This window comes from Tachypleus tridentatus, chromosome 2, assembly GCF_004210375.1.
Source record: "Tachypleus tridentatus isolate NWPU-2018 chromosome 2, ASM421037v1, whole genome shotgun sequence".
In the NCBI taxonomy this organism is placed as follows: domain Eukaryota; kingdom Metazoa; phylum Arthropoda; class Merostomata; order Xiphosura; family Limulidae; genus Tachypleus; species Tachypleus tridentatus.
The window spans coordinates 30,940,840-31,012,928 of record NC_134826.1 but is presented as its reverse complement, the minus strand read 5'-3'; the positions used below and the strand labels follow the sequence as shown (position 1 = coordinate 31,012,928).

The window sequence follows — 72,089 nt, the reverse complement described above, 5'->3', positions numbered from 1 at the left end:
AGAAAGGGGGTAGGCATTTGATAGGAATATGGGTTTCTGTACATTGAAGAAATAATAAAACAACGAAAGTCAGAACTGAAGAGCATAAATGACATACTTATATGAACTAACGCTACGTCATTGTGCAATAACTTGACAATGATTTGACAAACGTCATTAAGTGGATTAAAGATAAACATTAAAATTGCACGCAAGAAGAGAAGAATAAAAACTTTGTATATCAACTACAACACAGACATTCTAATACAGAAGTCAACAGAACACGGGTACTCCTCCTGAAAACATCCATATAATAAAATAGCATGAGAAGAGGAATGCATACTTGCTGTATAGTCCATATATAAACTACAGCAGATTAGAAGCCGAAAGTGTCAAACTAATTAGCATATTTAAAAGATACAACCATTAGAAACAAAGCCTTTAGTCAGCTTATGTTTGTTTGTTTGTTTTTTAATTTCGCACAAAGCTACTCGAGGGCTATCTGTGCTAGCCGTCCCTAATTTAGCAGTGTAAGACTAGAGGAAAGGCAGCTAGTTATCACCACCCACCGCCAACTCTTGGGCTACTCTTTTACCAACGAATAGTGGGATTGACCGTCACATTATAACACCCCCACGGCTGGGAGGGCGAGCATGTTTAGCGCGACGCGTGCGCGAACCCGCGACCCTCGGATTATGAGTCGCACGCCTTAACACGCTTGGCCATGCTGGGCCGAAATTTCTTAGAACTAGAAGGTTACACAGAATTGCTACTGAACGGCTGATAGCTGGCGATCAATGACAAAAAATTGCTGTATTATTTTTGTTCTGTTTATATTTGGAAATGTAGCACTATTTTATATTCTTCCAGATTTCTTAAAATAATATATAAAATGTCATAAAACGTATCTATGAAGGAGTTAGCAATGTTATATGCGGTTTATTTGTTTCATTTATAAAACCTTTTAGTTAACAAAAACTGATATGTTTTAGAAAATTACTTTGTACTATTTTCTCTCTTTCAACATAACTTTGGTTTAAGAGAGTTGTGTATAAAAGCGTCAAAATGTCAACACTATAATTATGTCATTATTCACAAAGTAGATAAAAACAAAGAAATACCTGAAATGGTATTTTTTACGCACACGTAACATAAAATTCATCAGTTCCTGATTAAGATCATAATGAGAAAAGTTTCTGCAATATAAAATAACGATTAATTTCTTTTATTAGGTTTAATGCCGTTCTTTTTACATGTCATCACTGTACTTCTTTTGTAGGCCCGGCATGGCCAGGTGTGTTAAGACGTTCAACTCGTACTCTGAGGACCGTGGGTTCGAATCCCTGTCACACAAAACATGCTAGCTCTTTCAGCCTTGGGGCGATATATTTTGTGACGGGCAATCCCACTATTCTTTGGTAAAAGAGTAACCCAAGAGTTGGTTGTGGGTGATGATGACTACCTGCCTTCCCTCTGGTCTTACACTACTTAATTAGAGACGGCTAGCGCAGATAGCCCTTGTGTAGCTTTGCGCGAAATTCAAAAACAAACAAACTTCTTTCGTAATATACGAATACCTCAAACTTTTGTTAACAATTAAAGGGTTGTATCGAACTTCTGATTGTGAAAAATATTAAAAAGCATTGACTATAAACTCTATTTCCCAAAACTCAAAAAATAAATAAATACAGGCACAAATATATATATATAAAACTCTTTTATTTCTCATTATGAATTAACGAGAGTAAACTGTCGAACAAACATAATCTTAAGTGAAAAAGCTGATAATTGAAATGAAACTCAAGAAGCAGACCTTAAACACAGGACATTTGGCGTATAAGACCAGTGCTCTATCAAACTGAGGTGTCCAAAAGTACAAGCCGTCCCTCTCTCTTCCGTTACTTATAATTCTTGTAAAGAAAAGCATGCATGAAATTTGTTGTGAAACCTAAATAAACAACAAATGATACACATCATAGACAGTATACAGCGATGAAAAATGTTGTGCATAATTCTGGTTTAAATGTAAACTGCAGCTGTTACTATTTATATGGAGTAAACACAAATATAGCTGGCATGTGAGATGATATATTGACTTGTTTCTGGTGCAATTAATTTGTCTTTACAAACTGTTGTGTCTTCCATTTAGGTTCCTGTATTCTGTCTCACAGGGTTCGACGCCAATTGTAAATAAGATTCTTAATTCTTTGATAGATTGGAAATGATCGAGATTCTCAATCTTTCTACAGTTCAGTCCTTCTTCAAATAATTCGTATTCACTAATTGTTCCCTAAAACGTAGTATATTAACATCAGACCTAGATGTTGTGGTAATTGATCTTCACATGATCTTTTTAACGTCTTCGTTTGCTTATCCAGATGCAGGTCTTGACTGAAGTTATCCAGAAAATCATCACTTTCTACAAATGATATGGCTTCTACAATTTACGAAGCTAGTGCCAATGCAAGAGTGTCTGCAACCATTACAACTGTGAATACAGGTTTTTGCATTAGTTCTGAACTATTTTTATATTGATGTGGCTATGTAATACTCTGACAGGCTTCTAGCTATTTCTTATGGGCCACTGGTATTGTTAGTAATAATGTATTGTGTAGGACAGTGTAACCAGGTATGATTAACGTCTTGACAGTGTTGCTGTGTGAAACTTTGACAGACACCTACTGGACCACTGCTAAAGATGAATGTCATAAAAACAACATTCATGAATAAGCATCTTCAACCTTGAAATTAAGGATCACTGCTCTGAAGAAACCACTGAATTCCAAGCTATTACAATTAGTTGATCCTGATCTCTGAAAGAAGAAACTTCTTTCAACAAACCTGAGGGCTTTATAACACTAAATATCGGATCTCGTTACCCACTGTAGGCAGGGCACAAATAGCTCATTGTGCGGTTTTGCCCTTAGCAGCAAACCCTTCCTAACACTTCACCATGAATGATATGTTTCTGAAATACACCAGGGCGAGAACTAGAAAAGGAAAACGAACAAGAAAGTTAACAGACTGGTTTATAAAGAGCTGCAGAATCGTTTACTGTGAAAGAAGCTTCTTGTGAATCAAATTGTTTGTACAAAAGGTCGCTGCACCTAAGTGAATCAGAACTTAAACTATTCTCAGTAATGAAGCAAAGCTAATTACGTTCACTGTCCATGTATTCTTACTTATAATGTCGGCACAGTGGTATGTCTGCGAACTCACACCGCTAAAATCCGGGTTTCGATACCTGTGGTAAGCAAAGCACAAATAGTCCATTGTGTAGCATTGTGCTTAATTTTAAACAAACAAACAAACTTACTTGTAATTATTAGAATGTTCTGTTTTAGTATTTGGGTACCATTGGTGTTAGAACTATCCTCGACCGTATCCCAATAATATCTCATGAAGTTTAGCCAGGAGGTTTTAGCTAGTTCTAAATCCATATACTAAGCCCACGATACAAAATAGCCTGCAGAATAAAAGTAGCAAGAAGAAATACATTGAAAGATCGAAATTATATACATATGTATCAAACATTCTAACCAATGCTGTTAATATTAAAGAAACAATAATGTATACTTTACTTATAGAACACACAAACACTAGGAGCTTACTTCATAAAATACTATAGATTTCATTTTCTTTGACGTATTTAACATCATGTTACAGATATTGTTCCACAATACTCTGGTAACAACGTTCTGTGTATAATGAAAAGCCGTTAAACGGATCTCATCGTGTGACTTTTGGGTAGCTTAAAATCTGAAGTAAATTTTGCGATACATGTTTCTAACTATGTGCAGAGTCGGGAACCAAGAAAATGTAGATATAACAACGAAAACACTTTTTCCTACAAAATCCAAAGATAGACATAAAATTTTCGAAAAAATTGGAACTATTAATCCCATAGTTGTTTGTGAAAACATTTCTTAATGTCTCAAAATGTTTAATAAAGTTGCTATTCACATTGCTGTAGAAGGATATTGGGTTGTGAAAAATTAGGGATATTTGACAATCTCTGTTCATAAGGTGTTATAATGTTGAACAGCTTATACGGATCTGAAAGTAGCAAGTATCGTAATGTAACTTATTTGTAATGCTTTTATTTCTAATTTAAAATATTATAACTTCATAATTAAAAACATGTTAATGAAAACTTTGAACTCGGATATTTGTTTACAAACGCCTGTATCTAATTCGAAGCTCTTTAGTTTGTTTTTAGTGAAGAAAAATGTGTTTTTTTAATTAATTTTTATGGATAAATTTGTTTCAAAGTATGAAACATACTTAATACTTTGGTAAAATAATATCATCAAATACCTGTAAGTATGGCTAATGTGCGAAAGTTTATTATCGTTGTTCTTATTTACTCTTGTAGACATGAATATTCCAGATTGGGTATGTATAACATTAAAACTTGTGAGCTTACATTATGTTCCACAGCTATTCCTTGTATTAGCTAAAGACACATTAGCTGAATTGAGGTGTGTTGCACAAAGTACATAACGTACAAGGATTCAGTTATTATGAAACGATAATAGTTTTAATAACTAATATTGTATTAGAAACATATTTGTTTACTCTAAAGAGGATTAATTTTAACAGAATACTTAGAGCATATGGAAATTGTTAAATAAATACTTAATCAATAGGAAACCTAGTGTAACGATGACTAAAATCGAAGTTTCTCTTTGTTATACATTCAAAGCCTTTAATTTTTCTTTTCACTCAATAGAATTACTAATGATGATGAACTGATCAGTACCATTTTCAAATATCATATTACATTGTTTGTTTAACGTTCTTCTTGTCATTAGTTTAATATACAAACTCTTAATCGGATTTTTTCACCACCTACAGTAAATCTGTTTTTGTATGGCGTTTTATGAATTTTGTGAATCCAAACGCATTCTAATAAATTTACCGTTATATGTTTATTTTAATAACTATGTTTGTTTCAGATTGATGCAAGTGACACATATTGTTGGATATGTATTGCGCAATTTCCGCCTGTTATCTAAATTTCTAGAAGATTCTTGAGAGTAAGAAATCATGACCAGGTGGGTTAAGGCGTTTGAATCGTAATCTGAGGGTCGCGAGTTGGGTCGCAAATATGCTCGCCCTTTCAGCCGTGGGGGCATTATAATGTGACAGTCAATCCCACTATTCATTGGTAAAAGAGTAGCCCAAGAGTTGGCGGTGGGTGGTGATGACTAGCTGCCTTCCCTCTAGTCTTACACTACTAAATTAGGGACGACTAGCACAGATAGCCCTTGAGTAGCTTTGTGTTTAATTACAAACAAATAAACAAACGTTATTAAGTTAAAAACAACATAAGTTGACCAGGAACGTTTATAGTTATTACAAACCATTACAACTTCAGTGAAATACTTCGAACGTTATCATTTTCACCAGAACATTATATTTTATTGATATTTTATATGATTTTTACTTTATTTTTTATGATATAGTGCAGAATAAAGAATTCAAAATTTTTATATTAATCTTCAGAAACGTTTTCTTCTTGTTTTTGTTTCCTACATGTATATATATTTACAGAGAGAAATTAAGTTCTCATATTGAGCTGACTAAAGCAATTAAAACGAATAAGTTGTAAGTGTGGTAATGAATTAATTAATATACCTTCACGCTTCCGTGGCTTAGTTGTAGATTTCTAGACGTTTAACGACTTTTAGCTTTAAAGTTAGCAGAGTATTTGCTTATTATGAAGTGCGAAAGATACACAATGAAATATCTGAGTTGTTCTCGCCACCGGTATGGAAATCCGGTTTATGAGTATTAACATAAAGATTTGTTTTACCTTGACACGTCTCGGTACGAACAAAGGGAAAGTATATAGGATTACAAACTTTACCTACTTTTACTCTGTTACGAACTTACACTGAAACAGTTTTGCTAACATGTAGATGTTGGATATAACTATTGAGTAATTGTTTTATTTATTCCTTCAGTCATTTAGAATTATCATTCATTGTGCTCTCCAATTTTATCACTAGAAAGGAAGACAACATTGTATGAAAGGAAACCGAGGTCATGCTGATAATATTAATAATTGTTTGTTTATTTGTTTTTCAATTCTCCCCAAAGCTACACGATGGCTATTTGTGCTAACTATCCCTAATTTAGCAGTGTAAGACTAGAGGGAAAGCAACTAGTTATCACCACCCACCGCTAATTCTTTTACCATCGAATTGTGAGATTGACCGGTACATTATAACGTCCCCACGGCTAAAAGACGACCCTTAGATTACGAGTCAAGCGTCCCAACCACCTGACCATACTTGGCCTACTGTTAATAATATATGTGTGTAAAGCAATAAATTTTTGTAAGGCTCTTCCTATTTTAAGTGGTTAGTCGAAGGATAAAAAAATATTAGAAAAATATGAACCATTTACATTTGTTAAAGCAAATGAATACAGAACAAACCTATGTGAAAACAAAATATAATTTCATTTTAATACCAACAATATGAAATGTTAACCTGAATGTAAAAATAAAATTAATACATATCAACCTATGAAGCGTCTAAATTGATTTCAATTGTCGATAATAATTCCATTTAGTTATGTTTAATATAGATATGTATAGTATACGAACCATACATATTGTAATACTTAAATTCAATTTATTAACACGTAATTTTAGCAAAGTGTTTCCCACATGAATAACAAGCTTTAATAGTAACTTTTGTTTAAAGAATAAAGATAGCTAACAGCACTGAAATTGAATTATTTTATAAACAGGAAAACCTATAAACTAATTATATATAATACATCTTTAGACTGCTTAATTAATTCATACATGAATCAATCACATAAAAGTTTAAATTGACGCTTCACTAACATTTACCATATTTACGATTAGTAACTCTAGAAGCTTGGTTTAGTAATAGAATAAAAATAAATCTTGTAACCTTAACTACTAAGTCTTCAGACATTATTATGTTTTATTATGTTAGAACACAGCCCTTGAATTTTCAAAATATTTGACTTCACCTTAACTTCGTACTGAAAATACACAAGCAAGTGAAATATGCCACCTACACAGAACACACAGGAAAGTGAAACATGCCACTTACATAGAACGCACAGGCGAGTGAAACATAACACTTACACAGAGCACACAGGCAAGTGAAACATGCCACTTACACAGAATGCACAGGCAAGTGAAACATGCCACTTATACAGAGCACATATGGGAGTGAAACATTTCACTTACACAGAACGCACAGGCAAGTGAAACATGCCACTTATACAGAGCACATATGGGAGTGAAACATTTCACTTACACAGAACGCACAGGCAAGTGAAACATGCCACTTACACAAAGCACACATGGGAGTGAAACATTTCACTTACACAGAACACACATGGAAGTGAAACATTTCACTTACACAGAACACGGTTTCCTTGAAAACATACTTGAAAGTGTCAGCAAACACTAAGCCCATTGAGATAAATATATCTTTTTAGTCATCCCACTATTTGCGATGCTGCATAACAGGTATGTAATACTATGCCGTTCTGTGTAACCCAATCTTCCCTGAGTATTCTTTGTTCGTAACATTTAAGCTCTATGGTTACTTTCTGCAACTAAAGTAACGCATAATTAGATCAGAATGTTTATGGGTGATTTTGTGTCTAATCTGGAGGCCCGGCATGGCCAGGTGGGTTAAGGCGTTCGACTCGTAATCTGAGGGTCGCGGTTTCGAATTCCGCTCGCAGCAAACATGCTCGACCTTTCAGCCGTGGGAGTGTTATAATGTGACGGTCAATCCCACTATTCGTTGGTAAAAGAGTAGCTTAAGAGTTCCTAAATTAGGGACGGCTAGCGCAGATAGCCCTCGAGTAGTTTTGCGCGAAATTCTAAAAGGAAGTTTCTAACCTAAAGTAAAGGTTCTTTATCTTGTAGTTTCATTTATATTTTTAGTACATCGGTACTAAAATAATTTGTGTGATATAATCATCTAAAATTGATTTTAATTGTTATATATCACAAGTTACTTTATCCACTTATCACAGTTATCCATTTGTTTTTGTGTTTTTTCTTGCACTAGATATGATAAAAAAATCATAGAAATTACTTCTTTGGTTACAAACTTATATTTGTTGTCAGATCTTCAGTAGGATGTTTTAACACAGATTCTATTACCATTCATATATGTAAACTAACTTGGATGTTTTACTTTATTAATCTATAATAAAAAACCTCTTCCTCAACACTGTAGAAGCATCACCACTACTTCACATAGCAGAGTAGTGTGTAGTAAGTGTGATATATATGCTTATCAGTGAAATGGTTCGCTATAAATAATGTTGATTCACATTACTGAACCTTGCTGAAGAGCAGGCATTTCTTACTCCAACTATATTTGTAAGAAATAAAATCACAACACTCAACACCTACAGATGAATGAAACCTAACAAGTGAATAAAGGTAGTTGAGTATTTATCCTGCAATCACTTTCAGTCCTTATCACTGGATAACAGCTAACCACCGTATCCTTACATACAGATTTCCATGAGACATCTCCTTAACAGAACCAGTAATCTAATACCCAGTTTTGTATTTCAGCTGCTTACGAATTCTGATTTTTTCTATATCTTAGCACCAAAGACGATGTTCCAAGGCCAGTACCAATATACACACGTGTGTCCATAATACTTCAGCATGGTGCAAAGTAACAGTTCTCCTTGAACATATTTCAGCTTTTGATTTTGATGAATACGCCACTTAAAACAACATCTTGCAAGTTATTAATCTCGTACATACTCTTTATTATTCACTAATTATAGCTCGTCTTTGGGTGTTCTTCCATTAAATATATTATTTGTTTGATTGGCTTTGTTCTAATGAACATTTATGTAAAAAACATGCTCTCTATATAAAATTATGTCTTTCTACATACAACACAACATTTTGTAAGTGTACTGTTATAATTCACTTGACTAGGAACAGTAGCAGAACACTGAGATGAGCACAGGTGGCTCCATTATGACATTGTTGTCAAATAAACTTTCCTGCCACCATTGCGTATATAAACACTGCCACAGTGACTTACCGAGGAAAACTGGGTCATCTCTTCCGGATTTCCTTCATCACATATTTCACTGTTTCTTATGAATGAAAATAATTATTTCATTTATGTGGATCAGCTGCTTCTTTCTTCATCATTTTGTGGCTGTATCCGTAGTCAAGTATTGAAGACAAGTGTAGCTAGGGGCTCCTGTTTAATGGTAGCATTCACTGTGAATGAGTCGTGCCTCAAAAACCCTTTTATGGCATTGACAAATTTGAGGGACTGCATACTAGCTTACACATAACTGGTGCAACAAGTGACATGTCATACCACACCCTGTCAAAGTGTTTTGAGGATGACAAACATTTTCTATATTTGATCTAAACACATACACAGAGACATATAAGCATACCTTTCTTGTAGTATTTTACGACTCTTGAACGGTAGCTGACAGGCAGCTTTTCCTATTCCACTCTGTACCGTTCTTGATCTAGGAAGAATGCTATGACTATTTTTCCTATTTCTTCCTATGCCTGTCTTAATCTGTTCACATAAAACATAATGTTCGTATGGTTTCATTTAATCACCATGAATTTTAACTTATGATTGTTGTACTCTAATGTAAGGTTTCTGGTATTTTGGATACATCATTGTCAATACTGTACACCACTTTCTGTCCTACCAAATGGAAGTTGTGGTATTACCACAACCTTCATCTCAGCAAGAGTGTATAGCTGTATTATATATTTCTCTACCTTCTTCAGTTATGTTTTTCAAACATTCTTGTGTTTATTCCAATGTGTTTATAATGTAAACGTTGTCTTAGCCTAAAAGTGCTTTCTTACCTTCCCATTAGTTCTTGCACTCAAAGTACATCAGTATCTAAATAATGCCTCACTTTTAAATATTTTTATATAAATTTAATAATGGTCATGCCATCAAAATTCTCTTAGTTTTCACCCCTATAGTATCTTGATGTAACTGATTAACAAACAGGTAGTCGCAACACAAATAATAAGGTCCAAGGATTTATTTAATAGGTAAGGAATACACGATTTAAATGATAAATTTAGAAAGATAAACCATATGTATAACAGAGAATGTAAAATTCATTATATACTTAATATTATAAACACAAAAGTTGAAATACACGAGATTTTATCATAAAAAGTAAAATTATTGAAGATAAATATCTTATATAAAGCAAATAAGATAAAATGAGATGCTCCAAAGCTCCTACTATCAGCTTAAGTGTATAAACTGTTAAAATACAGATACTGCTTTAGATTGATTTTATAGAAGTGTTGAAGACTTATGATAAAGATGTGTATCCACTGGCAGTGGTACAAAGTATAAAAGTTTATGATGATGTTGCTAAAACTAGTTCATTTGTGTTTCTAATTATTGTGTATTTTATTTGGTTAAAAAACGTCATTTGTTTCTGTTTTTATGTACCCAGCATGTCGTCTTGCTGCTATTAAGATACTTGCTTGCCTTCACACTGGATACAACTGTTTGATGTTACGTTAGGGGTTTCCGTGATTGCTTAACTAAGCTTCCAACAACCTCTTGATGCCAAAGGCAGATTAAGAAGAGAATGGCAGATTTGCTCTAACCATGACTATTGAAAGTTCTTGGTCCACAATAATTCCTTTCTTATGTCATGAAATATTATCTTTATCGATTCCTATTATTCCCTCAATTATCTGCACGTGTTCCATTTAATCACCATGCGCTCCCCGCTAGTACAGCGGTAAGTCTACGGATTTACAACGCTAAAGTCATGGGTTCGATTCCCCTCGGTGGGCTTAGCAGATAGCCCGATGTGGCTTTGCTATAAGAAAAATACATACACACAAATAATCACCATGAACTTGAAGTTATGAATGTTTTATTCTAGTGTAAGGTCTCTGGTATTTTGGATATTTCATTGTTAATGAAATATTGTATTGTTTGGTATTGTACACTAGCCCCTGATACATTTTTGACTTGCAACCATGTGCAGCCAGGTTTCGGATCTATAGAAGAGAACTGGTCTAGTCGTAGTCTCATACATTTTGGTTTTCAGTGCCCTTCGTAACTTATTATCATAGATGACTATGTAAAGTTCCTTTCCTTCCTTTCAACCCACCTGGATCCAATTTCACAAAATTTTTGGACTGTATTGTTCAAGCACCCAAGGTATTCTACCTGTCCCAGTGGCTTCCTGTTTACATCTGTGATTTTAACCATCCTCTTCCTACTTCTTTTGCTCATCATGACTTCTGTTTCACTAACATTCGCTTTCAAAGTTCTTCTTTCCAAAGTATCCGCCATAATTTAACTTGCATTTGTAATTCCTGTTCATTTTTAGCTGCTAGGACAAGGTTATCAGTGAATGATGGTTCCAGTAGGGGCCCCTTAAGGAACTCATTACTCAACACGTCGATGACAATGACGAACATGAATATTTGTCCACTTCTCCATATATCATCACAAATATTCTTGTCATAATAAAATTTAAACTGGAACGCTTTTGTCGTTCAACACACATTCTTTGAAGGCCCACGAAACATTTTCCAGTTAAAGCTTTAGACACGTGTAAATACTTAGTCCTAATTATTTTCTGAAACTCATTAGTGAATAAAACACAAATTATAGGTTTGTATCTCAAGAAGGCTGGTGTGGGTATTAAAACTTTTATTAAAATAAAGTATAGAACAACGTTTCGACTTTCTTAGGTCATCTTCCAGAAGATGATATATTTTTACTTTAAGTGAGCTTTTCGTCATCTCGAAATTACATCTGTGCTCAGTTTAACAAGAAACACAATATAACGTTCAATGTCAAATGGGAAAAATTAGGCTTTTGTACAAAGTTAAGTTCTACAAAACGACATTATGTGTATAGTTATGAACTAATGGACTAGAATGAAGGAAGCTAACCGTTACTCACTGCTATTAATTAAATATTCTTGTATGATTGAATAGTGTGATCCCACAGAGTACCAACGACTCCAAAATGAAGACCACATTTTCAAGTAATAGAAAGTGAACTATGAGCCCTCGGATTCATAGTCCGGGAACAATAACTATTAATTTAATAATAAAGGAAAAGAAAAAGAGAAAAGAAGATTAGTAACATATTATCAATACTAATAATTCGTCTCACTGAAAAAAATGAAAAGAGAAACTAGAAACATTTAACTAAAAATATTCTGGTCAAGGCGATAGAAGAGAATACTTGCTTAAGCTTGGCTTTCACTATACATTCTTAGATAAAAAGTATAAGAAGGTAAAAGTATTGGTAGTATACTCTCGTAGTACGTTCTATATCTTGTAGTATACTCTCGTAGTACGTTGTGTTAAATTTACATTGTTCTGCTTTGGCAAAATGTTTCTAGTATTCTCACTTCGTTATAACAGCTAAACTAACGATTTTTTTAATGCTGAGACAGTTACCTACTTTTGACTTGATATATACATAATATATATCATATTGTGTTTAATATTAAGTGAATACCATAATTCATTACGCAACCTACAGTCTCGGGTAGACTAAAAAAACTTATTATGGACTTAGAGTACATAATTTCAGGTAGTATATGTTTTCATTCACACAGGTAAAATTTATGATGCCTCGGAAAATTATTCTTCAGTAGACGTCACTAAATGTATAATAATAACAAAAGTTTCAAGCTGTTGCATATATACATCTGTCATCTTTATATATATTTCGTATAAATACATGTAAGCATCATCTGCCACGCAAACTTTTTTCAATAACACGACTAAGTCATAAGTTAACAAATAACCGACATTAAGAAATGTCTAAAGTAGGTTAAGGTAAACATTTTGCTGACCAAAGTGACAAATATTATTTCACGAAGGAAAGTTTAAATGTGGCACTTTCAACTGTTTCGTTAAAATTGAACTTTACTGTTTTGTTAATTTAGCCAACACTTACTTTATGCAATTTTTTAGAATTCCATGTTTTTTTAAATAAACAATAATTTTTATACAATTTTTTAGAACTCCAAGTTCTCTTACCTCGTAAAAAAACACAAAACATTTTCTATTTTAGAAATACCGATAACTAACCTCTTTCATACTTCATTTAGTCAAAAATGTATTTTGCTGTTCTTGTCTAAAAGAAGAAGATGAATGCAGGTTTAGGTGTTTCATTTTGTTAATGAATAATTTAAATAGTATAACTTTAAGAACGATAGACAGTATGGCTAGTTTATCTTACATTTATAGACAGTATGGCTAGGTTATCTTACATTTATAGACAGTATGGCTAGGTTATCTTACATTTATACACAGTATGGATAGGTTATCTTACATTTATACACAGTATAGATAGGTTATCTTACATTTATACACAGTATAGATAGGTTATCTTACATTTATAGACAGTATGGCTAGGTTATCTTACATTTATAGACAGTATGGCTAGGTTATCTTACATTTATACACAGTATAGATAGGTTATCTTACATTTATACACAGTATAGATAGGTTATCTTACATTTATAGACAGTATAGATAATTTATCTTACATTTATAGACAATATGGCTAGGTTATCTTACATTTATAGACAGTATGGCTAGGTTATCTTACATTTATAGACAGTATAGATCGGTCATCTTACATTTATAGACAGTATGGCTAGGTTATCTTACATTTATAGACAGTATGGCTAGGTTATCTTACATTTATAGACAGTATAGATAGGTCATCTTACATTTATAGACAGTATGGCTAGGTTATCTTACATTTATAGACAGTATGGATGGATTATTATAGATTTACAGACAGTATAGATAGGTTATCTTAGATTTATAGACAGTATGGATAGGTTATCTTACATTTATACACAGTATAGATAGGTTATCTTACATTTATAGACAGTATGGCTAGGTTATCTTACATTTATAGACAGTATGGCTAGGTTATCTTACATTTATACACAGTATAGATAGGTTATCTTACATTTATACACAGTATAGATAGGTTATCTTACATTTATAGACAGTATAGATAATTTATCTTACATTTATAGACAATATGGCTAGGTTATCTTACATTTATAGACAGTATGGCTAGGTTATCTTACATTTATAGACAGTATAGATCGGTCATCTTACATTTATAAACAGTATGGCTAGGTTATCTTACATTTATAGACAGTATGGCTAGGTTATCTTACATTTATAGACAGTATAGATAGGTCATCTTACATTTATAGACAGTATGGCTAGGTTATCTTACATTTATAGACAGTATGGATGGATTATTATAAATTTACAGACAGTATAGATAGGTTATCTTAGATTTATAGACAGTATGGATAGGTTATCTTACATTTATAGACAGTATGGCTAGGTTATCTTACATTTATAGACAGTATGGATAGGTTATCTTACATTTATAGACAGTATGGCTAGGTTATCTTACATTTATAGACAGTATGGATAGGTTATCTTACATTTATAGACAGTATGGCTAGTTTATCTTACATTTATAGACAGTATGGATAGGTTATCTTACATTTATAGACAGTATAGATAGGTTATCTTACATTTATAGACAGTATGGATAGGTTATCTTACATTTATAGACAGTATGGCTAGGTTATCTTACATTTATAGACAGTATGGATAGGTTATCTTACATTTATAGACAGTATTACTAGGTTATCTTACATTTATAGACAGTATGGATAGGTCATCTTACATTTATAGATAGTATGGCTAGGTTATCTTACATTTATAGACAGTATGGATGGATTATTATAGATTTACAGACAGTATAGATAGGTTATCTTACATTTATAGACAGTATGGATAGGTTATCTTACATTTATACACAGTATGGATAGGTTATCTTACATTTATACACAGTATAGATAGGTTATCTTACATTTATAGACAGTATAGATCGGTCATCTTACATTTATAGACAGTATGGCTAGGTTATCTTACATTTATAGACAGTATGGCTAGGTTATCTTACATTTATAGACAGTATGGCTAGGTTATCTTACATTTATAGACAGTATGGATGGATTATTATAGATTTACAGACAGTATAGATAGGTTATCTTAGATTTATAGACAGTATGGATAGGTTATCTTACATTTATAGACAGTATGGCTAGGTTATCTTACATTTATAGACAGTATGGATAGGTTATCTTACATTTATAGACAGTATGGCTAGGTTATCTTACATTTATAGACAGTATGGATAGGTTATCTTACATTTATAGACAGTATAGATAGGTTATCTTACATTTATAGACAGTATGGATAGGTTATCTTACATTTATAGACAGTATGGCTAGGTTATCTTACATTTATAGACAGTATGGATAGGTTATCTTACATTTATAGACAGTATTACTAGGTTATCTTACATTTATAGACAGTATGGATAGGTCATCTTACATTTATAGATAGTATGGCTAGGTTATCTTACATTTATAGACAGTATGGATGGATTATTATAGATTTACAGACAGTATAGATAGGTTATCTTAGATTTATAGACAGTATGGATAGGTTATCTTACATTTATAGACAGTATGGATAGGTTATCTTACATTTATAGACAGTATTACTAGGTTATCTTACATTTATAGACAGTGTGGATAGGTCATCTTACATTTATAGACAGTATTACTAGGTTATCTTACATTTATAGACAGTATGGATAGGTCATCTTACATTTATAGACAGTATGGCTAGGTTATCTTACATTTATAGACAGTATGGATGGATTATTATAGATTTACAGACAGTATAGATAGGTTATCTTAGATTTATAGACAGTATGGATAGGTTATCTTACATTTATAGACAGTATGGCTAGGTTATCTTACATTTATAGACAGTATGGATAGGTTATCTTACATTTATAGACAGTATGGCTAGTTTATCTTACATTTATAGACAGTATGGATAGGTTATCTTACATTTATAGACAGTATAGATAGGTTATCTTACATTTATAGACAGTATGGATAGGTTATCTTACATTTATAGACAGTATGGCTAGGTTATCTTACATTTATAGACAGTATGGATAGGTTATCTTACATTTATAGACAGTATTACTAGGTTATCTTACATTTATAGACAGTATGGATAGGTCATCTTACATTTATAGATAGTATGGCTAGGTTATCTTACATTTATAGACAGTATGGATGGATTATTATAGATTTACAGACAGTATAGATAGGTTATCTTAGATTTATAGACAGTATGGATAGGTTATCTTACATTTATAGACAGTATGGATAGGTTATCTTACATTTATAGACAGTATTACTAGGTTATCTTACATTTATAGACAGTGTGGATAGGTCATCTTACATTTATAGACAGTATTACTAGGTTATCTTACATTTATAGACAGTATGGATAGGTTATCTTACATTTATAGACAGTATGGATAGGTTATCTTACATTTATAGACAGTATGGCTAGGTTATCTTACATTTATAGACAGTATGGCTAGGTTATCTTACATTTATAGACAGTATGGATGGATTATTATAGATTTACAGACAGTATAGATAGGTTATCTTAGATTTATAGACAGTATGGATAGGTTATCTTGCATTTATAGACAGTATGGCTAGGTTATCTTACATTTATAGACAGTATGGATAGGTTATCTTACATTTATAGACAGTATGGCTAGTTTATCTTACATTTATAGACAGTATGGATAGGTTATCTTACATTTATAGACAGTATAGATAGGTTATCTTACATTTATAGACAGTATGGATAGGTTATCTTACATTTATAGACAGTATGGCTAGGTTATCTTACATTTATAGACAGTATGGATAGGTTATCTTACATTTATAGACAGTATTACTAGGTTATCTTACATTTATAGACAGTATGGATAGGTCATCTTACATTTATAGATAGTATGGCTAGGTTATCTTACATTTATAGACAGTATGGATGGATTATTATAGATTTACAGACAGTATAGATAGGTTATCTTAGATTTATAGACAGTATGGATAGGTTATCTTACATTTATAGACAGTATGGATAGGTTATCTTACATTTATAGACAGTATTACTAGGTTATCTTACATTTATAGACAGTATGGATAGGTCATCTTACATTTATAGACAGTATTACTAGGTTATCTTACATTTATAGACAGTATGGATAGGTCATCTTACATTTATAGACAGTATGGCTAGGTTATCTTACATTTATAGACAGTATGGATGGATTATTTTAGATTTACAGACAGTATAGATAGGTTATCTTAGATTTATAGAAAGTATGGATAGGTTATCTTGCATTTATAGACAGTATGGCTAGGTTATCTTACATTTATAGACAGTATGGATAGGTTATCTTACATTTATAGACAGTATGGCTAGTTTATCTTACATTTATAGACAGTATGGATAGGTTATCTTACATTTATAGACAGTATAGATAGGTTATCTTACATTTATAGACAGTATGGATAGGTTATCTTACATTTATAGACAGTATGGCTAGGTTATCTTACATTTATAGACAGTATGGATAGGTTATCTTACATTTATAGACAGTATTACTAGGTTATCTTACATTTATAGACAGTATGGATAGGTCATCTTACATTTATAGATAGTATGGCTAGGTTATCTTACATTTATAGACAGTATGGATGGATTATTATAGATTTACAGACAGTATAGATAGGTTATCTTAGATTTATAGACAGTATGGATAGGTTATCTTACATTTATAGACAGTATGGATAGGTTATCTTACATTTATAGACAGTATTACTAGGTTATCTTACATTTATAGACAGTATGGATAGGTCATCTTACATTTATAGACAGTATTACTAGGTTATCTTACATTTATAGACAGTATGGATAGGTCATCTTACATTTATAGACAGTATGGCTAGGTTATCTTACATTTATAGACAGTATGGATGGATTATTTTAGATTTACAGACAGTATAGATAGGTTATCTTAGATTTATAGACAGTATGCTTAGGTTATTTTAGATTTTATGTGCACACTTTACCTTTACTATGTCATTTACAAGCTATTACAGGGAAACATAGTAGCTCTAGTTAGGTTGAAATATGCGCTTCGTTTCATATTTTTAATATAAAACATTAGACTTTTACATTTTTTATTCCATAAAATTTTACAAAATATAAAAGAAAACTTTGATAATAATCGTTTGATCAATAAATAAATCTTCAAATCCAATAAATAATTTAGTTTAAATAATGAAAACTCAACTTACCTGTGAAAAGAACTAATTAAAATGTTCAAACAATCAACACTTTTAAGAACACAACTGATAAACCTTATTCAGGAACTGACAACAGATTCAAAGCAGACAATATATATTTCGAAGCTAATCCCTTCAATCTCGAGAGTGTAAAATCAGAACGTACTTACTATTCATTTAAGAACAGTTAATCAAGTGAGGGACACTACTACGTAATGCACATAAAGCATTTAAGGGAGGTGAAGTCAACCCTTCATACTTAATTACTTTTACTTTGTTTAATTTTTATCTATAGGTTCCTCAATATTTCTAGCTGTCATATCATTCGGTGTTCTTTTTGTGTGTTTTTTTCATAGAAAGGTTTGATACTGTTGTTATACAGAGTTTAATACTTAAACCCGAAACATGGATTAGATATGTCAATAACACTTACGTGGTGTGATGGAACTGTAAAGAAAACTAGATGAATCTTCGTAATTACTTCAACAGTTTAAAGCCCACTATTGAATTCACTTATGAGATTGAAACAAAGACACAATATTTTTATATTTCTTAATGAATTAATATGAAAAATTAATGATAAACCACGTCAGGTTTTTCTTTTTTTACTGTTATCTACATCAGGAACCGTATCATATGAAATCACTTTCTATTATCGTGTTCATAGGTCCTTTAAGGTATGTTTAAACAAGAAGACTCATAAAACGATTGTTATGAATAAAATATATAGCAATAAATAGAGGTTTTCCTTTTAACTTTGTTCCTAACGCTGCTATAAAATTAGTAAAGTTACAAATAGTGGTAAAAAGTAAACTAAAATAAATGTTTGATAAAATAAATAAAATGGAAATCATATATATGTGTTATATGTTATATATTCCGGGGGTATCGTGTCAAATATTTCAAAAATGTAGAATCCAACTTCGATGTTTTTTCTGCGATTTGTAAATCTTTGAGTGAAATGATTTAAATATTTAATAAAACTAAATACGTAATAAATTTAGCGAAAAAAATTGTGTGCTTACAATATTGAACATGAATATGATTGTGTACACTTCGGTCTAACTAAAATCAGCTTAAATCTTAAAATAAAGAAACATAAGAGATATGTTAGAAAAGAATACAATTGAAAATTCTGCAGTGGCTGAATATTTAAGTCATACTGGTCATATTACACAGAGATAATAAAATGTTATTTTGGCTCAACCGAATGATACGAAGGCTAGAAATATCAGTGAAGTTGTAGAAATAATTAGTAAGATAGGTATCTTAACGAACATATTTTTTGTCAAAGTTAATCCATTTGCTAGGCTTCTCTGTTTGTTAATACTTAAGCAGAAAGCTACACAAAGGCCATCTGTGCTCTACTGACCATGGTTGCCGAAACCCAGTTTCCATCGTTATAAGTCTGCAGACATACACTGCGTCACTAAGTTTTTAAGACCGACCAATTACTTTGAAAAATAGTATGTTTGAAATCAGAAGTATAATTATACCGCCCTGCGAACTACGAAAATTACCTGTGAACAAAGACAACTATTATACTCTGAAAGAAAACTCGAGAAAATCATATTATGTTCTTTCTCTAGACAGTTTGACATATGTATGTTTCTTGCATTTCGTTTTACACAATGGTTTGAATGTGAATTTTAAGCATAAATCTCTTAAAGGATTAGAAAAAACTTATTTTATTCACGAATGAATTGTTGAAAATTTAAAATATGTCAAATAATTGAATTTTACTTGCATTACATACATTTAAACCACCCCTTCTGGCTTTAATGGTAAAAAAATCTCTACGTCCAAATATCAATTCCTTTGTATGAAATTTATTTAAATCATTTTTTTCTATACCAATTTAGTTTAAATGGAAAAAAATGGTACTTGGCTATACCATTTTGAGCATTAAAATATGTTTTATATAAAATATCATATTTTGCACTAAGTATATTACAGTTTCATATAAAGCATGGGATTTGTTGATATACATCAGTGTACATGGTGTCTTTGTGCATCTGTATAGTTAATGTAGTTCACAAACTGATTTAGTAATGTGAAAACATACTTACTTTGTGTTTTTTTCAGAAGTTTCAGAACTATGTCTGTAATGCTTGGGTGTAGGTATTTTAGAAAAATATGAATTATCAACTTAAACAGATTATAGTTATAGGTGATTCCTTAACACAGCACGTGGATAGAATAGTCTGTAGGGTAAACAGGGAGAATAAGTAGTAGATTATGCTCTCATGGGGCACACTAGAAGATATAACTGACAGAGCAAGAGATATTATGAAGGGAACTGGCAACGATGCAGATTTTGTTGTGCATGTAAGGGCTAACGATAAACGGAAAAGTAAGTCAGAGGACCTAATTAATAAATACAAGGGGTCGATCAAAGCATTTAAAGATAAAGGTTATAAATTAATTGTGTCAGGGAAAGTGCCAAGAATTAACATTGAAGATGAAATTTTGAGTATGTCACTAGGGCTAAATGCTAGACTGAAATTAATGTGTAAGGATGAGCAGGTTAGCAGGTTGGACGTATTGGTTCACTGGGAAAAGTGAATCATTTGGAATGGATGGTTTACACTAAAATAGGAAAGAGTATGGCATGTTTTCAAGAGATATTAACTCAACTGTAATGGAAGTTTTAAACTAGGACTAGATAGAAGTAAGGGCAAAGATAAACTAAATGCAACAAAACTGAGATGCAGATGAAAGTGTAGAATAGGAAATCAGTATAAAAGTAGTTATTAGAATAGGTTTAATTGTTAATATTGTAATGCTAGAAGTATAAAAAATAATATAGCACTGGTATGAATAGAAAATTTTGATATGATATAATTGAAACTGAAACATAGTTAAATTAGCTTATTTTAATGATGTAAATCTCTTTTGAAATACATGGTTGTAGGTTACTTAATAGGGACAAAGTAATAAAGAGAGTAGAAGAAGTGGCTCTGTAAATACATAGTATTAAATTGAAATTTAATATTTAAACAGGATTCTGAATTATCTGTTAAATCGAGGAAATAAAGATCTTTCTGTTCAAGATAAAAGTCTGCCTACAGTAGATAAAACGCTGTGTTTGTTATGTATGAAAATAAATGTAATTAAACATAACTTTTTTTATAGAGGGACAACAACAAAAAGTAAAAGAGTCAATGCTGGTTCAAGGTGTACAATAAAATGTCGTTACACTTAACGTTCACAATATACACGCGCCTGAATGTCACTCGTGAGAAAGATTTCTGCTTATTGTTACTCTAATCACACTGTTAACGACAAATGTTCTTCAGAGATTATTTCACGTTTCGTACAGCGTGACCACAATTTTCTTAAGATGAATTTGTAACAGACTTGCCTGGCATTAATGCAGATGACAAGAATGATAACTGGAATGGCACCTATGTAGGTGGAGTTATTGTGGTCTTATTGTTCTTGATATTCAACTTTGTGTCTTTCTATATACACACACACACACACACACACACACACACATATATATATATAGAGAGAAACTGGTAAATATTTAATATTTCAAACCTAAGCCAATTAAAAGTAATCATAAAATTTATATTTTGGTTTAGACTAATCGTTTTTTAGTGGATAAAACAAATAATATCAATTTGGATTCACAGTAGGAATTGTGTGTGAGAAACTATCAATTTTCTAGTTAATGTTAATACAAAAGATTTATAAGGTAACAAACATAGTTAAATTAGCCTAAATAACCTGTATATAGAATAAAAACTATTACAGTTTTTCACATCTGGTTCGACAAATTTCTACTTAACTCTATCAAATGTAATATTAGCAGACCCAATGAGCATAATTTATTCTGTAGCTAATTTTCAGATCATTCTTTTGAATATACAGGACACAGCATACATCAAAATCAGCTAAATTGTGTTTCAACAATCTCTTTTCTCTCTTAAAATATAAAGTACAAAGGGAGGAATGAGTGATTACGTGTGTAGGAATGTTACTCAACTACACTGCAGAGGTTAGATTTTTACCGCATTACACATGATGAAGATAGGTAAGTGTTCGAGAGAGAATGGTGTTTTCTGAACAATAAAAAACAACAGTAAGTGGTATAAATAATTCAATTGTTCGGAAAAAGGGTATTTCCTAATGATAATTTATCATGTAGTTATAAATGCTTCTTCTTGACATGTTTATATATTTAGTCCTTGGCTCTTCATTTAATATTGGTTTTTTAACAGATAAAATGTGCTCATGTAATACACAGTTTTTAATTTAAAATACTGAAAGGAAATGTTTTGTAACAGTGAATTACACACTCATGATGCTCTTTTTGATAATTATACTTTTTTCTATCACTGAGTCATTTTCATGACTTGCACATGTACATGGAATGTAGCATTAAAAGACATTCTTGAAATGTCAAAAAAAAGGTTCATTCGGTTTATTTTAAGAAAAACAGAGAACAGCCAAGAGGAAGTATTCTGAAATAAAGCACGTTATTTTTTTTATTCCTAAGAACAGACTGTTGTAGGTTATTATACTTGTACTTGCCCAGATTTCCAACTGTGTGAATGATTCAGAAGTTCTGTATAAATAAGCTATTACATCTTATAATTTTCAGGAAATGAAATCTCAATAGATAAGCGGCTATATTACTTTTATTGAATCATTATGAAAAACGACCAGTCATATTTGAGGTAGACTTGAGGTGGCCTAAGGCTGTAGTTTAATTATTATTTTTTCTACTTAATTATTGCTTGCATCAAAGAATACATACTTTATAACTATATAAACATCCTGTATTATTTACCCATTGAAACGATAGTATAATTCTATCGCAATACTGATTTTCAAACAGTATGACAATTGTATAATGATAAATCAAACAAGTCAGTAGAAAAACGTAAAAAAATTGAAAATATAGCCTTACGGCCACAAGGGGGCCTGTGAGAAAAAAAACAAAACAAACTTGAATACCATTACATCTAATTTTATTACCTGTATTGTATTAGAATAGTATATCAGCCTGAGCAGAGTTAATTACTCTGTTCTCACCGAATACATTAGTGTCAGTGTGGAAAGACCCAACTATTATCTAACTTTAAAAGGTTTTATAGTCACGAAAAACTCGACCCTCGACGGAAGGACGACCAGATATATCGGAAGTGCCACCAAACGTGGTGAGGTGGTTAATTTATGTTTATTCAAAGCGTCCGGAAATTAAATTTCCCATAAGAACAAAAATAGAAAACAAATGTTTGCTTCGTACTCTTCAGTTCAATTTAAGATTTTTCTTGGGTATCCTTGTTCATCATCTAAAAAAATAAGTATTCTTAAGGACCATTAAGCATAATTCCAAGACATTTTAAAGTAATAAAAACAGGAATCAATACATTTCAACTCTGGTGGCATTGTTTTTCATAAAAACAATGTTATATTCCTTGAAAAAAAATCAATAAAGGATATACAAATAAGGAAGAGCTCTTAAATTAACATTTACATTTTATGGTTCTTCTTAACGTATAACAAAATATACAATTCAAATTTTTATAATGGTTATAATAATGGATAAAAGACGATTCGTTTGATACCATTTAGAACTCGATATGACCTGCTGTTTAGGAAGAGTTACGTGACACACACACTATGAGTCATATTTTCTCGAAAAAAAAAAGGACTGAAGGCCGCCTGGAGAGGTCACCTGTTTAACAATTCCCATCAAGAAACAGAAGTGTGTTGTCCGTTAGTCAGTCAGTAGACACTTAAATGAAGTCACATAAGGAAGGCTTAACGTTGGAATTTGTACTGTCAGTAAAATGTGCTCATGTAATGAATCACAAGAATAGTTTTTCTACCTTAAGGCCACAACATAGCAGTACATATGGATTTTAAACGTAAGAACTAAAAATATTTCTTACTTTTAATTTTGGTTTCATTTACTCTTGAAACAGATCACTTGCGGAAGTACATATAGTTATATAAATTAACTGACTGATGAAACTAAGGCGTATTTTCATCAATATAATATACCGATCTATGGAAATTAGTAAATCATTCTTGTAAAGATTCTTCTCAAACTGTCTGATCGAACTAGCTAGGAGTCTATTGCAGAGTGGCTGTACATTTGTTTCACAGTCTTTTCTAAAGCCACGGTACAACTACCTGAATTCTATTACTCCATAATCACGTCACAAGAGAACGAAGCGATAGACAACAGCGAAAGAGAACCTCTTCGCATGCGCAGATATAATTTGACTTTGGGACCGAGCTAGTAGGAGGAAAAAAAGCTGTACTCGTTTACTGTTTAATGTTTCGTGACTCTTGTGTTGCGAGTACTCGCACGTTGTGTTAACTCAAGCGTCTTTCTTATTCTAACACATTGACTTTTACAGAACTTTTTATTGCTCTTCAAACTTTCCGGAGAGCTTTGGTTATAAACCGCTGCGAAACGGTTTAGAAAAAAAGATCCATCGAACATTCTTGTAGGTTTGAGCTGAAATTGTAAGATAATGTGAAGAAGAAAACAATTTATTTTTCTTCATTACATATAAACTATAGAGTAACATAATGGATGTTATGGAAGATCGACTGCAGTCCTTGCCTCTGAATACTTTCTCTCATCCTATAAAACGTAATGGAACACGTAAAGATGCTGAAACATTTGGTCATAATAGTATTGCAAGAAATACAATCGTCAGACGGTGTCGGGAATTGTATGAAGAGAAGGTCAAGTGGTCTGAAACGTTTCGTAAACACTGGGATTCCTGTAGTGGAGGGATTCACGTGGATTATTCAGAACTTTCTTCTCCTTACTCCTCAAAGGTGTCTTTATTTTCAGTCCCGACCAATGTTGCTGTTAAACAGAACACAATGGAAAACACGGACTCTACTTCTTCTGAGAAGGTGAATTCTAACATTGGCATAACTATGAATCACTTACGACAAGAAATTGTAAGTATATCTTTAACAATATAGAACAATGATAAGTATATCTTTAACAATATAGAACAATGATAAGTATATCTTTAACAATATAGAACAATGATAAGTATATCTTTAACAATATAGAACAATGATAAGTATATCTTTAACAATATAGAACAATGATAAGTATATCTTTAACAATATAGAACAATGATAAGTATATCTTTAACAATATAGAACAATGATAAGTATATCTTTAACAATATAGAACAATGATAAGTATATCTTTAACAATATACAATAATGAACTCGGCAGAATTAATTCAAAAGCACTTGAAATATCAGTTTTTTAAAATCTTTGGTAAAAAGAGATAATATTTTGAGCTATTCTTTGTGAAAAAGACAAAAAACAACAATAAATGTTTGATTTTGGGGTCATTTTTGGGTTTCTTTTTTTATATAAGGTTCTATATAATGTAGCATAATGTTGTTATTATCAAAGAATAAACTGTATATTTGTTCGATTAGGGAAAAGACTAAAAACACGTATTTATTTAATCAAAACATCTTCATGTAATTGATTCTATTCAAGTATAGACTTTGCTTTCAAAAACCTGAAAAAAGTATCAAAAACTGGAAAAATAAGACAAAAACACTCCTCGAGTTAAGTATTCATACAATGTGTCGAGTACTAACTGAAAAAAGCAACCAACAAATTCAAATATAACACTCCAAGCTTTTGACTTTCTATAAAGTATTTTTTATAGATCACATTTGCTCATGTTTATGCCAATATTTTGTACCTGAGTTGTGTTATATATGGGGTTGTCTTAAAAGTTAGTTAATGCATGTAAAAGTGTGACTTACAGATCAGTTCATGGAGTAGCCATGAGATGACTTATGTCAATATGTAATTCTTACAGAATCAACGTGTTAATTAATAGGATAATGGATAGGAATGACTATTGCACAGCGCCAGTAAATCAAAGATTAAAGTTTATGAAGAAAATGTACATCTGGCTGAAAATGTCAGCCAAAACCCGTGCAATGTTTTGAGATTTACTTCACTAACAACGCTTATTGAAAACAACTGTTTTTAATAGTTTATTTCTAAAAATAACTTCATATTCATTATTGAAAATAATGAAATATATTAGCATGTGGTGCAACATCCATGACTTTCAAAATCTGTAGTTTTGGGTTGATGTTAAGAAAGTGCAATATTGTAGGAATTCTAACAATCAAGATAATATTATAACTCGAAGTCAGTCAAACCTCCCAAACTAAGGATAAGTTTTCATACAGGAAGGCTTAATTAACACTTTAGGACCATTCACTGCTGCAACAGCTGCGTTATTACTAAATTCAGAGCAATGCCATTTAGCCAGATGTCAGCCTTATGTTGTTGTATTAAAATAATACGTCTGTTTCCGAGTAAGTAATCGTCAACAACTTTCTTCCAAGTACATTGTAAAATAGTAGCACTGTAAATTAAATACTCTCAAATATAAATTTATTATATTTAATAATGACTTGTTGTTTGCGTAAGTCACAGCGTTGTTCGTTTGTTTAGAATTAAACACAAAGCTACACAGTGAGCTATCTGTGCTCTGCCCACCACGGATATCGAAACCCGGTTTTTAGTGTGGAAGTCCGTGAACATACCACTGTGCCACTGGGGGAAAATTTTTGTTTGCTAAACATATGAACCAACTTGTTGTAAGAAGGTCAATCAGTGTTATGAAGCCTTGAGAACTATAACTTCCAATAACTGGAATATCAATGAACATGATGAAACTCCTGTAAACTACAGTATCCTATATCTAGACGATTAATCATTGTTATGCAAGCCGTGTGAAGTACAACATCTATTAACTTTAGGATATTAATTATTTTTATGAAAGCTTTGTGAACTTTGACCCCTAACTTGTGAACTACAGCAGCGAATAACGTCTTTTCTGCCTGGTGTGTATAAAGTTACATTATGTTTCTTTCTTTGCATTAACTAGGCAACTTATTCTAAAACTAGGTAATTGCTTCTAGGAAAGCACTTCGTGTTTAACTTTAGTTTCCTATTTGTATAATTATTCCTTTGTTTCAGGTCTAGGTACTCTTTTAAACCACCCACCAAGAAGAATGACCTACTTTTGAATCTGTCATGAAAGACCTATTTGATAAGGATACAACACTACCCTTAGTTGCATTCGTTTTTTGGTCACTTGTATTTAAATTTAGTTCAAAACTAAAGATTTTACTGAACTACTTTTAACAAAATTATAGCTAAATATATATATTTTTCTTGTTATCAAATAGCCATGCTTTGTTTGCTTTACTATTTCAATACATGATAAATTCATTCTAACACTATTAAGTATGAAAAGTTACAGGCAACTGGATAAGATTGTTTAAGATCAAATGTATTATTAATATAACTTTTTCCTTTACTTTTCTGTATTCTTGCAAGAATTAGACAGCCCATATTCTATTTAATTATTCTATTATCTTATTTTAAAACATATCCAAGTTCCATGAATTCTTTAAAGTCATACACCAAAGAGTTTTTTCTATTTGTAATATTAATATATTTCATAAAATATTCTATCTTTCTTGGGAAAGATTTTCCCAATTTATAAAAAAATTTATTAATCTACATTTTTATTATATTAACTTCACTTTTAAATGTGTATTGAAACAAATTACAAAATATTAAAAAAATCATATGTTTATTCACAGTTTCATCCTGTATGCTTCTCTTTAACATTTTCTAAATTCTATTATTTTCACACTTTTTTTTCATAATTTCTTCTAACAAGGCTTTCCTTAATTTAGTTAGTTAATGAACCACTAAATCTGTAACCTTGACAACAGGATACTTTGGATTAGCTTTTCACGTCCAATAGAGAGTCAGACGACGAAGGCAGGTTACTTCTAATTTAAAGCGCATAAGTGTTAAAAGTGCGTACATTACTGTCCATATAGTTTCAGATTTCATGTACTTTTCGAGTTCTATTTGTTTTCTTAAAGTTTCAAATAATGTTGGCATTTAGATACGTCATATGTTTTAAATCTTATTTCTGTCCGTAATTACAATTTCCAGTTTCGGGTTATGAGAGAGGTGCCCAAGGAAAAACTATTTGCAGGTAAAAAAACTGAGAGGTTAATTCTTTCTCTAGTGCGTAACATATAAGACACGACGTTGACCCAGGTCTCTCGTGTTGGCAAGCTCTTGGTCGAAGTAACATTGTATTTTAAGACGAATTATCCAAAGAATCATGTATAATCTGACGAACTAAAGAGAAGTGAACAACCATAATGATAAATTCATCCACACATTGTTTGGAGTGAGATTTTATATTTTAATAAAGTGAGTTGTATTTCAAATAGAACCAGACTGAGCATGCTGTTTATTTAAACATACTAACTGTCGCAGCGTATATGACTCTCAAACAATATTATTTATTTTCTTGAAGATTCAGAAGTACTGTACACAACAAAATAACGTAAACTACAGCTAATTATTATGTGTTACGCAAGTTTTGTGTGCTTGTATAAGAACTAAATACTTTTTCGTGTCGAATAGCTTTATCGCTTCCTGTATCACAATCATTGTGTGTTAGAAACAGTAAAATATCTAAATATTTAAAAACTTTCCACATTTAATATTAAATTACGTGTGTTTAAACTCATTATGGTACTACATTAACATGCGATATTGAATATAACACCATTAGCTACTTATAATTAATGTTTTATGTTTAGAAAGTTTATCGTTATGAAACAGTGGCTTATATTGGTGTATTTTTATTTACTGATGAAATAGTATCCTGAACAGCTATGGCACCAGTATGGTGACCTGATGCAGTTAAACCAATGCACATTTTATGAAAGCTGCTACTTAAAGCTAAGGTCATTACAATCAGGAAGTCTGGTTGTATTAAAAGAAAATCACAAACATCACCGCCTAACATACACACAGATTTAATCGTAAGCCTGAAATTCGATCTAACTTTTCGTAAAATACTGTAGTTTTCATATTTACTAATGACGTTATACCCAGAACTTGTACGTTTAATCTGTATGATTAACTTGACATACGCACACCTTGATGTTAGCTTTTATATGCATAACATTAATAGTTTGACAAATGTATAGTTCTGGAACAGGTGTTAAATTGTAAATTTTTAATTTTTGTCATGTTCATATCAAATATTAAAAGAAAACTAACTTATTTTACAATATATTCAAGCATGGGAGTTCTAATTACATATTCATGGTGAACGAGCCATAACGTTTATCCTTGTGATTCTCCACGGTTTCTTCTTAGGGGATGTGACAGATATCTTTTAACACTTAGCAACAGTTAACCCTATATGAAGGTGAAAACTATGTCAAAGTCATTATTTATTTTATCTGATATTTCACAACAATATTTTTTTTTAGAAAACCAGTTTCAACTACATACAATTATTGAGAGTAAATAAAACACATAAAAATCGTGTCAAACGCATTTCAGTTGTGCTATGGTTAGTTGAAGTCCATAACTGACATACTTTTTTTCGTAGGTAGGAAACTTTTTAGTAACAACACCATGGCTGTTATACTAATGGTGATGCATTGTAAGTATTTAAAATCAGTTTGGTCTATACGAAGTTTGTAATTGGCACACTTTTTTCATAAGTGCGGACACATTCTTAATAACATCATCAGCATTATAGTTGTTTTATGAGTGGTGGTTCATTCCAAGAGATTAAAGTCAAATACGGTATGTTCTGTAAGTCATCATTATAAACTGATTTTATTTACGTTTCCAGTACATAATATACACGGAACGTGATTAATAATTAAATTGTATTTGTCACATAATTGTTCATACGAGCTTGGTTATAACTCAAACAAGATTATTCTTAAATTTTAAATTAATCTACATTTTCAATTGATAGAAAATAAATTTCATTAAACGTATGAAACGACTAAAGTTTAGTTCACTATGTGTAGGCAGAAATAAAACAGATAGGGTTAAAAAATGTGAGGTGGTTATTTGATGTAATGATTAGAGGCTAAAAGTAATTATCGGGTAAATTATAAATAATAATTTTTAATTAGATTAATTCACAATAAAACTCAGTACAGAGTTCCATGAAAGTGGTAAGTAACAATGCTATATCTCCTGTTTCAGTGTTAAACTAACATGTTGATCAGTTTATATCACTTTAACTTCCGTTAATCTTGTTTTCTTCCGAAATTCTTATCGGAGTTTTTTGTTAATTAAAACAGAAAAACTGACTTTATTTTAAATAAAACGAAATTCTTTGTGTTTACAGAATGTATGAATAATTAATTTCGTAATTAATGTAAAAAATCGGAAATATTAAATATAGTTTGTTTCTTTTTTGTTTTATATTATACCGTAATAATATACCGTAATATACCGTAATAATATACCGTAATATACCGTAATAATATACCGTAATATACCGTAATAATATACCGTAATAGCTATTATAGTGAGCTTATAATCCACACTGACTGATATTCACCAGTTTTTAGCTTAATATTCATAGTACATAATCGGGTATAGGTGGTAATTAAAGTAAATTTATTATTAGAAACATTTTTGTTTATAAGTGATTCTCTCAAACATCATATTGCTTTATCTCAAGCAGCGTTTTAACATTATAAAATTGAATAATTTTGGTGACTCATATGACAACTTTAAACACAATTAAAGGCTTTCAGAGGGAGCAATTCGTTACATATCGCAACTATATAAAAAGAAAATATTTTTCTTACGCTCAGTGATAATAAAATTATAATCATATGATATAGAATATTGATATTTATTCACTGAAACGTACTTTGCGAAACTATATTTTAATTAAAAACAACAAGTGAAGTAAGAATAGAAAATACTTTAAGAAATTATTTAGTACACGCAGCATTCTGAACTTAAATTACACTAAAAAAATAAAAGCTATTTTTCAAAATGTTTATCTCCACAATTGTACCATTATTTATGAAATTCAGTTTGAAAAGTAAAGGGCTATTACTTTTTGATGTGGTGTTTAGTAATCAGAATTGTCAGTTCTTCTGTCCATTAAAATCTATAGAAAGGATCTTACAAAAACAAAGAAAACGGCTGAACGTGTGACAAAGAGGTGTACACGTACAGTATAGAAAGATGTTAGCCCCGGCATGGCCAGGTGGGTTAAGGCGTGCGACTCGTAATCTGAAGGTCGCGGGTTCGCATCCCCGTCGCACCAAACATGCTTGCCTTTTCAGCCGTGAGGGCATTATAAAGTGACGGTCAATCTCACTATTCGTTGGTAAAAGAGTATTCCAAGAGTAGTTGGCGGTGGGTGGTGATGACTAGCTGCCTCTAGTCTTACACTGCTAAATTAGGGACGGCTAGCACAGATAGCCCTCAAGTAGCTTTGCGCGAAATTCAAAAACCAAATAGAAAGACGTTTTGAAGTTTTTATCAGTAAAACATCTCTGGTCTGGAGGAATATGTAACAATCTGACTAACACAAGGAGGTCAACTGTTCTCGTTTATTTATTTTAATTTTAAATTCTTTCTGCTGGAAATGGCTACTTGATCTTATACTGACTGCTAAACGTCAAGAAAGTTTCACAAATTAAAATGTAATACCTTTTAGTATTAATATATACTGTTTTCAAAAGCATCGCTTTAAGAAGCACTTCAATAGTAATTTTCATAACTGGTAAAATTAAAAGTTTCATTCTTATCGATGAACATATTCTTAATGAAAAATTCATAAGGATTTTGATCTGTGGGAAAATGTTTGATGATCTTATTTTGTAAAGTAGTTTATAAAAACCTATATTACATTTTGTAATATTTATTATTCTCTTTCGATAGCTACTTAAAACATTCATATATGGTTTATAGGAACAGAAACATTCTAAAATTTTATTCAACAATTTGGAGTACAAACATACACACAACTTTCGTTTCTATGTTTTCCTTAAAACCCTGTACAGTTTATATTGTAAAATATATTACCTAAATGAAGCCATAGTGTCAAATATACAAGAGAGAAAGTAATATATTACGCATAACGTGTTTAGTATTCATTCATGAGGTTTTGAACAATAGTATAAAAAAGCATGTATATTTTAAATGGAAATGCGTATGTTATAAATAGAAACAAGACCTTACAACTGTGAGAAATACATATGTAAACAAGACCTTACAACTGTGAGAAATACATATGTAAAGAAGACCTTACAACTGTGAGAAATACATATGTAAAGAAGACCTTACAACTGTGAGAAATACATATGTAAAGAAGACCTTACAACTGTGAGAAATACATATGTAAACAAGACCTTACAACTGTGAGAAATACATATGAAGAATTAATCATACTTCATTTCTTCACAGGTGATTGTGCTCTTTTTCAAGACCATAATAACAAATTATTGTACAACATCACAACTTTTACGTTGTGACAAATTTCCTTAAAAGATAGCAAGATAATTCTTAATTCATAACTATTATCAAACTGTCCACAGATATAAACGTTGTCTTCTAAATCTATAATTAAATAAACCAAATGTCCAGAATTTCATCGATGTGCAGTCAGTTGACTTCAAAGAGATTTCATAGAAGAAGAATGCATTGTTCGGAGAAACATTACTATGGATATAAACATATTACTTGGAATAGTGAACTTCATGGCTATCTTTTCCTTTCTGTACCATCCTGCAAAATAGCAAAATAAAACTGTTATTATAAAGAATAACTTTATTTCATCCACAACTAATGTGTAAGAGGTTCATGCAAAATATTTTATATGTTATATTTTTATATACTATTGGAAATTTTAAAAAAATAAAATATATTTAAATTTAAAAGGTCTAAAATTTGTATAATATAAAATCTACTATTCAAACAAGCAAAAATTGTCCGGCTTATCTTCTAGAGTTTTTTTGCAGTGCTCGCAGGTAAAATGAGGTTCCCAGGGTTTGTCTTGATCCCCAACAGGCATGCCGAAATATGCCTTGTAGGCTTCACAGATTTTAGTAGATGCTGTCGCAGAGTGCTTTTTCGCTCTTGTCTTAATAAATTGGCCACATACATAACATAATGCGTCTGGAGAATGCATGCAGCTTTTTGACGCCATTTCTGATAAAATCAAATAGGTCTATGTGTTCACTTAGGCAGCTAGAACTAAACTGAAGTGGTGAGTGGTGAGCCCCTGTATATATATTACTATGGAAAGTTCTAGAAAATTCTAAAAGGTTCTTGAAAATTCTCGTAAGTTCTACAACATTCTAGAAAATTCTTGAAAATTCTTTTAAGTTCGAGAAAATTCTCTATCAGCTACTCAGCACTGAATCTACCTGGAATGTTCTGGAAAATAGATAAGTTGAAAATTTCATTACCCAGGTCACAGAAGCAAAGTTTGAAGAGAAAAATAGATCTTTTCCATTTACTTTAGGCATAAGCAACTGAGAAATAACACTTTCTGCCCAGGAACAAGAAAAAGTAAAACATTTTGTTAATAGTGTTATTTAATAACCAGTTTTATACAGTGTATCTGTATTCTCTTTTCCATCTTAAGATCGAGGACGCTTCAATGGTAATGGGTTTCACCGTCTATAACTGTCTACAAACAAGAAAACTGGATGATTCTTTAACATGAATAATTCAAATATTAAACTATAAATCAGTTACGTAAATAGAAGAAATGTAAAACTAGAGAAACAAATATATAAATATAGAACGGAGCACGGAAGTATGTTAAAAACGCACCCTCGTGTTTCTGAGACATTCAGAAGTAAAGATAGATTTATTAACATAAAACCTGTGATAGGTAAACACGCAGCTGCGTTTTTAATTGTAAGTTTCTATTTTATTGGTATGACGTTAACGACGTCAAGAACAAGTTATAAAGTCCAGTGCTTGAAGTGCACATGTCACTTTATTTTAATATTAGGCAGGAAAAGAATTTGCAGAAGTTCAAGTAGTTTAAAGTCTGATCTTTTCCGTAGTGCACATATGAAACTTTGTATTTTATACATAAATATTAAAACTAACGTATATTATAAGAAGACATGAGTTGGATAGAATGATACTTAATGATGCTTAACCAGTTTGGCTCATTACATGCATCTACGAATTTCTGATTTTTAGTTTAAGTCAAAATTTAAAGCAAAAACAAAATATCTCAAAACTTTGCTTCCTTGTTTCAAAATGTCACACAAAGTTACACAAGAATGACCTCCTCATAGTTATCAAGAAGGAAGACAGCTATGCAAAAGCACCTAATTTAAGCATCTGGGTTTCTCTTGTCAGATCGATTAATACAATCTGACAGTTATTTTCAAGCGCAATTTAGACCCCTAATATGTCATGAATCCTTAGGATCAACCACGGACAGACTAACTGGACCGTATCTGGCCAACAGACTTCCGAAGCTTTCTAAGGGCAAGAAAACAATCAGATAGATTGTATATTCTCTCTTCGCTACGCCTTTTCGAGATTGCATGCATTTATATAGGGTAGTGTTACATTTCACCTTTGAAAATTCCAATATTTCTTCTCAGATCCAGAACTCAGAGTGGTGGAGAGTCTCAACTTTAATATGTCCATCAAAGTTGGTGCAAATCTGATCACACTTTACAGAGTTATTAACCTTAAATCGTGAGAATGCCTTATCTCCCCATCATAAAAAAAATGTTTCAAAGTGATCTAGAATCCGGATCTGGAATTGGATTCGGACTAAATTCAGGGGTAAAGTCTCATACTGACTTTCCATCTTTGTTTAAAACTTCTGTGTAAATCAGGTTATTAGTTTTTATGATACGGGAGCAGAAACACGGAGAGACAGATGCTAATACGCATTCACCTGACTGTAATACCCCCCTCCCCGGCAAAGAAACTATAGAAAATACCATCATCAGAACACATAATTTATTTACGTATAACTTTGACAACTGGGCTACAAGTTTGTTTGGATTCAAGTTGACTTATCGTGACCAATATATATATATACAGGGTGAGCCAAAAGTAGGTGGACAGTAAAAAAACCTTTATTTAGAGATCACGTATACGTACAACTATATGTAATAAGACAATTATATTAATGAAAATAAAATGTTATTTATTAACGCAAATGCTCAAATTGTTGAGATTTCCAATACTCTTTTAACACCCATATTCTTTTATCTGTATTTAAAGTATTTGACATTATGGGTTCTATTAACAATCTAAAAAAAAGAAAACAGATTAAATTAAAACAAATGTAATTATACAATTGTAATTATATAACACAAATAATATAGTTGCAACATATTTATAATATACAATTGCATTAATATAACCGATACATAAACCCATTCCAAATGCTGTCCACCTACTTTTGGCTCACCCTGTATATATGTAGACAGAGAACTATAGATTGCTAGATCACATATTCCGAAACTTGATTTAAATACGGTTAAATACGGCATCCTATGTCACTGGTAGGCTGAACAGTTCCTATTACCCATACTACCAGGCAGTTTCTAATTGTTCATTATGTTACTGATTCTCCACATATTTTTAAGTTTAGGTTAGTTTGTAACAAATATATATCAGATTAATATTATTTCTGCAAACCTAAACTACTGGTAATCTTGTGGTTTTTGAACTTTGTAGCCTGAATGCTAATAACAAAGATTTTAAGAAAAGACATTACTGCATCAGGTTAGTTTTTCTAGGTATTGGTAAGAAAGTTTGGTTCGTTTTGAATTTTGCGCAAAGCTACATGAGGGCTATCTGCGCTAGCCGTCCCTAAGTATAAGACTAGAGGGAAGACAGCTAGTCATCACCACCCATTGCCAACCTAATTTAGCAGTGTAAGACTAGAGGGAAAGCAACTAGCTGTCACCACCCACCCCCAACTCTTGGGCTACTCTTTTTACCAATGAATAGTTGGATTGATCGTCACACTATAACACCTCTACGGCTGAAATGGCGAGCGTGTTTGGTGTGACGGGGATTCGAACCCACGACCCTCGGATTACGAGTCGAGTGCCTTAACCACCTGGAAGTGCCGGGCCCTGGTAAGAAGGAAAGTGAAAAAATATATAGGTTCCACTTCATAATTTGAAAACAAATTTCAAGATTAAGTTCTCGAACATAGCTTTTACTTTTTTGTAATATTATACATTTTTAATGAATACAGCGTTTCATCTCAATATATGCAAGTGTTGTATTTTCAAAAACAAATACCAACTATATTTCAGGTTTTGTAAATAGTATCATTTGATATAATTGATCTTACGTTTTAAACAAAATGAACTTTCATGATATATTAAAATTTACTGCACATAACTAATTGAGATCGAACTGGTAGATTCTTAGTTTTTTCTTATAAAGAAAAACTTATATCATGTGTATTGTCATACTTCAAGACCTGGGGTGGCAAAGTGTTAATGTGTTAGGATTGTGGTTCTATTGCCCTGGGGTGGCAAAGTGTTAATGTGTTAGGATTGTGGTTCTATTGCCCTGGGGTGGCAAAGTGTTAATGTGTTAGGATTGTGATTCTATTGCCCTGGGGTGGCAAAGTGTTAATGTGTTGGGATTGTGGTTCTATTGCCCTGGGGTGGCAAAGTGTTAATGTGCTACGATTGTGGTTCTATTGCCCTGGGGTGGCAAAGTGTTAATGTGTTAGGATTGTGGTTCTATTGCTCTGGGGTGGCAAAGTGTTAATGTGTTGGGATTGTGGTTCTATTGCCCTTCTCTATGGTCTATCAGATTAAAATTGAGGACGGCTACGGCAGGTATCACTTGTGTGTAGCTTCGAAGGGAATTAGAAAAGTTCATTTGTTTGTTTTTGAATTTCGCGCAAAGCTTCACGAGGGCTATCTGTGCTAGCCGTCCCTAATTTTGCAATGTAAAACTAGAGGGAAGGCAACTTGTCATTACCACCCATCGCCAACTGTTGGGCTACACTTTAGCAACGAACAGTGGGATTGACAGTACATTATAACGCCCCCACGGCTGAAAGGGCGAGCATGTGTGATGCGACAAGAATTCAAAGTCGCGACCCTCGGATTGCGAGTCGAACGCCTTAACCCACCTGGTCATGCCGGGCCTAAATTAGAAAAGAAACAAATTAGTTTTAATGAAGCATAGGAGCGATTGGTTGTAATACATATGCTGAACATATGTGATATCACTGTGATTATGTAATTGTTTGGAAATTTTTTAATACTTTTTTGAGATGATGCTGTTTTCACTTAATATAACATATCATTGAATGGTTGAGTTTCCGCTCGGTTTCATAGAAAAAAGCTTCTTATAATGCTTAATAAAAACTCGTGTAATAACAGCTTTTCAGATAGATAGTAGAAAAGCGAATTTTTGGTGGTCCTCAAATAAAGCTATTAAAAGGTTAATAAGATCGTAATTGCACGGATGTATTCTTTAATACCAACTCTACTTAATATTTCTAAAAAATAGTATTAAATTAATTTTTAGAAGTACGGGCGCATCCTGTTGATGTAATAAAGAGTTCTTTTAACGATCTTCATTCTCCAACACCTAAAGTTAACGTACACTAACACACCAGCATGCTTAACTCTACAGGTTTAATTGTTAAACATATCACAAATTGCCTCAAGTGGACAACTACTTTCTCACCCTTGTATCCATGGATTTAAAACTTTAGCTAGTCGAACCTTCTTGTTTAATCAAAACTCTTGTTTTAGTCTCTATGTATAAGTACTACGCAACCTCAGGTAATGTGATGCATTCATGTCCACGAGGGAGCAAAGTTCAAACAGAAGAGTCTGGAAGACGAGGATATGAGTTGGGAAAAAAAAGTGGAAATTAAGGTGTTTGGTCAAAGTCGTGAACCCCCGACAGCTAAACGTGAAACTGAATATTTGAGGGGAGAAAGTAGCCCGCGTTCCAGGACCGAAGATAGATTAAGGAATAATATTTTTATAATGTTACTGTGTAACATTTTACTCGAAGTCCGTGCAAATTCGGTTTTTAAAGACGTTCAAGAAAGAGTGAATCATACAGAGACTAAACATTTTTATTTCTTTAGAAATCATTTTCAATCTAAAATGAGAACAGAACGGATCAAGGAAGAGATCTGTAACTACTTTACATTGTGGAAGGAAGAATCAGAAGTGTGAACACCCTCTAATGTTACCTGTACATGTATTAACTACTCTACATTATGGAAGGAAGATGCAGAACACCCTCTAATGTTACCTGTACATGTATTAACTACTCTACATTATGGAAGGAAGATGCAGAACACCCTCTAATGTTACCTGTACATGTATTTTCTTCAGATAATGCTAATGAAAACGTTTCATATACACAATTTATGCAAAAGGAAGGAAACAATGATAATCTACGGATCTTTTTGTATTAATCATTTGAATTTATGGCTAGTAGTTACTACCACAAAGTTCTAGCATCTACTTCGATCTAAGCTCGTTTTATAGTTTAAATATCTTATCCAAATATGATTCTAATAGCAGTAAAACTATAATTTTGTTTGGCTGTTTATCCAACTTTCTTGTAACTTTTTTCAAGTCATTCATAAACTTAAGTGTTTCTATAGATTATACTATAGTGCTCACAAAGGAATCTGAAAAACATATGTTTATATATACTATTTATTGCTCATATTGTATTTTGTTATCAGAAATATTCTACAGTCCAAATTCAGATGTTTTAGGTTTTCGTTCTGTGGAATGCTTTCTAGGCTTAAGAATTTTAGCCGTCATTAAATTACACAAAACGACCAATAATAATTGCAAGTATTACAGTACCAAAGGATTGGAACAGAGAAAATGAAAAGAATGCTACAAATAAAAATTATTTATTTAGTTATTTACATATTTTTTTCATAACTAAAGCATGAAGTAGGTAATAAATGGAGTTTGATATGGATAAATATTGTATTTATTTATGATTAAAATCTGAAATACTCCTAGTAAGTAACTCTCAATACTTTTGGTTGGGCATGATCATTATTACTATAAGTACAGATAAACATAAAATGACAATATTAGGCTTAGGAGTGCAAATACCTTTCCTTCATTTGTTTTAATACAGTTCCATATATATCCATCGCGGAGAATCAAACACTGGATTTTAATGTTGTCGGTCCACAAACTTAACGTTGACCTACCGGGAACGTGCAGATAGATAATCTCGCATTTTATACCTTTACCTTTTCTGAAAAACATTTACTTTAAGAAACCGACTTACTAAACAACTAGTAAACTTTTAAATGATTATTGTATAACATAGGTTTTCTTATGATAAATATCATAATGCTATTAAAATATTTAATGCATAACGGATCGTGTATACAATTTAATGTATAGCGTATCAAGTTAGAAAACTGAGAATTTTCATTGCATACTTGGTGTTAAAAATAAATACAATAAACTGGAAGAGAAAATATGCAGTAATAAATAAAAATAATAGTATTGTAAAAGTAAAATTAGAAGTTACCAGCTGGGTGCTCTCATTGTGATCGGATGCTTGAAATTAGGGACACGTCCAAGCTATCTAAAATGTGCATTAACAAACGTGTTAAGATAGAAGTTTACGTGTTTGTCGTTGCTAAAGTACTCCAGCGCGTAAATCAAACTAGATTATTATTCTAAGCTCGAATATTTGATATGTTATTCGGTCTTGTTATGTCTAAAAGCATCAACGTATGGAAAGTAATTTCATTGAGAGTAATGTAACTTATAAGAAGTAATATAATACATTGCAATGGTAACATAAAACAAATGCAACTTGTCAATGGACACCTATCGAACTATTGCGCTTGTGTCTGATTGGAAACCAATTGCTCTGTAAACAATGAGGATATTTTACAAACCTTAATTTCTAGTATAGTAGTTGTACTAAGTAAGACCAAGAATACCTAAAACCTTGCACTTTCCCTATATAGAAACCATTTTTCATTTTATAAAAATGATTCTAAATCGGCTTTATTATGCAAATTCATGTAGTTACCTTTTCCTCTTCTCAGATTACAATTAAAAAACTTTCACAGCGAAAGTTATTAAAAGTGAAAATGTAATTAGGAAAAGAATTGTGTACTTTTTACTGCCATTTAACAGATGGCGTATCTGTATTTAATATTCGATTCAATGAACCAACTGTGGAAAGGACTTCCATAGCGCTACTTGGCTCGTACATTGTTTAAGAATTTTTTTTTTTCCGCAGGAGATATCTTCCACCAAGCCTCTCGTTGGTACAGCGGTATGTCTACGGATTTACAACCCTAAAATCAGGGATTTGGTTCCCCTCAGTGGGCTCAGCAGATAGCCCAATGTGGCTTTGCTATAAGAAGGAACACACTCTTTCAGTTTCTAGGGATTATAAAGACATATTTATTATGAAATATACATTTTTTTCATATTGTTTAACATATCTAGTTAACAGATTGTTATTTTTAAATTATTATTCTCAAAGTGAATGTTTACACTTTGATTGGAGACAGGTGCCTTTCTTGCTTGTTATCGAACCAGATTAGTAGAAGTACATACTAGTAGATTTATCCAAGAGTTTTAAAAATTCATTATGTGCTAATAATTGTAAAGTAACAATGATCTCATAGCTTTTCTTAAGGAGGGGTCGAGGCACTGTTGCACTGAATAACACCTTAAAGAAACATCAACAACATTCTTTAAATATCAGAATACATTTACTATAAGCCTACAATTATTTTTCGCAATATGAAAACATGCTGACTGTTAATAGAGCATAACTGAACCCTCCATCTGCTACAAAGGAAAATTCGGTGAGTGACATTTTTCTTATTAAGTGTCTTGAAAACTATTTTAGTGCTTAATCATTTAGTTCAATCACCGTTGCGTTGTTTCAGTATCGCAATAAGTCAGTTCCTTAAATGAAAGTGAATATATCAGAAAAGTGGGTAATAAAGCACGTATAACACTAACTATATCATCTTCCTCTGCTACAAAGAATCACCAGCAAAGTTCTGAATTTAATGTATTGCAGGTTCTATTATATCGTCAACACCATATAGATCAGGTAAAGAAAACATCAATAACACGGAATGCAATTTCATAACTTTCACTGTATTGTTGGTCCGAGTTATACTGTGTTAAGGAAAAAAAAAAAAAACACGATTGGGTGAAGAAGTGAAGACTCATCCGTACTATCTGATCGCCCTCTACTTAAATCCTTGGATTTACGGCTTAAAAAATGCAACATTACTTTGTTTTATTGTTCTGAAATATTGAATTTTCATGAGTAATAAATTGAGATTATTTGATATTTCAAAATCAAATTACTTTTTACCCTTCTATTGTTAATAACCATCAAGTATATAATTTTTAAAACTGGACTGCGCCATAAATTCTCCATAAAAGTTATACCTAATGTTTTCTTCATGAAGAATCGTCCAAAAATATCAGGACTTTTAAATAACGCAAAGTTAACTCCAGGGCTTTGCTTGAACATGCATGCGCATATATACTGTTGTGTATACGTACATTAGATCTAAGAACACCGAGCCATTCAGTTGGTCTATTTATGAATTAATATTTGAAGTTACTTGTGTGTTAAATGAAATAAACATTTATATACTAGCAAAGATTGATATAAATGTTCTCGGTGTGTCTTTTTGATGCTGTAGATCTGGACACTTTTTTATCATTTGGTAAATGATCATTTACCTCACGCTAAAGTTCAGTGGCAGTCTTCCTTCTGTCAGTTTAGGCGTTCTGCCTCTTCCTCTCTTATTTACAAATTTCTCTGTCTTACAATCTGTAGTGTACCCGACAGTATTTAGGGAGCATTTCAAGTCTACAGTAATTTGTCATAAAATCCAAACAGTATCACCTAAAACATTTACGCAAACCTTTTGATCTACTGACAATTCTATGCGGTTTTTGGTCGTGTCATTACAAAAAACTTTAATATGTAGTGAACACTATTTTTATAAAGGTATATTTGTGGAATGCTATAAAACTGATTTCTTCTAGCATATACCGGAGCCATATGATAGTTTATTTCTATGTTGTTAGGACACTGTATGGGATACCATAACAGTTATTTCACACCCTAAATTTGATCAACATGTGCATTCAATCAGAACCCTTACGAGATGTATTTAGTACAAGTATATGGAAATTCCAAAGAATGATAAGTACTTTTAACCTGTCTCATTCAGTTTTCAACAGTTCTAAGTGAAGTGTTACTATAGTGTTGAAATTTACTTTCTGTAATGACATGGAAGAATTAGCCCCACAAATGGAAAAAAAATGACAAAATATTCTATTGTCCTAACACTTTTGCATAAGGTTATAATAGTATCATAAACAATAATGATAAGAAAATGAGTTAACTATTTCCTAAAAGAACTTCGTGCTTAGTGTATAAATAATTAAACGAGACAACTGATAGTCGGACTACTTTTGTTGTTGTTTTTTTTTAATTTCGCGCAAAGCTACACGAGAGCTATCTGTGCTAACCGTCCCTAATTTTGCAATGTAAGACTAGAGGGGAAGCAGCTAGTCATCACCACCCACCACCAACTCTTGGGCTACTCTTTTTTACCAACGAATAGTGGGATTGACCGTCACATTATAACGCCTCCACAGCTGAAAGGGCGAGCATGTTTGGTGCGACGGGGATACGAACTCGCGACCGTCGGATTACAAGTCGAACGCTTTAACCCACCTGACCATGTCGGGCCAAATCGGACTACCTCGATACCTTCTGAAATGTTAGCTTTTGAAAATAAGTAAAAGACCGTAAATGGTCTCTGCCCCAGTCTTGAGGTTTATAACCTAACCGCTATAAAAGATACTTGATAATAACCTCATTTTTACATTACAAAGTGTGTATTTTTTGTAAATATGGGGAATTATTTAATTCCAGATTTCTCTTAGTAATTTTATATCTGGTTTTAATTTATTATTATTTACGAGGAATAAATTTTCTGTCAAGTTTCTGGTACAGGATTGGGTATAAAATTCCGTCAATCGTCTGCTAGTAACATTATTAGATTTTTTTGAAGTACAATTATTTAATTAAGGGAGTTTAAAATTTGTAATGAAAACTAGAGACTTTTACTCATTGTTAAGAGGATAAATTAAACACGAATTCTTTCTTCAGAAAACATAACTGGAAGTTACGCCATTGCAAGCTACATATTTTAGCCTGTGGCCATACCAGAAGGAAAACACTAGCTTGCTATTTAACATTTCAGCCGTGGGGGCGTCATAATGTTACGGTAAATCCCACTATTCGTTGATAAAAGAGTAGCCCAAGGGTTGGTGGTGGGTGGTGATGACTAGCTGCCTTCCCTCTAGTCTTACACTGCAAAATTAGGGACGGCTAGCACAGATAGCCCTCGAGTAGCTTTGCACGAAATTCACAAAACAACAACAGAAAAAGATTCACCGTCATAATCTCTTTGATGAAACTACTTTTAAACTTCTTTTGAAAGATTATGTATGAATAGAAAAAGATTTGACATAGTTTCTTTCTACCTAACTAATATGGAAAACTAGTCTGTAAATATGTCCTTTAAAATTAATGACACAAACTCATTTTAAGCTAACTAATACTAGTTGGCAATACATTTCTTGTACTGATCTATTTTTACACTTCCGCAACGTCACCAAAAGTTTATAAAGTTCGAGATTAGTAATTTCGAAACTATTTTTAACAGCTTCATTTAATTCTTTGATAGGTTGTTTAGACAGAGTATTCATGATGAAACTTTGTAGAATGGACGACAACTGCCTGTTGTGGAGACACAAGTGTAGAGGACGACGTTTCGAAATTCTTCTGCCTTTTGTCTTCAGGTCAGTGTGTGTATCAGTGTTGGTAGTCTTAGACAAATCACCACAACTGTATACAGAAAATTCACCCATACGAACAGATACCTACACTTCCAGTCCTATCAACCAACCTCGATAAAACGTGGTATAATCCAATGCCTAAACAAGAGAGCAAAAAACATTTGCGATAAGACATTCATCGAAACAGAACACCAAAAGATTTTAGTTTTAAACAGAATGGTTACACCTCTTCCTTCATCAAAAACTTCTTGAAGAAGACCATGACAGGAAGAAAAGATCAGAAAGTCACCACTATTTCTTTACCATCCTTACAGCATTTCAGTGAAAAACTCAAATGCATAGCCAAGAAATTCAACATAGAAGTCCAGTGGAAATCCTACAATACCTTAAGACCCATTCTGATAACAAACAAACAGTGATCTACCAAAGAGAATCTCAAAAACGTCACCTATGAAATTCCGTGTTCTTGCAACTATACATACACTGGGTAAATTGGAAGAAAACTTGCGACAAAAATAAAAGAACATAAACATAATACAGGACTCATGAAAACACAAAACTCAGCCACTGCAGAGCACGCCACGTCAATTGGACATAGAATAAACTGGGAGAAAACTAGAACCATCGACATAGACAAATTCTGGAAGACAAGAAAAATTAAAGAATCATTTTATATTAACACTATTAAACACTCACTAAACAGAGATTCTGGATTTGAGGTGAGTAACCTGTGGCTGCCATTGGTTGAATCTACAGAAAATATCTCCTTCAATCAGAAAGAGTGATAATCCAATCAATCATAACGCACTCTCCACAATCCACTATAAAAGACCGACAAAATCTCTACACACGAAAGATGAAAGACGGAAGACTTTTGATACGTCGTCCTCTACACTTGTGTCTCCACAACAGGAAGTTGCCGTCCATTCTACAAAGTTTCAGCTTCAGTTAATAGTTTAATAAATCTTCTGTAAACACGTTTTATTTTATCTTGTGCTCGCAAATACGTATTTAAGCTTATATGTAGTTGCAGTTTGTCTCTACAGAAATAAATGTGTTTATTTAGAAATTTACAGTGCCTTCTGATATTCGATGTGCTAATATTTATGCCACGTGATAAACCTGCAAAAATAATATAAATAACATTATTATTTTAACTTTTGTACTAAGTATACTGTACTACACAACAGTGAAAAATACCTTTAATTTTTATTATATTTAATTTAAAACTGTTCGTAAAGTATTTGAAATACTCATACGTTAAGTTACAAGATTGCACTAACCTGCATCTGGAAACTTTCTTCCTGCTAATTTAATTTTAAGACCTTATTATAGTTAATTCGATGGCCATGAATTCGGAAATGGTATCCTTTTTTCTCTATCAGGCCTGAGTATTTTACAAATAACACATAAGAAATTCACTTGTATAGTAAATTTCCATTATACCTGAATGCATGATGACTGATTACTTCTGCTACAAACCGGTTAAAATATACAATTAAGATATGAAGAAATAAAGGTGCATATTTCTAAATGAAACCATGTACAAAGAAACACATAAACAGTATATATTATACTATATGCCTTTACCTACAGTGTCTATGATCCATTATACCACCAAACTTATTGCAATTAAATTTCAAAGTCCAATCTTAAACAAAAAAAAAATGAAACTAGTTAGTACTAAAAGTATAACTAATATGAAAATATGGTCAATTTTAAAAATTATAATTAATATATTGAAAGTATAAATATAGTATAATTAATTATAATTAATATATTGAAAGTATAAATATAGTATAATTAATTATAATTAATATATTGAAAGTATAAATATAGTATAATTAATTATAATTAATATATTGAAAGTATAAATATAGTATAATTAATTATAATTCGTTTTCCGGCTTTTGTAAAAACCCGACTTCACACTAAAAAACAAAAGTAATTTTCGGATTCAGCGTATTTTTCATATATAAACAACTGTTACCTTTAAGTCAGCAAAAACTATGCATGGCGGTGTTATCATTTTTTCTCGTTGAAAAGTCTCGGAACATTTTATAGAGAACTTCAGCATTACTGACATATGAATTTTAGTTGTTTTTTTCTCGTCAAATTCTATCAAAACAAATTTTAATGACATATACTGCGATACTATAGGCTTACTTTTTATTTTTGCTTTCTTTTTAAAGCCGTATTAGCCGTCCCAAGTTTTGAACTAATAGATTAGAAAGAAGGCAGCTGAGCTAGCCAACAACATCCAGACCTGGCATGGCCAGGTGGTTAAGGCGCTCGAGTTGTAAATTCGCGGTTTCGAATCCTGGTCGCACCAAACATGCTCGCCCTTTCAACCGTGGGGGCGTTATAACATTACGCTCAATCCCACTAATCGTTGGTAAAAGAGTAACCCAAGTGGGCGGTGGGTGGTGAACACTAGTTGCCTTCTCTTTAGTCATACAATGCTGAAATAGGTACAGCTAGCGCAAAGAGCCCTTATGTGGCTTTGCGTGAAATTAAAAATGAAAAACCACAACATCCACTCCAAGTTTTTGGGGTTACATTTGTGTGGGGCCCGGCATGACCAAGCGTATTCAGGCGTGCGACTCGTGATCTGAGGGTCGCGGGTTCGCATCCCCGTCGTGCCAAACATGCTCGCCCTTTGAACCGTGTGGGCGTTATAATGTGACGGTCAATCCCACTATTCGTTGGTAAAAGAGTAGCCCAAGAGTTGGTGGTGGGAGGTGATGAATAGCTGCCTTCCCTCTAGTCTTACACTGCTAAATTAGGGACGGCTAGCACAGACAGCCCTCGAGTAGCTTTGTGCGAAATTCAAAAAACAAACAAACAATACATTTATGCAAAAACGGCTCGTTTGGGTTGAGAAAATATTTTACGTAGAAGAACGAACAACGTTTCGACCTTCTTCGGTCATCGTCAGGTTCACAAAGGTTAGCTTCTACGTAAAATATTTTCTCAACCCAAACGAACCGTTTTTGCATATATATTTCTCTACAAGTGGGTTTTCTCGACATCACTGAAACAATACATTTGTGTGACCGTAAACTGGGGTTTTACAATGCATACACACTTCCAGAATGCTAAGCACGATTTTTTTTTGGTATGGAAACGCCCACATTGGACCTGAAATTCTTAGTCTAGCATGCCAACCATCGGGGCCCGGCTCCGACTATTGTAGTAATAGGCTTAGTTTTTATTCACTTTTTGAAATAACTTAGAAACAAATTAAACCAACTCAATCATTACTTTAATATTAGACTTAATTAACATTCTTTTGTATTTTTGATGATTCAGAAACAAATTAAGACATAGCCTTCGAGTCAGGAATATATGTTTGGTGGAGTTATTCCGATATATAGCTTACCAACAGTACTCTCTATATTTTTTAACTGAATTTGAGCTTTTTGCGATATATAAAATCTTACTTGCCCACCAGCATGGCCGAATGAGTAAGTAAAACTCATATCGCAGTCTAAAATTCCATACAAACCATGGCATGGAAAATACAATATCTGGTTCCTTCTAGAAATTCGTTTTATCTGCGGTTTTTGCAAATTCTGGTGATAGAGATAGCGAAGGAAAGCTCAATCAAACTTGTTGGCTGATACATTTGACTTTGTTCACTTCTACTACTTTATCAAGGTTATTGTTATTTGTTATTTTGAATTAAGCACAAAGCTACTCAATGGGCTATCTGTGCTCTGTATCGACACCCGGTTTTTAGCATTGTAAGTCCGCAGACATACCGCTGAGCCACTGGGGGGCATTTTATCAAGGAAAAACACAATCTGACATAAATTCAGTATCTTCGTGTCTGAATACTATTAAGAAGTGAGCTCTTTGGCAGCAAAGTGTGATTTTTCTTATGTTAATAAATCGAACTTTTCATCCGGGTACGGTTTTGGTTCTAATTTGAATAACACTCGAATAATGTACATAATTCGGTCACATTTACTCAAACACTGGGTGTTAAAACAATTCAAACATTACTTATGCACTGAGATTAATTTCTGATCTCTTCTATTGAGAATCTGTAATTTTTTATTCTTAAGATTTAGGTAACAATATTTTAAACTTCCTACTGCATTCTAGTAATTTCACTATAACATAAAACATTGCATATACTTTTGCAGGGATTACTGATTGATCTGGACAACGACCTTTTCCAGAAACTGCTCTCCTTGTACGAAACAGTTGCTGAATTAAGGGATCGCCAGCAAGAGATTGAGCAAGAAACCAGCGATGAGGACAATGTTGATTGTTACCCAAGTTTAGAATCGTTGTGGGATGCAGACAACCAAACAACCACAACATCACCATCGTCTACATTATCATCTTCTTCTAGTCATTGTGAACCAAAAAATCATCGTTTTCGACCACTTCGACACCGTGGTAAGAACATCGGAGAATCATCTCAGCATCAAGCACCAATAAACAATAACGATTGTGCTACTTATTGCCCGAGCCAAAAGATGACGCCACAATATATTAGACGCCGAGCCAAGTCTCACAGTATTCTATATTATCGTGACAACTCATTTTTGTCCTCTGACTCTGGAATTTATCTACAAGGGTCTCATTCAGATTTGGACCACGAAATATTTGTATGAACAAGAATAGACTTTTCCCAAGTTTTCACAAAACTGGTTAAGTTAACAAATGTAAAGAAAAATAAACAACAAAAAATCCTAGCAGCTGGTCCTAACTAAAGATACTCAGATATAGTTGTGCATGGAATAGTCTCCTGTTTCTAAGTTTTGCCCCCAAAAGGTAACTATACAAGTTTACGACGCGGGTGGTGAGCAAAACACAAATAGCACATTAGTATATTTGTCCTTTACAAGAACCCCATTCTTATTTTTGACTTATTGTTGCAAATAAATAGATGTAATAACTGGGTAATGCTATACATGTGCATAATGCTATACTTATGCATCTTTAACGTGCTGAAGTTTCTTAAACAATACTTTTAGTATACTGTAAACAAAAAATTACATAACTGTTTACACTAATTTTGGATGTAAAGCTGGTCAAGAGAATGAAACAAAGAATTATTGTGAATTTGAGAAGATTTACATTTCTTTATAAATGGTCATTAAAGATAAGAAAAAATATTTTTATGTTTCCTGACTCAATTTGTTATGCACATAAGTTCACTTCTCTGCTCTGTTTTGTTAAATTATTTTTAAAATATGTATAGTTATCCTTACAAAATTCCGTAAAGGTAACAACGTAGATCATAGGTGTCGTGACTACTGAGTTGGGCAGAAATTCGTTTATAATTAAAAATATTAAAAATTTAACAAATGTCTATCAAGTACCTGTATGTTGATATGAAAGTTTCCTGGGAAATAATTTTGTTTTACTTACTTCTATAATATTTCTTGAGAAATTCATAGTTGACAATTTATATCCTATATTTTATTTATTAATTATTATTTGAACGAGTTCTTATCTTCTATGGGCTAAACCAATCAAAAAATTTCTGACAAAAATCCATGTGCCATAATTTTAACTCTAATGGTCTTTTCAAACAATTGTGTGTATATTAAATGATCTGTCTGATTTAGTGAATGCAGTTTAAATATTATACGTAACAATTGCGTCCATTCGTTCTGTCGTCTTCAGCCAAACGTTTTGAAGCAAATAAATTGTTGGATTAGAACCGTAACCTAACAAAGCTTTCAGAATTAAAATAATTATTTAACTATTAAAATTATATATAACGATATATAATCAACAATTATACCTTAGTTGTAAATAATAAAGTAATTTCCACAGCATGAACAGACAGGCATTGGAGTGCCACGTCGGACACCTTCCCAGTAACATGGTATCAATGTTGTGTATTATTTTTCACGTCATTGGCAATTTTAGTTGCTATTCTGGATCGTGCATCTGCTAATCTTGCTGAAGGAGTTTACATCCATACAATAAATGACGACGGTCCTGTAAATCTCGCAATTTGAAGGTTCACGTTAAAACATTAATATAACACACCATGTCAAAAATTGCGGAAAATTTCCTACAATAATTCACAACATTGCACATCAACATTTGTTTCCAAAAGGCATGAGATCGAAGACGCCATTAATAATGCAAAAACAAACATTATAGATATAACATAAACAATGTTATATAAAAACGATAGCTAAACTTTAAAGGACAATACTACTATCAGAAAAGAGGCCCGCTAAATTGCTGGATGTAAACATGTTGGGAAATATTTACTGATGTATTGTTTGTAATTAAGCACAAAGCCACAGGATGGGCTATCTGTGCTCTACTCACCACAGGTATCGAAGCCAGTTTTCTACTGTTTTAAGTCCGCTGTGCCACTGAGTGGTTTAACAAAACAACGAGCACATAATCATAGTTTTTTGTTTGTTTATAGTTAAACACAAAGCTACACAAAAGGCTATATGTGCTCTGTCCACCACGGATATAGAAACACGATTTTAAGCAGTATAAGTTTACAGGCAAACCACTCTGCCACTGGAGGGCATAATCATAGAACACGTAAAGAATAAACACACCAATTTCGACTGTGAGAGTACTAGTACTGATTGTCGTAAACTAATAAAATGTTTTGGAACATGTGAATTGTATCCTATTAAACGATGGCATAACAACACACACGACGAGTAATACCTTCTGTGATATATGATATCTATGTCTAAGTTCTCCAGAAGTTAGCCATAAGCTCCAATCGTTTAATGTGGACTATGATATAAATAGTGACCATTTACCTATAGAGTGAAGCTAAAATTCCCCTCCCATAAAATTATTAAAGTAACACGACCAAAATAAATTATTAAAAGAAAAAAATAAACTGAATATTCAAATATTCTTAATCAGTTATTACCGAAAAGTATTTGCACAGAAGTACGGTAACCGTCACAAATAGACGCATACTGAAAAGCAGTAACTCATATGAGCAGCAAACAAATCAACACCTAAATACACACAAAGCAACTCTAAACAATTATTGAAACCGAACACACTATTAATTAATGATATAAAATAACAAAGACACTTACGAAGAACATACTAGGCCACAACAAATCCATTGATTAAAACCCAGATAAACATCCTACACGGTAACGTATGAAATATAGAATTGAAGGACTAAAACAAGATAGCTGGCTTGAGGTGTGTGATCAACCCAACAATACCACTGACCACAAACAATTCTGGAATCACCTATAACGATATACAGATACACAGAATAATGCTTGAAAATATCCAATACTGGTGTCAAGCTCAAGCATAACCCACATAAACAATAAAAAGCAGAAATGTTTAAAAATCTCCTTCAAAACATCTTTCAAACACCAGATGGCATGAACACATTTTTATAACAAGGATAACGAATATATAACAAAAACCGTTAAAGATACACTTTATAATTCCCAACCAATATCCGCTGTACAATACACACAATGAGTTTAGTTAGTTTATATTTTTCCAAGGAGCATAATAATCAAACAACCATAGCTCGTAACATTATTGCTAATGGTGGAAATTCTCTTAATATTAGGGTTATTGATAGATTCAATTTCATTTCTTAGGTATTAACATTGTTCTATAAAACTTTCTAGCTAATTGAATTACAAAAAAAAAAGATTTTTTCCTCGCCTGTTTAACATAAGGTTAAACCAAAAACATCGTGACTTGATACCAGATATGAGTTTTATTCACTTGACCCCATTGCAGCACCTGTAGGAGAAATATTCCTGGACTGGCACTGAAAGTTCCGAGAGGAAGGATTCATCTTGAAATGTCAAAATGAGAGGCACCAGTAAGAAACGGATAAGAAATTTCCTTTTTATTTCGAGTGTTATGACTTTGCACGTTATATGAGCAAAGTAGCAGTCATCTCCATTGTTTCTAGGTTCATGCCAGACCACTTGAATTCCACAAGGCAAAGACTTTTTCTTACCTTAAAAATCCATTGTTTCGACTATTCGACACAAACAGTGCAAACTTTGTGCAGATCCCATGATTTGCCTAGATTTCCAAATTTTATTCCAAAATACTCGTAATACATTTTTTTACGAATCCTGTAATGTTTTGCCTTTCTTTCTTTACAACAAATGTAAAAGAACATATTTGGTCATTTACACAACCTCTTGTTACCATAGTGACGAGTAACTAATACTGAGAAAACAATGTCAAAGTGCACGCACAAACATATATTATCCAGAAATGATAATCATGGAGTCTGTTACCCGTTTCTTTCTTACTAACAATGTGTTTCTCGTTGGTTCTAAAATCATCTATAATACACTCACGCCGCAATTGATCTAAAGAAATATATATATTCAGTGGTTTTCGACATTTTACGCTTCACAAAATGTGGCTAAATTTCAATGAAAGTAATTCACTTATGTAAAAGTGCTTATGATGTTGTGCGAAAAATGTGTACGTTATAAGAATATAAAAAGTCGATATCATTTTCGAATTCAGCGTACAGGAATTACTGCAGAAAATCTAAAAACTTTAAAACAATAAAACCATCGCATGCCTATTTTATTAACTAAAAATACACGAAAATATGTCAGGGATATAAACACCGAATTTAAAATAGATTTTATATATCATATAAAATATTTAAATTTTCTTTAAATATTTTAAAATGTAGCGTTCCCATGACGAACATAGAAAATCAGAGAGTTGGATGGTTAAAAACACACACGCATAAGTTAATGACAAAATAAACTTACTCATACAGACATATATTTTTACTATTACTCATAGTATCAATAATTTCATTATTTGGGTTAATCAGGACGGACTATTGATAAGCTGGAACCCCTTAGACCAAGGTTTCTTAAGCTGTGGTCTGCAGTCATCTGGTGTTCACAATGGCACTTAAGGAGGTTCGCAGTAATACAGCAAATTTATGAAATTACTGTTTACAGAAAGTGTAATGAGCAAAATAAAATGCTAAAACATTATTAAACTACTATAGAGTTATATGTAAACCCCAAATTAACAATTGTAATTAACACAAATTATGTAAATTTGTTGTGCGCTTGGCACCGTTGCCTACCGATCGCGAAACAACAAGATAATTGATTTATAGTTAGATTGACACATATAAGATAAATGTAGAGCGTGATTTTCATCTAAAACGTACAGACATTCACAAGATTGTTTCATTTTATCATCATTCAAATTAAAGTAAGTCGTGAGAATTGTTTTTTAATTTTCTATTCATGGTTCGTCAATACAGTAACGAAGTCGAAGGGGGTTCCATCGGTTGGCGTAGTGTATGTGTGTGTGTTTTCTTATAGCAAAGCCACATGGTGCTATTTGCTGAGTTTACCGAGGGGAATCGAACCTCTGATTTTAGCTTTGTAAATGTGTAGACTTAGCGCTATACCAACGGGAGACAGTTAGCGTAGTTTGACAACCCCTGCGATTTTCGTTCTTGGAGAACTAGTACACTCACTGCATTAATGTAAGGTTTATGAAGGATGCATTCATAAACTTTTTATTCTGTAAATAAAGAGATGAAGTCTGTTACATATAAAGATACATGAACGAAAGATGATAAAGTCAAGATGTTAAATAAATTGCAACAATGTCATCAAACATTTTGAATCCCAAGTTGCGGAACCTAATAAAATTAATATGAAGCCGTCGACTCATGAAAGTATTCATATCAATGATAGCGTACCTCTAAAATATAAACAAAAAGCTGAAAGACATGTTGACCTAATACGTTCAACCAGAAAGTTAACGTCGAATGATCGAGGAGAGGTAGTGATTAATGGAAGATCTGTTTCGAATGCTTACATAATCGATCTGATCATTGGTGTATTACGGAAACGAAAGACCTTTAACCTTAACGGATTATAAGATTTGAATATCACACAAGAAGTTGTTGGAAGTACAGACAGAGAGGCGTATATGAAATATACAGATCGTACTGTTAAATACAGACAGATAAACGTATACGAAAGATACAGATTGTACTGTTAAATATAGACAGATAGGCGTATATGAAATATACAGATCGTACTGTTAACTGATTTAAACAAACTGTACCTAAATGAGTTTATTTTAAATAAACAAACATTATATTATATAATCAACTGTTCTTTTTTATTGGCAACCGCTGCAACATGTACGATATGTTTATTATAATGGTTCACATCCAACTAGGTATGGTGATATTAACCTTTATGTATGTCAATGAAAGTATTATTTAAATCCTTTATTCTAAATCAGGTCAAGGATTATTTGAGGCAAAGACATCTAGATACGTCTACTCTACACAAACCTGTAAGGTATAGATTTTGGAGAAAGAGAATAATTGTTTCTTGTATTGATGAAGAGCAGCAGGCTGATTTTCTAGATATATCTGATTTAAGTCACTGACCAAATTAATTCAAGTATTTGCTGACGCATATTGCTGTCATTGTTTAATATGTATGGGTTGCTCCAATTAAAGATAACAATGGAGAGACACTCGTAAAAGCTTTTGGAAAACGTTAAAACAAGGTCAAAACCTTGTGAACTTTAAACCGACGCTGAGAAAGAATTAGTTAATCGATAATTTTAACGTTATCTCAAGGAATTATTTACTACACGTAATTAAACAAAAGTATCTGTAGTTGAACGTTTTAATCATACTCTCAAAACTAAAATGTGGCACAATTTTACCCATCATGGAACGTAAAAGTACATTACAGTGTGAGAAATATCATGTGAATGAGGAAAGGGCAAATTCGAACAGTATTTCTTTAAAAGGAAAGGATGTCCAGATAAGTTTAATATTGGATCTCTCAAGCTGACCTGAAGCGATTACTATCATAGAATGTTATGTATAATTCTATTACTCGCTGTTTGGCATGGATCATTTGTACATAACGTTACCTAGCAATATATATAGCTCTACCAAATATTTTGCCAGCAATACCTTTATGAATTATATCACACATTTACCGAGAGTTATTAAATTTGAGGGTTTGTGAAAAGTGGCATAAGCTGAACTACAATATCTGCCTAGTTGGCATAATGATACTGAACATATCACGTTTTTTTTGGCTCTGAAAGTTGCAATAATATAATTTATATTACACCAGGTCATTAAACAAAGCCTGAAAAATAATTTGCGAATGTCATTTCATATTAAGCCTGACTTAGAGGTTTTTACACACTTAGATTTCCTTTAAGGTTAATCTCGAAATCTAGAGTTTTTTAAACCTTCAAACACTGCATTATTGATGTCATTTATAAGGTTAATCTCGAAACCTAGAGTTTTTTAAACCTTCAAACACTGCATTATTGATGTCATTTATAAGGTTAATCTCGAAACCTAGAGTTTTTTAAACCTTCAAACACTGCATTATTGATGTCATTTATAAGGTTAATCTCGAAACCTAGAGTTTTTTAAACCTTCAAACACTGCATTATTGATGTCATTTATAAGGTTAATCTCGAAACCTAGAGTTTTTTAAACTTTCAAACACTGCATTATTGATGTCATTTATAAGGTTAATCTCGAAACCTAGAGTTTTTTAAACCTTCAAACACTGCATTATTGATGTCATTTATCATTTTCGAAATCTTCAAATTTATCGTTGATCTTATATCTACATACGATGTTCTATTACCGTTTATTTTTCCATTTTGGATTCTCTGTGTCTGCCTACCAGAAAACGTTAAACACAGAAACGTATTGTCAAGTTCTTTCGTTGGCCTCAATATAACCACAAAATGAGTTCGCTCGATCTTTGGACTTAACCTTAATTTGATAGTACTAAGCCTAATGTATTCGAATTTAACATTGAATATCCTCCTCGTTTTCACTTTACATTTGTAGTTTCAAATGATCGTCGTTACTTAAACAGAAACTTATATTTTTGTCTTCTAACTGATTTTATAGTCCTACACTTCTCCCAATTATACTTTTATTTATTACTAACATCTGCCGTTTCTCTCAGTAACAATTATCCTGCGTTACCTGTCTAAATATAGAAAATGTATTTTCCTGGAACTTAACACACGCACACAGACATATTATATAGATATATATACATAATTATTTCGTAGATTATATAGATTAGAACTGTTATCACAAAACTAATACATAGTTTGAAGCTTCCATCTTTTTGTTATTGTAATTAAAAATAATAATATTCTGTCAAACAATAACACTAAACTGTGCATAGCTTTATCTAATTTATTATCAAAGGTGATAGTTTTGTAACAATGCTCATTTCTAATGTTTAAATACAAATAATTACGTTTGTAAGCTTTAATAATAAGTCATGATATAGTGTTTACTTAAACACGTACCTTTGATTTTATACAAATTATAAATGTTAGATTAAATGCGACACTATTCGCCTCACTCAAAGAGAACAGTAACATTTTTGTTCAAACAAAGATCACTACTTTTGCAAACTATAATAATTTTAACACTCCGAATCAAATTGCTTGTTTAATCATGTATTTCTTATTTCTATCCTAATTATAATTCTATATTTTCAGGTTAATAGATGTAACTACGTTTTTCTATACATTAGGATAACCTTTATTAAGTCAATTTCTCTGATTTTAGTTTATATTGGGACACAGGCCAGTCTACAGAATTAGAATATATCATATTAGCTTCCAAGAAGTCATTTTCTATTAGATTATTGGCTAATAGATAAGTTACTATCACCTCTAAAATCCAGTTTTCTACAACTCTCAGCTTCATCTTTCTAAAGTCAATTTCCACTAATTTAGTATTTAGTAAGTCTGGATCTACTATTAGTCATTACAAAGTCACTAACACCTGAGTTAGTCTCTGTCATGGTAATTTGTATTATATCAATATTTAACGCTTAAATATATCAATATCTACTAAGTCAGACTTTAATACGTATTTGCCACCTAAGTTTATCTTTACCAAGTGAGTTTCTTTTTGCAGTTAGTGGCGGTGAAATCAACTAAATAAAACACGTTTCACAAGTATTAAACAGCAGTATCATTTTCACCAGTAGCACGAGCTATCGAGAACCCTTCATCATACCTTAATAATAACTTTGAAAACTTCTAAAATAATAAATACAGCAACTAGTGGTACTTTCAAGAGAATTAAACCCTTATTGTTAGGTTTTTATAATATAATTTTTTCTTTGTTTATATAAATTTGCGAATATCACTCCATATTAAAACTTCGAAACTAGTTTCAACTAATTTTATCATAATCTCTATTAAATCAATGTTTGCTAGACTATCTCCATGTTATTAAATCCCTAACAGTTTAGTATCAGATACTTCTGGTTCTCTATGCCAGCTTAGCATATTAACCATTTCCTACCATGAGAGTATTTTCTTAATATCAGTTTCTAGTTCTAATAATAATCTATAAGGCTATTTCTTGCTAATTCAATCCGTAACAAGTTATCTTTACTAAGTCAGTCTGTACTATAATATTTTACTCTAAGTCATTCTTTACAAATGTCGTACTTTTAACTTCAGTATCCAAAACACTAGTTTTTACTAATTAATTTTCTATCAAGATAATCGTTACGAAACTAGACTTTAATTAGCTATTTTATTCTAGTTTTTCATATTTGTCTTTACAATATCAGTTTCCACTAAACTAGTTTTTTCAAATTCGGTCTTAAAAATATAGTTTTTACTAAGTCAGTCCATATTAAGCCACTTCCTCCTGGTTTGATCCGTAGTACACTAATCTTTACTAAGTTTCTATTAAGCCACTTCCTCCTGGTTTGATCCGTACACTAATCTTTACTAAGTTTCCTCCTGGGTTTGATCCGTAGTACACTAATCTTTACTAAGTTTCTATTAAGCCACTTCCTCCTGGTTTGATCCGTAGTACACTAATCTTTACTAAGTTTCTATTAAGCCACTTCCTCCTGGTTTGATCCGTAGTACACTAATCTTTACTAAGTTTCTATTAAGCCACTTCCTCCTGGTTTGATTCGTAGTACACTAATCTTTACTAAGTCAGTCTCTACAAACCTAATTTTGTCCCCATTGAGATAGTTTTTATCCACTTAGTCTCTACTATGCTACTTTCTTCTAATTCGGTTTCTCTCAAGGCAAATTCTGTGAAATTAGTTTCTATTAATTCACTTCCTACATTGTTAATCTTTACTCATTCAGTCTTTATTGGACTAATTTCGTGAATTTAAATAAGTAACAAATTAGTCTTTATTTGCAAAGACCTAACAAACTACTTCACTTAATTCAATCCCAACCAAGTTAATCTTTACGAAGTGGCCCGGCATGGCCAGGTGAGTTAAGGCGTTCGACTCGTAATCTGAGGATCGAGGGTTAAAATCCCGGTCGCATCAAACATGCTCGCCCTTTCAGCCATGGGGGCATTATAATGTGACGATCAATCCCACTATTCGTTGTTCGTTGATAAAAGAGCAGCCCAAGAGTTGGCGGTGGGTGGTGATGACTAGCTGTCTTCCCTCTAGTCTTACACTGCTAAATTAGGGATGGCTAGCACAGATAGCCCTCGAGTAGCTTTGTGCGAAATTAAAACAAAAAACAAACAAACTTTACGAAGTCGATATCTTCGAAACTACTTTCTGCTAATTCGATTTTTATCAAGTTGTCTTAACTAGATTAATTTCTACTGTCCTAACTTTTGTAATTTAAATTCTACAAAGTTAGTCTTTACAAAACTAGTACATAGCAAATTGGTCTCTACAGTATCGTTTTCAATAAGTCAGGCTCTACTTAGTTCCTTTCAGACCCTAATATGTTAGACTTTAATAATGCAGTCTTCATAAAACTAGTTTATATTAATTTGGTCCCTAATAGAACACTCGTTATTAAGTTAGACTTTACTGAGATACTGTTTTCTAATTCAGTCTCTACGAAGCCAATCGATAAGAAACTAATTTTTATTAATCCGGTTCCTTTCTTGACAGTCTATACTAAATTAGTCTCTGTTAGACTAAGTTTATTTAATGAAATCTCTAACAATTGAATCTTTACTAAACAAGTCTCAGCTAGGCTGATATTTTCTAACTAAATTCGTAACAAGCTAGTATTTATCAACCAGGATTCTTTCTTCGAATTTAATTCGTATAAAGTTAGTCCGTGTTAACTCAGTCTCTAAAAATCCAGTTTTTACTAGTTTGGTCTCTACCGGAATATATTTTATCAAAGCAGTCTTTACTAAACTACTTCTTATAAATCCAGTCCGTAGCATATTACTCTTCACTGAATCAATATCTAAGATTGTTTTGTTTTGAATTCGCGCAAAGCTACACGAGTGCTTTCTGAGTTAGCCGTCCATAAGTTAGCAGTATAAGACTAGATGGAAGGCAGATAGTCTCCACCACTCACCGCCAACTCTTGGACTACTCTTTTACTAACAAGTAGAGATATTGACCATCACGTTATAACGCGCCAACGACTGAAAGGACAAGCATCTTTAGTTTGACGGGGTTTGGAACCAACGATCCTCAGCTTACGAGTCGAGCGCCCTAACAATTTTCCCTTGTAATCTCTAAGAAACTAGTTCCTGCTTATTCTGTCACTTCTAAGTTAGTCTTTCATAAGTCAGTCTCGACGAAACCAGTTTATATCAATATTGTTTGTAACAAGAGAGATTTTACTAAATTAGTCTCTAAGAGGCTACTTAATTTTTCTAATTCGACCTTTACCAAATCAGTCTTTATTAAACTAGATTATGTTACTTTGGTTCTTATTATGACTCTATTTCCTGGTATCAGTCTCTGTTGTGCTAATTTTGTCTAATTAGTTCCCTAAAACGTTATTCTTTACTAAATAGACCTCTACTAACCAGCTTTTATCTATTTGAGTCCCTGCTGGGATCCGCAGAGATATATAGTTTTCATGTCGCTTCTTTTTCGAAACACTCGACCTCCATTTCCTTATTTGTCTGCCAATTAACTTTAAAATTGTAGTATTATACCTTGTTACAATACGCCCACAATTCTTTTTTTTTCAATTAAGCTATTTTGAGGATTTTATGCGATCAAAAATCAAACAACCCAAAAAAGGTATATTTGTGCTCATGTGTGGTCATATTTACAGCAAGCGAGATGAAAATTGGCACTAGTATAAATTATTATTCCTCCAATACATTTACATAAAAATTTTGTATCTGCAAATTTTGAATCTTTTTACAAGATCATGGCTCACAAAAAAAACATAATTTGGAGATTTTTATCAAGTGTGCGGCCATATTTTGACCGATTTGCATGGGATTTAATACAAGGATAGCCTTTGCACGCCCCAAAAAGAGATATGGATAGTTTTCAAATATCTGTCTTTTACTCCGTTTCTCATCAACGAAAGTACAATTTTGAAATATTGATACGTGTGTCAGCCAGTTTACATGGATTTAGTACAAAGGAATCTTTTTGTTGGTCCCATGAAGTGACATAGACAGTTTTCGACTTTTCTGTTGTCAAAACTGGCCATGTATGGATTGAGTGGCAGAGACATGTTGTTTTATCCCACGAAAGCTGGCCTTTTTAATTAAGGTAATATCAACTAGGCTATTTTCGTTTAATTCTATCTGTACCAGATTAGTCTTTATTATCTCAGTCTCTGCTAACCTAGTTTCTACTAATTCATTCTCTATTAGGATACGTTTTAAACTTAAAGATAAATTAAAAACAAACATAACTTTGAATTGCTATATTTTATAATTGTTATTGAAAATAGGGAACGGCCCTATCAGTATCCTACATTTTTCTGCGTCGTTCTACGCTACAATCAGCAGGAGTCAGATATTGAATTGTAGACCTACACCACATGTAATTTACATAATCTTACATGTTATCTTTTGAATAGTCAGATAACGGCTTATAGATCTACATCACATCTAATTTACATAATCTTACCTGTTACCTTTTGCCCCATCTTGACTTCAAACATAACCTTCCTCAATGAACTTACATAATAGAGTCCCAGAATTTAGTCTATAACATTTTCTTCCCCTAAACCTAACCTGATTGATCAGTTTAACATTTTACTGTGTATATTGTGAGATATGCTTGTCTCATATACTATTAAAGCTGATTATTTCACTTTACCTTTATGTACCTCATTTTATCGTTCCTCATTTATGAATTTCAGGTACTTACATATCTGACCGATATAAATACCATCATACTCACAAAAAACTTTGTAGAAACCATACTTATCAGTTAACTCTATTTTATCATTTATCCATCTGATAAAAGTACTTAATTTTCAAAGAGAAGAGAAAGATCTACTACACTGTGTATATCTTATGTTACCTATTCTTGTTGAACTACCTTGAAATATAGAAAGCAAACGTGTGTGTAACCAATTCTACTGCTTCCCTTTAACCTTTAAATAAAAGCATTAATAATTTATTGTTACTTTTCGTATACGACCTATCAATAACCTTGGGATCGCGCATCTTCCCCTAGCTACATGTTTCACGACCTTAATTCAGAACCGTAAGTACGGTCATCTTCGGGACCAATTGTGGTTGGAGTCAAACCTTTCCTTCAGTTAAGGGTGTATCGTTAGTCAGTTAAGGGTGTATCATTATTGTTAAGAAATGATTTGGTTGTGGGAAAAGTTCTTGCTGAGCCCAAGGTGGTTATCGATATGATCGCTGTTTCATCTAAAAATTATGTTGTTGTTGAGGAGAATTCAGACGTATTTCCTTTGTGTGTTGCGATTCAAGCTCAGGCGAAGAAATTAAGCCAAAAACAAATAATAGACACTTGTTCAAAGGATGATTTTTCAGATTTGTTTCAGACAATTTTTGGATCATACCGGAATATGGTCAATAACTGTGCTGTTGAGAACTCTTTGGTGAGAGACAATGATGAACGTGAGAGATCTGGTTCACCTAAAGTTCCAATTACGAGAAGTAAACTGATTACTCAGCAATAAAAGGATGTAAGTATCTCATAACTATTTATATGTACACTCTGAAAGAATGAACTGGAGAAAGTTCCAAATGGCTACTTTTTCAAACATTTTGTGCTCATAAGAAAATGGAGACCACAAAAATGTATCAGCTTCAGAGAACTTAGCTGTAGTTTATCAAACTGTTGTTCCAAGAGCTTATTGTTCCGAAATATTGAACTTTGCCCGTGCACTTCCCATGGGAGGTAACTTAGGTATCAACAAGACGTATGACAAAATTATGAGACATTTTTTTTGGCCAAAAATTAGGCAAGATGTTTCCCAGTTTTGTAAAACTTGCCATACCTGTTAATTGATAGGAAAACCTAACCAGAAAATTCCTGTTGCTCCTTTGAAACCTATCCCAGCTTGCAAAGAACTCTTCAGTCCTGTGATTACTAACGGTGTTGGTCCTTTACTAAAAACTCGAATAGGTAACCAATATTTGCTGATTATCATGTGTGCAGTCACTCTATTCTCTATCCCCTTGAAAAAATTTCAGTGAAAAAAAAATCCTCGACTTTGATTAATTTTTTTACTTTTGTTGGCTTGCCCAAAGAAATCCAGTCTGATCAGGGATCATATTTTAAGTTTGGGTTGTTTACCAGCTTGGTGCTAAACAGATCAAAATTTAATGTGTACCATCTCGAATCTCAAGGTGCACTTGAGAGATTCCATTCTAGTTTTAAAAAGTATGATTTGGACTTCCTGTCTCAATAATGATATGTATAGGGGATAAATGAGTTAATTTATTATTATTTGTTGTTCGTAAGACAGTTCAGGAGTCGTTAGGGCTTAGCCCATTCGAGTTGGTTTATGATCATTCAGTACTTGGCCATTTGAAGTTGTTGAAGGAACAATGGTTGGAAGATGAACCAAAATAAATACATTTAGTGGATTACATTTCCAAGTTGCGGTTCAAAGTGTTAGGTGCTTGGAAATTGGCTCGATAAAGTCTGAAGTCATCCAAAGCAAGAATGGAAAAAGTTTATGACAAGAAAGCTGAAAACCATAAGTTCCATCATGGTGGCATGATCCTAGTCTTGTTACTCACCAGGGACATCCACTTAAAGCTAAACCTAAAACAAGACAACAATATCAAAATTTTGAAAGCAGATATAGTTATCATGAACACAAAAGAATACGTTCAAAAATAAATAGCATTTTATCAGATACAAACAAATTTAAACCAACCCACATAAATTCAACAAAAACACGTGAAACCTAATTGAACAAAATACTACTATGAGTGAAAAAAATCCAACACAATCTCAGAAAATCTTCATTCTTATCTGAGCAGGACCAACTCACGTACACCACAACTATACGGCATCCCCGAACCTCACAAACCCAATTATTTTCTACAACCCATAATATCGACTTATGAATCATTTAACTAGAACCTCAGTAAATATATAACGTTGACATTTTATAAATATGTAACATCAGCTGGTTCTTTTTTCAAAAACTCTTTTAACTTTAAATCTATTTTTAATCAATTAAATCATAAAGTTTTAATTACCAGTTTTGATGTAATCTCCCTCTTCACAGAAGTCATAACTACCGAAGTGTGTAAGATAGCTTTAGAACTTTATATCAAAGACACCACCCCATTGATACACATTCCCAACAACCAACTAGCAACCATCATAGGATCCACTACCTCCAAAACTAACTTTATGTTCAATGACCAAAACTACCTACAAATAAATGGCCTAAGTATGGGGAATCCCATGTTACCAGTTTCAGCCAACATTTTTATGACACAGATTGAATTTCAAGAGATCAATTCAGCCTTACACCCGCTACTATACCAGTAAAAATATTTTGACGATACAATTATTGGATTCACATCAATAAGATGCATTAGTGGCATACTAAGGTGTTCGCCTCGGATGACTAGCAGGAGGGGGTGTCATCGGGAAAGTTGAACTACCAGTATAAGTTTTCAAACCTAATGAAAAATTCGACAAAGTAAGAAAAAAATTATTAACGTTTAAACTATCACAACAGCTTAATGTTAATTTCCTCTATAAAAGGAAAATTTTTTTATTGGTAATACAAAATTTACAAACAAAAAATTAAATATTTGATAAAAATTGTATCGAAAGACGAGTATTTGTTGACGTTGCAGTCATCAATTTGTTGAGCATGGCTAGCTGGCTGCAAATAACATTCCAAGTCTTGTTCACCTGGCAATATGACTCCACATAAATGGGTATGTTTCATTAAATAATCATGATAAAACATAAAGTCCTTGTGTTTATAACAATATCATTGTACTTATACCAGTGTTCAGTAATTTTTGACAATGTTGTACCATAGTGATGTTTAAGTTTTTATAAATGCATCGTCGTAATGTTATAGAAACTAATGTTCATAAATGGTGGTCCTGAGACTGCTTGTCCTCAGCAAAAGACACAGAAAGTCACACTTTGCATTAAATTTAACACTTGACTTTTTCCTACAATCATGACTACTGAAGTAACGATCATGTCTATGATTGAGGGAGTTTTTATGATGACTATGTGGTTATGATACGATTGTGGTGGTAATATGACTGCATGATTCCTTAATACATCTACATGGTAATGTTAAGACAGAAAGGTGATGATGTGACTGTATTAATACTTACATGCTTAATATAGTAAACACTGTTTCAGATTTAAATCAATAACTACAGTACTATTCTGTATTGAATTAGTTCTAATGCTTATTGGCTTAGTCAAGCCATCTTAGTTTCAGCAATTTTACGACGTCCAGTGTAGAATCATTGTATATTTAATATGTTGTTAATGCTTACTGCTTAATAAATAATTATATCAATCATAATAGCTAGCATTATACTATTCTATAGTGAATTAGTGTTAATGTAATGGCATTGATAATTAGTTGTTTCTGTTTGTCTCAGTTGATAATCTGATAACTCAGTGGGTATCTGTTACAGTTTGAGAACTACTTGTTAGAAGCGTTTCTGTTGTAATATTTTTTACTTCTTTATTTACTAGATATACTGTTAATTTTCATCTTTTCAGTGGTCAAGCTATTTATGAGCTAATGGTTTTCTGCTTGTTTAGGAGTCGTGTTTACATTACACCCAAAAAAAGTAATAATAATAGTCACAAACAATTTGTTCATTTAATGTACTTCAGATCATAATAGTTCATAGAGATATTCATCCTGGTGAATCTGTAGGGCAAATACAAAAAAACATCTTCACAAGAGGCTCTATTAAATTGCGAGAAAATTTTGAGACCACAAATGGTTTACTCTCCATCAAAAGAAAGTTTGTTTTGTTTTTGTTGCAGACTGTTTTCCCTTGATGACAAAGGAATTAAAACATCGAGATTTTGCACTAGGTTTCAAACATGGCAAAATCTAAGCCCAAACGTATCTAGTCATGATCAACATCTTCCATGCTTGGAAAAATGAGAGACGTTGTGAGCAGGGATGAAGATTCGAAAACTGTTTATCAATTTAATCAAGTAGTAATAGACAAGGAAAGAAAGAAATAGAAAGATATTTTACATCACCTTTTGGACGTAACCTTGCTTCTGGTTCACCAGAATCTTTCTTTTCGTGGTCACAAAGAGTACATGTCATCAGCAAATTAAGGAAATTTCGTGGAATTAGTATAGTCAAATTATGTTCCAGTTTTGAAAGAACATTGTGTAAGGATTAAGATTCTATTCGTTCTGGGAAGAGAGTTGATTTGTATTTATCTCCAAAGATTCAGAATGAGCTCATTTTGTCATTTGGGAAATTACGTCAAAGGGAAAATAGTGGCTGATATTAAGAAAGCAAAGTATTTTGGGGTTCTTTTTGACAGCACTTCTAATATTTCCTACATTGATCAGATGTTTTGAAATGATCAAATAAGTTCATATTAAATGTGAGAAAGTTGAAGTAAATGAGCCACTCTTGGGCTTCTTCCTATTGCCAGAAAGACTGCTACTGACTTCAGAGGATATTCTGAGACATCTGAAGAGAGATGGACTGGACATGTACCTGTACTGTGGTCAAGGATATGATAACGCTGCAACTATGACTGGGATTCATGGTAGCGTTTAGTCAAAGATCAGAGAGATTAATCCCAAGGCTTTTCTTGTGTCTTGTGCAAATCATTCTTTGAACTTTTGTGGAGTAAACTCATTTGAAATAATTTATTCATATGTGATTTTTTGAAATTTGGAGAGATTCTATTTTTTTCAGTCTCACCTCATTGATGGAAAATGGTGATGAAGAATATAGACATGACATTCAAAAGACTTTTCGAGACAGGATAGAGTGCTCATTATAACGCTGAACCCAGGGAAGGTAAATTTTGAAAAAGATTATTTCAACTCTTTCTGTGAAATCCCAACGGAAATGTGGATACAAGATTTTGCTTTCTGCTATATGTGATTTTTCTTTTTGAGTTACCTTTCTTTCTGATGTGAATTCCTGAAAGAAATTAATCTTACATAAAAGTATTTGCAAACAGTTGAAATTAGTCTTGAAAAGTGCATTGTGAAATCCAAGCTCTAAAACTGTTTTTTGAAGATTAGCGCAATAAAATTGTGTAGAGGGCCATTCATTATGCAACTACAAAGTGTGAAAAGGAGATTTCTAAGGAGATATGAGGGAGAGTAAAGCTCCGAAAACAGGATGCCAGGAAAGATGGCAAATGATACTGGTCTCACATTCCCAGAGAAAGTAAAACGGGCTAATTTGAATATCTTTATTGCTTTCTTCAAGAACTGGAGATTCATTCTAAGGTAATGAATTAAATTTTGTCAACCTTCGACGTTATTCAGCCAAACACTTTGGTTGTTGCGATAGAAGAAGTTCGGGAAGTGCATTCTAAATTCGACTCAGATTTTTGATGAATTCACTTATGAAAATATCAGTGTGGAAACTGGACGACTTCGAAAGCGTTTGAAAGATGCCAAAATCAGCATGGAAGAGGCGAAGAAATGGAGAGCATTGCAGTTTCTGTAGTTTATTACGAAATTACATTTTATGAATCTCTGCCAAGCTTATCACTGAGTTTGAGATTACGTTTGACTGTGCATGTTTATTGCTTCATCAGCAAGACGTTTTCCAAATCAGAATTAATAGAAAATTCTTTTCGTTCGACCATAAGTTAGACAAGATTGACAAACCTGAATTTACTTTATGCAAATAAGCTAAATTTTTAGGAGTTCATTGATCAGTTTGCAGAAATTAACGATCGAAAACAGAAATTGTGAATCCTCTATATTTACAATTTGAAGAATAATCTGAGAGTTGAGACTGTATTTTCTGTGTTTTATGTATAAAATAAAATGTAGTATTACTTGTTCACTGAAATGTTAATGTCCTGCATTTTTCTTATTTCCAATTTACTTATGAGGATACTGTTTCGTTTTGAAATGTACATGCAAACATAATATATTTTTCTGTGTGTTTAAATTTTAAAATTATTTATGGAGGTGGTAGTGCCAAAGGAATAATCTACTGTGGGTGCCAAATATTTTAGATACAACCCTGGAACACACATTTATTTTTTTCATCCACGTTAGTTCCATACACCCCAACATCAAGTTCATCTGTGAACAGGAAAACACTAATCAAATAGCATCATTTCTCAACCTCGAGATCACAAAAACCAATACATAATTCAAAACAAAAATCCACAGAAAATTCACTCATACTGGACTATACATTTCTCGGGACTCAGCACATAAAACAAACCAAAAACTCAATACATTATAAAACTAAGTAGACACAGCCACAAAACTACACTCAGTGTATACCACATGTTCCCGACATCAGCGAAAAATAACCAACATTTGGAACAACTTACAACAAAACACAACATTCCAGTAAACAATAAAAATTTATTCAAAAAGCTGGTAGAAAATTAAAAAATTAAAGAAAATTAATTAAAAATTATACAGACCAACAGAACACCAACATTATTTATAAAATACAATGCAACAGTTGCCATGACTTCTATATTGGAAAAACAAGAAGAAAATGGAAATCAAGCTCAAATAACACAAAATACATCTTCAAACGTTTTCGAACACTGCAAGTCAAGTAAACACAACATAACCGTAGAAAACACCCAGATACTAAGCAGAGAAACAAATATAAACAAACACAAAATCAAAGAAGCCCTACTTGTACAACAACTGAAATCAAAATTATACTAATATAAATATAATATAAACTAATATAACTACAATGCTCCTAGAACATCGTACCTGTTTACGATCTGGTTCCTAAGACACGTGTCCGGCAACGGTGAGTTGCAAACTTTCTTTATTAAGCTTAAGATGACCTAAGAAGGTCGAAAGGTTGTTCTGTAGTTTATTTTAATAAAAGTTTTAATATCCATACCAGCTGTGTTGAGAATACACTTTTGGTCTCTAACATGCCAATCTACTTTAGAAAAGGTCAAATCTTTATTGGGCACTAACCGTATATTAATGGCTCCTGACGTTGATGAGCCTTTTGCATTAGCTGTTGATGTTAGGGATTATGGTGTTGGAGTCCTTCCATTACGATCAGACAACAGATGTACTAAAAACCTTTTATGTTATTTTTTAAAGTTTTACTATCACCAAAAGATCACATTTCAGTGTTTATATATCTGCACTCAACAACCTACTGTCATTTACATTAATCACAACCTACTGACATTTTTTAACCAAATGAAGAAGAAGGACAGAAAGCTGTTAAATTGGAGTTTGTCATTACAAAATTATAATCTAAAGATAATCCATGTGAAAGGAGTTGATAACAACTGTACCACTTTCATGTACTATATAATTTTATGGGTATTAGATTACTTTTATTCATTGTTTCTGGAATGGACGTTGTATGTTCTTAAAAAATAAAAATTATTTTTCCCGTATAAATTAAATAAATACCATACAGATTTATCGTTTAAAAAATAGGATTCAAGGATTACAAAAAATATATCATAGTTCCCATTGATAGGGGTAACTGTAACATTGGTATCATTTGTAAAAAGTTTTATGCATTAATTACGATAAAAGAAATCAATAGTACATAAACATTTCAACTTACTAATCAATCCAAGGATACAGTAATTAATAATTTTAATAAAGCTTATAATAAATTTTATTCTAAACAAAATATTTACGTAAATTTATCTTCCCTTTACGCTATTCCCAAACTCTATAAATCTCCAATTACATTTATATTTATTTCTAATTCAATAAGAACAATTATTAAAGAGCCGGTTATATTATTAAATTAATTGTTTAATATTTTACTTGTTAAAATTTAAAATGAGGGTGTTAATAATAAAAACATTACTTTTTGGATAATAAAAATAATCAACCTATTTTAAAATATCTAAAATATTGAGAACAAATAAATAATATTCAAGCATTTGATTTCACCACATTGTACACCACAATACCGTTAAAAGATTTAATCTTTGTTTTTAAATTCATTAATAGAACAGATGTATTATCCTTTAATAGAATTGAAAGAAAGAATATTTATCTCCAAAAAACATAAAATATATATTAAGTTTCTGTATTTACAATAATTATATAATTTTCCACAACCAAGTTTTTAAATAAATAATAAAAGTTTCAATAAGAGCTAATTGTTCTACTTCTATATCAAATTTATATTTTTACTATCGTGAGAATACATTTATTGAAAACTACACAAATCGAGATATTTTTACCTTAACTTACAGATATATAGATGATATAATTATTATAAATAATTTTGTAATAACTAATGTTACAAACACTGTTTATCCAGCAGAATTAGAAACTGAAAATATTTCAATATCTAATACAGAAACACATTATTTATAATTAGAAATTAAAATAATTGATAAGGATATCAATGTAAATATGTTTGAGAAAAGAAAATATTTTACCTTTCTAATTTATGATTTACCCTCTTTTAATAGTAATGTACCATACCTTTCTGTTATAAGTATTATAACTTCACAATTATTCAGACATTGTAAAATTTGTAGTAAATTACAATCTTTTATCAGTAATGTTGAAATACTGATGTAAAAATTAATAGTAAATAGATTTAATAAAGAAATTTTAAATACATAAGAATGTATTAAATAGATATAAAGAAATAAAAATTAGAGAAATTTTACTAAAAATTTCAAATAACTATTACAGAAATGAATAAGGTCATATAACAACTTGACACTACTTTATGTGGATGTACACCTTGCCGGATATAAAGGCTTGTTTAGGGCATAATGGTCACAGTAGATCTAATAAATGGGTGATGTTTGGGTGCTATGCTAGTTTATTTAGATAACTGGACGGCACATTTCATACTAGTATAATTCGTTTACTGGGCTACAAATTAGTGCCTTTCGAGCATAATTAGAGCTGGAATACTAATTTCAAGAGGTAAGTTTTACCTTACTTACCCCCATGGTAATACCTTATTTTTCTTATTCTTATTTTTCTATTCTTTTTTTCTTTACTTTGGAAAGCAGTCACCTTCCCACAACTATCTGCAGGCAGTGAAGGGTGATATAGATGTGGGACGCTGTGAGCTTGAACGCCCACATCTCACTCTCTTAATTTATATTTCTATACCTATTGCTACTTCTTTATTTTATTTCTTTATGTAAGACCAGCGAATGGGGTTTAAGACTAATAGACGGTGTACTCCCACTGCATTGTGGGTCCAACTTCTGTAGAACCTCCAAAACTTAGGGTATATTTTACGAGGTCTGTTTAAAAAATACGCGGACTGTTTGAATTGCGCGGCTCCAATTGGTTCAGGGGAATCCGCTTGGTGTCGCTAGGTTTGCACAGATCAGATGATTACGACGCCATTTCCCGATTGCAGATATCTTCATTTGTGTATTAGCTACGCAGCTTTAAGTGAAGTGCGATTTTTTCGTTTGGCGGATTTCAGAATGAATGACCTGAAGGAGCAACGACTTGCTGTGAAATTTTATGTTAAACTTGGAAAATCTGCAACTGAAATTTTTGCTATGCTTAACACGGCTTACGGTGATGTTGCTATGAAGCGTACGGCATGTTTCAAGTGGCATGAACGTTTTAAGGTTAGTCGACAGTCCATTGAAGATGATAAGCGTCCTGGACGTCCTTCCACATCAACTGACGACCTACACGTCGACAAAATCAACACCCTGGTGCGGGCAAATCGACGTCTGACTGTCAGGGAGCTTGCTGAAGAGTGTGGGATATCAGTTGGATCTTGTTACGAGATTTTGACCGAAAAATTGAAGATGCACCGCGTTGCTGCGAAATTTGTGCCTCAAAACTCGTGAGTTTTTGGCCAAACACTCGATCACTGTTCTTCCCCATCCCCCTACTGACCTGACCTTGCTCCTTGCGATTTTTTTTTGTTCCCCAAACTCAAAAGACCCTTGAAAGGAAGAAGATTTGAGACGATTCCTGAGATTAAGGCAAATGCGACGAAGGAGCTGGAGGACATTACAAAAGAAGCGTACCAGGACTGTTTCAACAAGTGGAAACACCGTTGGGATAAGTGTGTGCGTTGGAGAGGAGAGTACTTTGAAGGGGTCCTAGACCAGTAACTTCTAAATAAAGTGCATTTTGTTTTATGACGTCAGTCCGCGTATTTTTTGAACAGCCCTCGTATATCCCACAATATACCTTGTATTTTGGGATATTTTAATTAGTGTAGCGTTTCTTGTTTATTATTTTGTAATTTATTTTTGTTTCAACTTGCTTGAGATTATAATAAATTAATATAATTAGTAAGAGGTTTGGAGTTGCTGTTTTTAGCGCAGTCTTTCCTTTTGACTCATTTTCTTAACCTTATTAGTATTAATTTGCTCTAAAATATATGTATATAATTTTAGTTAATAATTATCTAACAACAGTTTTTAACTCTATAAGGATGGAAGTGTAACTGATTAACTGTTACACATTTTTTTTTTAATATATACGCTTGTTTCAGTTTGGTGCATATGTTGTATGTTGTTGTATGTGTATTGCGGAAGTCCTGCCTGTTCTCTATATTTGTAGAAGGTTCTTGTGAGCAAATATCAACAATGTATGTTTTACGAAAATACTAGCGCATTTTCGAACATTGTCGAACGTTCGAGAATCTTGCCTAATTGGTATAAAAGC

The 72,089-nt window shown here is 32.3% G+C and overlaps 1 protein-coding gene across 1 annotated transcript; it reads left to right on the top strand.

Annotated features, from left to right (window-relative positions):
- Nucleotides 1-24,530: 24,530 nt before the first annotated feature.
- On the top strand, nucleotides 24,531-49,166 carry LOC143235369 (uncharacterized). Its single transcript, XM_076473471.1, has 2 exons — nucleotides 24,531-25,230; nucleotides 48,192-49,166. The coding sequence occupies exons 1-2, from the start codon at nucleotides 24,847-24,849 to the stop codon at nucleotides 48,666-48,668; spliced, it is 861 nt and encodes a 286-aa protein (XP_076329586.1). The 5' UTR covers nucleotides 24,531-24,846; the 3' UTR covers nucleotides 48,669-49,166.
- The last annotated feature ends 22,923 nt before the right edge of the window (nucleotides 49,167-72,089 follow it).

Coding starts and splice junctions, on each gene's coding strand:
- LOC143235369 (XM_076473471.1), top strand. CDS start 24,847: ATGGATGTTATGGAAGATCGACTGCAGTCCTTGCCTCTGAATACTTTC. Junction 25,231..48,191: donor ATCACTTACGACAAGAAATT/GTAAGTATATCT, acceptor ATACTTTTGCAG/GGATTACTGATTGATCTGGA.